Source organism: Coturnix japonica, chromosome 1, assembly GCF_001577835.2.
Source record: "Coturnix japonica isolate 7356 chromosome 1, Coturnix japonica 2.1, whole genome shotgun sequence".
Lineage (NCBI taxonomy): Eukaryota > Metazoa > Chordata > Aves > Galliformes > Phasianidae > Coturnix > Coturnix japonica.
In genome coordinates, this window is record NC_029516.1 from 53,914,032 (window position 1) to 53,986,120 (window position 72,089).

Below are 72,089 nucleotides of genomic sequence, written 5' to 3' on the forward strand. Positions count from 1 at the left end.
CATCTTTCATTGCTGCAGTGTTAGGTGGCTCACACCTTCAGCTGTTGTGGATGAATGTTGTGCCCAAGACTTCTGGTCCTATTGTGAGAACAGTGAAAAGTGCCAAATGAAAACTAGCTTCTATTCAATGAGGACCTGATGCTTATAGGTGTACTTTTTGAAAAAAATAAAAATAAAATTATTTTTCCCCCCAAGGATGACTCAGCTCTCAGAACAAACAAACAAACAAACAAAATAGTCATTTGAAAGGTAAGTACTTTTTTATACACAGTGGAGATCACATAAAATCCACAGTTGGTCTCCAAACTCAGCTGCATACATCACTGGATCTCATACATCCTAGAGGAGGATCACACATCTCATACACCCTAGAGGAGGGTAAGGCTGCAGCGACCATGTTCTTAGCTGTTACTAAACAGCCGCCGCAGCTGGCTATGCAATGTGTTGACAAGTGCAAACTATTGCTGATGAATCAATAAGATGCAGAGTAATCATTTGCAAGCCTCTCAACCATCAGAGTCCCCTCATTGTACAAATACGTCTAGTCCCAACTTGCCAGATGGTAATCACCAAATACTTTTTGAAAACTAAAGCAATTTGCATTACTGTGTTATGTCAAAGACATTATGCTGCTACAAACCATGGAAGCAGCAGGGTGTTTATTTTTTGTTTGTTTGTTTGTTTGTTGCATATCTAGAAAAGCAGGAAGATTTTTCATTCAAAGACTTCAATATTATCTCATTGAGAAAAATCAAAATCTTACAAAGAGGACAGATAGCATTCTTTATGCTTTGAAACAAAGGAGCATGAGGGAATAAGAGTTTGATTCAGTCATTTCCTAAAGTAGAAGACAGGTACAAAATGATTTGTTTGGTGAAAAACATGTTGGACTCATCTGACTATGTTGTCCATGGGCTGCCCCATTAGAGTAAGTGTTCTGTTTTAGCAGAGAAGTCACCTGGATGTGAAAAAGGTAAAGTTCCCACAGATTTAATTCACAGATTCCATTACCCATTGACTATTGATTCTCAACTGCTGATAACTGTATCAAGTAAAACTTAGGTGATCCAACAAAGCAGAATCTGGGACACCATTTCTCTGCAGTCATAGTTTTGAAACCCTTATGTTTCCATTTTTTAAAGAAAGCAATATGCTCTGGACTTCTAGATATCACTTATATTTAAAAATAGGCTTTTACTTCATAAGTGACAGAAGAGCTTGAGAAGCTTCCACATTCATAGTTTAGTGAGCCTCACATTACTTTTCTAAATTTCTCTCAGATGAAGAGCTCAGACTGTTGTTCAAAACCACTCCTTTAGCAACACAGATTAAATAGCTATGAAGACAATGCAAGACTTCCTCACAGCTCTTCAAGTGTGAGAAGCCGTTCGATGCGATGAAATCAGACCATCATAAAAGGATGTTGAGTGCTGCAATGTGACAGATCAGGTCAAACATTTTTATTCTGTCAGTTTGAATGATACTGTAAACCCGTAGACTTCCAACTGGTTGAGTTTTAGTCATGAAGGTAATTTTCCATGTGTGTTTTTCAATGCAGTGTTTCATTGGAAATTCCGCAGTGCTGAATGCAGACTGTTACTGATTACATTTATGAGAAAAATCTCTGTCTAATTTAAAAACATAGCTGCTTACCAGAAATAGACAGTACACGTCAGACTTCATGATTAGGTAATGTACTGAAATCACTGAGAGATGGAAATTACATTTGAATGGAACATATGAACAAAGGTATACACACTGTGCTGAATTTCTGCTATAGTAAGGAGAATTGTGATAGTTTCCTTGCTGTAAGGATGTGAGGTGGTCAGTGATTAACTACTATATTAACTGCTATACTATAGTATATATATGTACTATACTATATATATATAGTATATACTATATTAACTACTATACTAATCATCTCATATTTTAGAGAATGTGGTCAAGGAATAACAGAAGCACAGAAGCCCTGAACGAAGGATGAAATACACATGGTATGGAATTGTAATTCCATGAGGGTCCTGGGTTTGCTTTCATGCTTTTAATACACTGACAGATCTGAAGAATAAATGTGCTCTTACTATTTTTCATTATCAACATTCTTACCTATTTTATTTTGAAAACAGTCTTGTGAGAACAATCATGCACCTTCTGCTAGAAGATAGACACTGTTGCCAAACAAGGTGGGCAAAGCACCAAATAGCTGATGGTCAAAGCAAGCTGAGGGCAAGAGTTAAATAATATGAAATTCACTAAAGTCTCTGCGCTCTTCTTTCAGGAAAGATTTTGGAAGCCTGTGCCTCAGTGTCAGTGTACATATGTCAGTCAAGAGGCCACAGAAACACAGTTCTGTGTCTAAAGCTGTATCTCATGACTCATTACCAAATTCTGTTCAGCGTCATCCCAGAAACTCAAGTGGATTAGACAGTTATTGACTCGTTCTTTCAAACTTTCAGAAGTCAAATTAAAACTTAAGTAATTTCAATGGCTAGTAAGTAGTCCATGAAATGTCAGTGAATTGCAGGCCATCCTAAATGGTTTTTAACACTCACTTTCATTCTAGCTTGCATCAGCTGATGTGAGAAACGAGGCTGCTCCTATAAGGATAAAATTAGAATTGTGTTCTGAAACTCAGAAAGGTCGGCATTTACCTCAGAAACAATATCTACCTTATTTTGTTTGTCCTTTTCATCCCAAAAAAAATGAGTTTTAATTCTCAACATTGGGCACTAGAACTTCTCAGATATCTTGATTCTGATCTAATTATGTCTTATTATTAAAGAATAAGAAAATAGCAGAAAATTATCTTCGTGTTGACTTATAGTTCCTGAAGGTCTCTGTACATGTGCAGGTAACCAGTTTGCACTCCTTTTCAGTGTCTTTCCAAGATATGTAGCTTCCCTTAGGATACTGGATCATGTTTAACATCAGATGACTGCTTTCCTTTTTTCTAACTGCAGTTTTTAAATGTATGGACTGACTTCCTCTCTGATTTTCCAAAGCCAGTTTTCCTATTCTTTGCCATGCTTTATGTAATTTTTTCTCTCTCATTTAAGTAAACATTTAAAAAGTTCATTAAAAGAAAAAATAATACCTTTGTAGCTCTTAAGAGTCTCTCATCTTCTCAGAAGATACCCTTGGACTTCAGACAGCCTTATTTAAAAGCCAGGCACTGTTTTGATTCAGTTCAGTTTTATGCCTCACACACTCAAGTGCATAGCACAGTACTCTTACAACAGGGTTTTTCAAACTTCATAGAGGTTATAAGGAGAAAAACATGGAGGAAAAAAGTAAAAGCAAAACCAAAGTCTGTCTTTTCTCCAGATTGTAACTGACTAATTTTTTTCCATATGATTTTGTCAGCAAGAGGACAATGGACAAATTAAATATGACTGACATTCAAGATCAGTTTTTTGAACACACTCTAAAAAGTTCCACGTTTCTTTTATGATGCCTTTACCTCTGTATTTTTCATTCATTTCAAGTATCTGTAGACATTATATAAGCCCTAGGACACTTTCATTGCTTGTTCCAGCGTTATCACATTCTGTCACCAGTATTAATACCATGAAACTGGCAGCGAGCACAAAGATACGTTTGATGCTTTAGAAATAATGAAATGTCATTCGCATTACAGAACAATGTGGCATTTAATGATTTAATGGGACTATGCAAAGTTTATTTGGATTATTATTCCACTGTAATGATTTTTCCTGGCAAAGCTGCCAAAATTATTGCTGAATGTTAATTCAGATGAACTTTAAAGGCAGCCACATAGAGAGCAACCTGAAATCAAAGCTCATGGTCCTAGCCTTCAAAGGAGGCTACCCTAGAGGGTGTCATAGTATCTTCCTTTACCCTCACAGGCCTCAAAGCTTTGTACACAACATGGAGAAAAAGAGTCATGTCACTCTTAGAGGCAAAAATCAGAAAGCCATCATTAGTTGGCACAGGCAGAAATGCTCCTGGATTTAGATACTGTTATCATAGCTAATTAAATATCAGAAAGCTTTACACAAAAATATTCCGGGAAAACATAAACTTTCTATTTCCCAGTGATAGTAATTTTACTAAATTTTAGATCTCTTCCACTGTTAGCTCTACTGTACATTAGCAATTTCAGCTATGTTCCTTTTGTTGATTGAGTGAAAGTTGTCAGAGTGCATTACCACTGAGCATTACAGCTTTCTTTTGTACAAGAAATACAAATAATCTTGTTGGTGTGAATATGATGGTAGTGGCTGAGGGGCTGAATCTGTGACTTTCCAGCTCTCTGAATGCACATCATAAAGGAACTAGTGTATATGCCAGAGGAAAAAAAAATAAAAAAAAAAAATGATGGCTTGGTTAGATATGACTATTTTAAATATACATCTAACCAATTCATTTTTAAGATCCATTAAGTTTCTGTTTAGAAGCTACTTTGTTATCTAACAAGCACATAATTTTTCCTCAGAACAGTAAAATAGATGAAAACTACCATTTGTGTATCCTCTTCATTTTATTTTTTCTTATTGTAGACTTCATACCAAATGTGCAATGTACAACCATATTCTAGAAATGAATATTGAGGCTCAGATAATTGACAGCAAGGCAGTCTGAGTAAAGGCTCAAACACGCAAACAATGTGGAGTTCAGAAATACTCTTTGTCTCCTTCTGTTTCCAGCTCCCTGGGTTTTTCATAAAAGAGAATTTCTCTTGCATATTACACACTGTGTTCCTCTCTGTCTTCTCCTCATAGACTTGGGTCATCATTATCATTTCAGCCTCCTTGAAGTTTGCTATGACCTCTTCTATCACTAAATGAAATATTTGCTCACTCTGCATTCTTGTCACGCCTTGCAAAGAAGCAGTCAGGCTGGAATTTAGCAGCCCTGTAGAGGCAATGTAATTCTACAACAGTGTTCTACAAATTGACAAATTCTCTATGCCTTTATAATGTGTAACTCCCAATAGGGCTTTTTATCCCTTCACTTTACTTTGTTTCCCAACTTAGTGCAGATAGGGTTGACACTGTGCATTGCCTAGAGCAGGTGAGTTTACAAGGTGAGAAAAACATATACTTGAAATTTCCATCCATTTTGCTCAATGGATTTGAGAGATTTGATGAGTTTATATCTATTTTTTTCTGAGTAACAACCAAGGTCATGCCATGTTCATTGATCCCTTGTTTTCAACAGAAATGTCATGTTAAGAGCACAGTTCTGACTTTGCATGCCAGAGCCCCCTGGGTCTTTCACTGGATAGATTCAGGTATTGCCAGTAGTCTCTTAAGATTCCCTTATGATACACAGAGATGGTGCAAGAGGTTGTTTTCTCTGTAGGGGACGGTGTTAACAATCTCAATTTATGTTGATGTCACAGATCTCCTACAGTAAGTCCATCGTTCACATTCCACCACACAATGTGCCCCATTAAAGGTATATTGAGTTCTGAACAAATTATATCAGATAAATAAAATAGCCAAATGAAACTAAGTATAACTCATTGTGGATGCCCTGTCCCTGGAGAGTCCCAGGGCTCTTGGCAACCAGATCTAGTATGTCTTTCCTGAGAACGAGTGCAGCCTGTATTGAAGACAGCTTATTTGGTACAACTAGGAACAGTGCTTTCTATGCCTTTCTGCTAATTCCAGTTCCAATCCCTCCATCAGTAAAGTACATAAATAGGGAAAAACAAAAACAAACAAACAAAAAATGGATTAACAAACAGTTGCTTTTATTCCTTTAACTTAGAAAGCAATTACCAGCCCTACCTAAGAACAAAACAAAGCAAAGCCCACTCAAACAAGCCAACCGAATAAAACAGGACTTTAATCTCCCTAACACTGGAAACTGGATATGAAGAAAGTGAATCTGAAAATGACATTAGTATATAAATGGGACCAAAACTAGAAGACCTTATTACTGTTGCAAAGAGTGAAAAAGAAATACAGCCAGTGCAGGCAGATATCTACCTTTTTAGTTTATTTATTCTATTCTCTTAATAACTTGTTGGAAGGCTAATTATCCTAACATTCAGACCGAAGTCAACTGATAACCCACAGGAATTGTTAGGATCATGGTTTTCTCAGGGCCAATGTGAAGCAGCCCATGCAACATAATTCTGCTCCCCTGTGCATGTGCAATATGTCTCAGTCTTTTATTACGTATTTGTACAGTTCTTTTTCCAAATGGAGTGTTAGTGGATAAATAGTTTCTGAAGAAAGAACGGAAGACTTGCCAGCAGGACCTCTATCTTGTTGGCTTTGATAGAGAAGACAATTATCAAATGCATCAGAGGACATCAGGAAAATCTGATTTTGTAAATGGGGAGTGAGATTATCTCCTTGTCCCATGTGGTAGCATTAACTACCTTCTACCTTTGTGGTTGCAATTCTCTGCCTATGAACAAGCGTTTGCCCAATCTCTTGCTTGTACTGGAGGATTTTGGGGAGTGAAAAATCTAAAAATAACATTCAATTATTTGCTCTAGTTAATGAACTGAAAAATATGTTCAGAGTACCATCTAGCCAGGTAAGTATTTGCATTTCATACATCCCTGGGGTATCTATAGCATGTTCTTCAACCAGAATTAGTACATTTGCACAGAGAATTTAAACCAGAATTTGCAACTAAACTGGGATTGCAGATATTTAAAAAATAAAATTAACTTAAATAAATTTGACGTCACTGAATTTGAGAGCCAACCCCCAGGTCCGCATACTAATATATGCAGCATTTACTTAGTCATCACTTTGTCCTTGGGTCTTATAAAGTAACTAAGATGAAAGAAGAAAGAATAAAATATCCCTGCAAAATAAGATATGAGAAGAACTAGTTAAGCAATCTTATCTTGTAAATATATGGCAGGAGATGCTAGCTTAGCACCTGCAAGTAAATCTTGTTTGCTGGACAGAACAAAGAGTGATAGACTTTACAGGATACAAAGATAGTTCTAGTTGGGCAAAATAACAAACTGTGAATCCAGATTACAAAATATGTATAAACAAAGGAAATAAAGGGTGCTACCTAGTAGGGTGGGTGAGCACAGGACAGGCTAACCGAGAAGAATGTGAACCCTGAGTACCTTAGCCAAGGGGAAAGGGGGGGGAGGGAAGGGCTCACTACTGTTGGGGTATAATGATAAAATAGAGGCTGTGTCCCTCGGTACTTTGAGACATTCCACAGGGGAATGCCCCAGTGAACTCCCCATTCAAGTAAAGAAAGCCATTAAAAACTCTGTCTCTTTCTGGGATTAAAAGACAACTGAGCAAAATGTTTGGAGCTGAAATTTTCCCAACATAACTATAAAAAGCTTGGAATTTAGAGAAGAAATCTGATCTACTGTGGAAACTAAATGTTAGTGTATACTGATTTATTAAAAGATAAATCTCCTAAGAAGTTTGCTGAGAGTAAAACTCCTTTTTGTACAGCCAAGCACAAGGCCTGAATATCACTCCAGTCCCATTTTTGCTACATTTTGAAGACTAAAGTGAGTTGAACATGGCATAGGCGCTTATGAATACTCCTTGCACAGAAGCAGGCAGCCTGCGTGAGCTCTCTGACATGTCTCCCAGCATTTAGACTGCTCTGTCATTTGCAAAGAGTTTTGGTAAAGCTAAAGGGTATAAAAGAACAATGATTTTTAAAAATTTATTACTATTATTTTGCTTTCTGATCCAAATTGTGAGTCATGACACTGCTTCAGTTCTGTATAGAAACTATTCACACCTATATGATGCATAGAAAAGTGAGTCAAAAAGGTTGTTTCAGACAATTTAGTCATCTGAGTTACCTATTCAGACCTTCCAGTCACGAACACTAGTTTATCCTCATATTATATGACTGAGAACCTCTTAGATTACCACCGTTATTTCAAAGAGTGAGCCTCATCTCTGCAGACAAAGGCTCAGCTCAGCTGCTCAAGTATAGCCATTTAGTGCCACTTGAGATGTTGCTTGGTCTTGAGTTACTACTCATGGTGAGTGTGCATCTTGCACATACTTCAAACCAGCTCCACACCTTTGTGCGGCTCAAATGGAAGCAGGCATCAATATGCAGGCAGATGAATCAAACTGTGGGTGATTTCATAACTGATCTCTGTGATAGAAGTAGGAAAGGAACTGCACTTTATAATGCACATGACCAATTCTTAAAAACGTTCACCTGTTATTTTCAGTAACTATTCTAATATTCTCAGCTGATTTCAGAGCTGGTGTGCTGTCTCATAATTGCTGAAGTATGACATAGGACTCAGATCTAGACTCAAAAGCCTCAAATTGTATGAGCAGATCAGCAAATTAGATGTCTACACTTCTCAAACACAATGGAGAACCAGTGAATACTGTCCATGGAGACTAAAGCACAATTTTGAAGCATGCTTATTTTAATCAACTGAGCCCTATGTTAGGGCTAATGCAATCAAGACTTCAACCAACCTTCCCATCACAGATTAGTTCTTTCTTATTTGGGAGCAACAGATTCAACAAAGACTAACCCTGATCTCATCCACAACATTCATCACTGATTGTCTTGGAGGATAGCCCTGTGCCTCAGACCCTGTCCCTAACCCGCAGAGTCCCACAGTCATTAATGTTGTGATAAAAGTTTCCCTCATCATTATTACTGATAATAAATACTCGTGAGCTGGAGAAGCAGACATCCATTTCTTCATACCATCCTGGATCCAGATTCACCACCAGTGCTTGTCTGTCCTTGCCTGCTGCCAGCTGACACACTCATTCAATGACTGTGTATCCAGTAGTAGATCATGAGCTTCCAACCAACTTTCACCATCCTGGAAAACTCACCTGCTACCCCAGTTCTTTTCAGCAAAGAAGACCATGTCCTGTAAATCACGCATATCATTGCAAAGCCTGTAAGGATCTCATGCAGTTCCATGCTGTGCCCAAGGGGTCAAGGCATGCTCTGCTTCAGGCTAATGGCTGCGTTAACAACACGGTCCCCCTCTGCATTCCCCAGTGCTTCTGATCGGAAGCAGGAAGCTGAGAACAACCCCATTCCAGCTTCTCCCAGTAGATCATCTGCTTGGCAATTAAGTTTTTATATGTGATATTTTTACTTGGTAGCCATGGCACCTAGACTCTTGGTTAAGTGCTTCTTTTCTGTATTATTCAGAGGAACAACAACAACAAAAAAAAATATTGCTGCAGACTCTTGATGCATATACTGAGGGGCTGGCAGAGACAAGGGTCCATTGTCGACAAGATTTTCTGCTCTGTTTGGTCTTGGTGTTTCTGTCGTTTATTCCCTGAATAACAACGAGAGAAACTCACAAGTGAAAGACAGACATACTGGAGCCATTTCCGTCAGAGCAGAATAAATACCTACTTGTGACTGCCGCCTGCTTGTGCCACATTACCATGTAAATCATCCTACACCTGTGCTCAGCATTGCCCTGGGGCCCTCAATTAGGGAGTGGGAAAAAATAAAATGAAGACTCATTAGAAGAAGAAAAAAGTCACCCTGTCACAATCCATCACTCTTTCTTACACAGCTCAGTGTCGTACTGCTTCAGTGTACCTGCCTCCAAAGGGATAAGCAGCCTCTGGGAAACGTGGCACAATGACAGCATAGTACGTGTTGTACTTTCTTGCAGGGGTGTAAAAAAGCCCAGAGACTTCGTGTATGACTCCTCTCCAGGCTATGGTGAGAGATAGCCACTTCATTCCTTCAGCATAACAATAAAACCAATCGAGCATGATTGCTGTAATCAAGACATTAGAAGGATACAAGAAGGCAAAGTTTTCAGGGAAAGGAAATACCCACTCACTCCCTGAAATGCTCAGCCAGTTCTTCACAATGAATTACTCATCCGAGAGATTTTTATTTTATTTTATTTTTTAACATTTTCTTCTTTTTAAATCATCCCTAAATAGAAGGAAATTTTCTTTAGAGCATTAGTTAAATAAGAGTATTAGTGTTAGCTCTGTATCTTTAAAATTCCTCTTCTGCACCTCATTCACAATCAGTTGATCATGACTATCTGTTAGTCTGAATTGCAGTTACTCAGGTAATTTTGTGTTCCTAAAATATCAGTGGTATAATGATGCTCATTACAAATTTAATCTTTAATTTCTCAAATATTCTCCAGTGTTTGTGGACAACATGGTACGGTATTGAATATTTTATGTAAGGAAATACATTTGGTAAAATATTAATTAGAAATACGTATCTTAACAAAAAATTCTGTGCATAGTCTTCCAGCTGCATAGAGAAGATTTAAACTATAAAGCTTTAAAAGTTAGGAAGTGCCAGATTCCTTGATCATTTTGATGTCTTGATATTTTGCTATTATTTATTGTTGTTACTGTTCTGGTTGTTGCTATTGTTGTTTTCTTCTACATTTTCCTTAGTGTTTTAATCTAAGAAATACTTACAAAACTTGAAAATAATTAGTCAAATGACCAGGACACATTCTTTTCATTTTCTTTGTTTTGACTTATGATCATCAAAACTGTGAAGATTAAGGAAGGGATGAGAATGAATGGGAAGGGGAGAAGAGAAATGACTCAATAATTACAATTCCTAGAAATATTATGATACAGACAATAGAAGTAGACCTTTAAGATGAAATTATTATTAACGCAATCAGTGAAGGAAAAATGTAACAGTAGACCTTTAAGATGAAATTATTATTAATGTGATCAGTGAAGGAAAAATGTAACAATGAATCATACAGACTTATTTTAGACTGAGACAGAATTATGAAGTGGTAGTCTCTAGAAATATTATAAGAATATTACTATGTAACATGGTGAATAAAGGCCTGTACAGAAAAAGAAAATTAAATATAACAGTGAATGGAAATGTCTGCAGTTCAGCTGCGATGTCTTGTACAACTTCCAAAGAATATCCTATACAAGACATTTCAAGTATACTTGTAAAATACACACTGAAAAGTGCAAATGGATTTTTAGAGCAACTACTGGCTTATAATGCTATTCAGTCTCATGTGCCCATTTGTGCACTGAATAACCTACACTAAAACTGTGAATTTTCATCTTCTGTCTGGAATAGCTTCTGTTTTTTGGACCAGTATACATACAAAGTGTTGCTAGTCGTGTAAGTGCTAATATTTGCGTAAGTCTTTGTATGTGCAGCCTTATATGTAGCTAGGTGAGGATGACCATCCTTGGAACTGTTAAAGTGATTAAGTAGAGGAACTCTTAATCACAATGTGAGTTCTCAGAAGAAGATAGGGGGCATCTTGAAAAATGACAAAGGAGCTTCTTGAAAGGGCACATAATTAATTAGCATTAATAGGAAAGCCACCAGAAAAGGAGATTAGCCCTATGTTTAACCTACCAATTGCAGGACAGAGGTTGTATCAAAGTAGTGGTCAAGTGATAATAATAAGTATTTTAAAAAAGTGTCACAAAAATCCTAGCTTTGTGGGAGATCACCTAGAACCCAAATGAGCAGTTTTGCAAGAAAACAGTGTCTTGTGTCTGTGAGTGAGTTTGGCTTACTGCACACAGGGTAATTAATTCACTGTAAGGTGAATTAAATTAAACAGTGAATTAATTACAGTTTTCTTGATACCCAGGTAGGACAGCCATGAGGCCTTGCCTGTCTTGCAGCAGCTGCAGGGAGTGAAGGACAGACTGGCCTTCAGTGCGCACTTTGTTTTTCTCAGGTACTCTGTTGGATCCGCACTCTGTCTGTGGCAGTGACACTAAGGTGCAACATTTAAATTGAGATACTGACTTCATGGTGTCACAGAAGAATAAGAGGCTTTCATTTACTAATTTTTGTTGTTTTGTTCAAGAATTATCCAACGTTTGGTATTTTGTATGAATAAGAAATCGTACAAATTGGAGGTTGGAAAAAGTGTCCAGAAGTGGGAACTTTGAATTATAATGCTATTAATGATATTTTAATCTTCTTGTAGATAGGTGGGGTGAGATTCTCTAAGTTGACTTGTTCTTTGTCTTATGATTATTATACTAGATGGATATGTAAGTTGATGAAAATGAGTTTGGGGACTTTAAAGATATTATCTGAGAATTAGAGGAGCAAAAGTATAAAAAATAAATAATATTGTTCTGCTTGGAGTATTGAAAAAAATGCATTAAGCAAAAAGTTGAAGAAGAGGTTGTGCAGCTGCTAGGAGCTAGTTCCACAGATAGGAGAACAGGTAATGATATAGCAAGTGTTAGTGGGGAGAGACTAAGAGAAAGTGAAGTCAGGGGGTCAAAGGGATTTAGCCCTCTTTTGAGACAGACTAGGTCACAACATTCAATTATAATTCAGGTTCCATTGAGACAAGTTGTGGAGACTACTAGATTACACCTAGCACCCAAACTTGAACAACTTTGCAATAAATCAGTATCTCATCTCTGTGTGTGAGATTAGCTTACTGCACACTGGGTAACAAATCTGCCTTTCAAGACAACGTAAGTGTTCATTTTAGATTTCTGTGGGAAAATTCTCTGGATGTGTTTTGGAAGGGATCAGATTATGACATGCTTAACCAAGTAGATTCTGCAGTCAGCCACATGCAAAACAAAACAAACCAAAAAAGATAAAAAAGAAACAGGAAAAAAAGAAGTAATACAAGAGGATAATTTCATATACCCATACTTCTAAAATAGGCTGTCAGCTGTTCCCATCAAAAAGAAAGTAACAATCACAGGAATACAAGAGCAGTGTTATGTTGTCATGACAACTACCATTTCTAGTCCGGAAAGTTGAGAAAGAAAAAAAAAATATATGCAAAGTGAAATAGGAGAGAAAACTTCATAAGTATAGCCGTCCAGGCCAAAATTAGAATTGATTAAAACCTCAAGTATTTCCACAAAAAGCAAAACAGCATTTCTTCAGGTTATTGAGCAACACTTAACAATGTTAAAAAATATGTAAGGACAGAGGAAAAATCTCAGTTCTGAAATGTTCAGTAATTTTGGAGTGTTTGAAATAAAGGCAATGGTGTTGCTAGAAGAACGAAATCTTAACAGAAGTTCCATCCTGATCTTATTTCTTGAAAGCTAAAATATTTCTCCTTAAGAAAGTTTATTCAAGTAATGACTGCAGTGATGCCAATTTAATCACACTGTTTGTTATGGCAAATATTCCTTGTGGATTTCCATGGCTTCATATTATTGTGGGCAGCGCTGGTAAAACACATGGTAGTCAGTTTGTTACTCTGGAAGGGAGCGGGCTTCACTTTGACTGGTTTCATTTCAGTGAAGCAATAACCAGGAATCAGAATTTTTGACACCACAGTTCTCAGTCACCTGAACTCATAAATATTCTTATCCCATGCTTGTTCAAATGTATAGCACTGAGTCAACGGAAACAGACCAGAAATCACATCTCATGCTATGAAAGAAACTTGAAAAATGAAGATCGAATCTGAGATACAGGAATTTAGTTTTCCCCTCAGTAATAGAATGTATTATTTGTACTTGGTAATGTTGTGAAGCTAAGGAAAACAAAACAAAACAAAACAAAACAAACAAACAAAAAACAGAAATGAAGCTCAAAAACTGGGCATACTAAAGATATAAGATACATGAGAAAGAGGAAAGTATATAACAGTCAACATCACAGATGCCTGCTTACAAAACAAAATTATCCAGAACAGTTGTTTTCTAAAATACTTTAAAAGCTACTTATTTTGTGTGTTGCCTAATTTTTAAGCTAGATAATCTTACAAAGAATACCAAACTGGATGAATATTAATATAACCCTTAGTACTCTCCCACTCTCAGAAGTTACATTAGGAAGTTCTTTATTTTCCTTTTGCAATTCAATCATTTTACATGCAGTTCCATATACTTCTTAAAGTGTGTTTCAAACAAAATGTGTCCTTATGCTGAAGCTAACTTTAGTGAGGTAATATGAACACTAGAGGTATTAATAAGTACACAAAAGGCCTCTGGGAGCAGGAAGAAGCCAGGAAATCACTGAAACTACTTTTAGAATCCAGAAGACAATTAGAGCTTTGATAATAATAAAAGGTTCATAAGTAGTGAGGTTTATGAAAGGCTTTGCAAGTGAAAGGAAGGAAAAAGAAAAACAGATTCATTACTTGATAAAACAGGAAACTAAGTGGCAAATGATGCAAGCTTATGCTCTCAGTGAACTCCCTGATTCAATTTTTACACAAAGACATTCAGTTACAACCAGATTCTTAATGCAATTATATTAACAGTGCACAGGTGTGCAGATCAGAGTAGGAGAAAGGAATAGATAATTTCAGTCTATTACAGCATTTACTGTAGAATGTATTTGAGTTTGAGGACCCTGATGATAATCACTGATGGTGTTCTTTAGAATAAAAATGTCTTTCTTCCTTTTAATTCTTCTTCAGAATTCTGAGAATTAAGACAATTCAATCTAACTTCAAGAATAAATAGTCTTTTATGTCTCAAAAAATTATAAAAGCTCTTATGAGAGACTAGGATTAATAAATATAACAAGCAGATTTTTCAAGAATTATCTTCTCCAAGCTAATCAAATTTTTTATTCCAGCATGGTTATTTATACTATATATATACTATAACAAAAGCAAACATAAATGCAGTATTATCTGAACTTCAGTAAGGCTTCTGATACCAACTCACAGAATTATAAGATAATATCTTTATAAGGAAATATTAACATAAAATGGGCATAACTGGTTACAAAAATATCTGCTTAGATCTAATTATAATGAGCTTCTGTCAAAATGGAATTCAAATATGATCTATCATAGTCTCTTCTATGCCTAAAAGTGTGCCATTATTTCCATTAATGGTTCCAACAATTGAATGGATTTAATAGTTATAAAATACTTACATGACTCCAAAAAGGACAGGCCTACAAACCTTTTAGAAGATGTAGTCAGAATCCAAAATAATTTCAGTGAACTATTGGAAAAATATTCCAAAATCAAGGAGACAAAATTGAATGAAATCAGTAATAAAGCCAATAACAAGGAAAAAAAAAATAAATAAAAGCATAATTATGAATCAGAGAAAACAGGAATAAGTGGCACTATACTGTAAAAGTACAGTAGATTATAATGAATTGCAAACCAAGCAAGAAAAACCAGAAGTAAGCTTTAAAAAAATCCCAGGTCTCACTCCAGAATATGCAACAGAAAGCACAATTTTCAAAGCAAAGAGGATAACTTTTTTATTAAACTCAGATATTCACCAAAGTCATCGAATTTGAGGAGTCATTTGGAAAAGTCAGATGCTGACAAAGAAGACTCAGTGGCCTGAAAACTGATTTTCAAATGAAAAAGATTTTAAGGATCTGATTAACGTTAAGAAAAAAAGATGATGGAGGTCGTTGTGTGTTCCAATATGACTATTGAGCAGAAGGAAGAACAAACTGAATAAACATATATTCAGAAGGTAGAAATTATTCCTGCCTGTCAATACACTCATCAACATTAGGAAAAGGAAGCTTGAGAGGGACTATGGAATATCCTTTTAAAGAAAAAAAGTCCCAGGTAATAATCATCATCATCATCAAAGAAATTGAGAAAATCTTGCTGTTGTGATTTTGTCCTACATGTAACAGCTGAGAGCAGAGAATGGCCTGGGTGGTTTTCCCCAGCGAGTGAGCCTGTGACTTGAAGCAAACCAAGTCCTTTCTCTGTTTCAGAACAGCTAGAAGGAATGACTCACTACCCAGCTGCATGATCAGGGTCTTCCTATCAAACAACTGGGGATAATAGCTCTCCATGTTATTGTGGCAGAAGTATATTCTGCAGAGAGGATGCATGAGACACAAAGATCCAAAGCATGAAACTGAAGAATCAGGATGGTTTTCTTGCAAATTCTAACTTCAAGATATGTTTTTTGAAACCAACAGTAATTATATTTGCTTTTCAGTGATAAACATCTCATCTCATTTACCTTGCTTTCTCTCTCATTCTTACTGCATGTAGCAGATTGAGTACCCCTATGTATTACTTTCAGCACTTCAGTATTACTAGCAGGTACCTGCTAGTAAAGAAAAAGACTCAGTGCCCACTCCCACTCTGAAATACTGTGTAATACATACAGTTTGCTAATTACTATTTTTCATAAAATGTAATCTACTTCTTAAATATATAAAATCACTATCTTTTTAACAAAATGACAGTTTTTAAAAAGGAGCATGATTTATTGGTCATGAGAAGGAAGAACAGGAAAAGATAAAGGAGGAACAAGAAAGGATAATAGCTCTCTCACTGTGAAATCACGTATCTATTAAATAATCTTGAGAAACATAAAAAGTACCCATATAATTTTCACATGCAGTTACAAAAATAAAAGTGAAGTTTCTAAAGGATGGAAAAAAGGAATAAAGTGTGCAAATTTATCTCTCAAATAGGACATTAATATAATTCTTAAAATATTTTCTATTTGCTCTGACAAATATGAGGGCTGATTCAAAAGTAATGCCTTCTATTTTATTACTATTTTTATTATTTTCTATTTTATTATGTTGGCCAGTGACATCATAAGCAAAGGTTGGTGGTATGGCAGTAGTTTGAAACTGTCCACAAATATTGTGTTTTGTTGCTATTCAACAGCTGGCAGCAGAGAGGTAGGCTGACAAAATGGTGACTGACATGGAAGTCTGACATGAAAGGGTGCATGTCACCCGTTCATCTATATTTACTGAACATGTATGGAGACCAGACAGTGGATTTGAGCACAATGAGGTGATGGGTGGTACGTTTCAGCAATGGCCACAGTGATAGTGAATCAGTGCTGCTGGTGTAGATTCTTCTGTGTGGCTCTTGTTCATTGCTGGTAAAAATGCATAGGTAATGCTGATGACTGTGTTGAAAAACAGTGTTATGTACCAGAGAATCTGCACTCTCAAAGAGTGCTATGGTGCTCTTTGTATCTGTTAGACTTCCTATGGAAATAAATGGGAGGCATTACCTTTGGAGCTATGTACATAATCATTCAAAAAAAATATTGAATTCATATATGTGATATGACTGGAAGAAATGAAAATACTCTGGTTTGTTAAGATAATTTTTTAATTATTTGAGAGGTAAGGACTACTATATAGTCTCTTGACAGTTCTCTCATTAGGTTTTAGGACATAAATAGTATGACACACATATTTGAGTATTGTAATGACCAAAATTTGAAACACAGAGCAGCAAAATTAGTGCAAGGATCAGTATTTCCTGCTTAGAAGGCCTGGATTGGAACCGGACAAGAGCTTTGGTATGGTACAAAACCTGAGGAAGTGCAACCACACTGGTCTGACAAGTGAGCTTCTGTGCATGTCTATTGTAGGAAGAATATTCATGTTGTTGGAGAAATAATATTCTTAAATGTGGTAAAAAAAGCTTGTATAATTATGGTGAGTAGACAAGTGAAAGACTTTATACACAAAGATTATACGAGATTTATTTATTTATTTATTTATTATTTTATTTTATTCAGGCTGCAATTGGAAGTACTGTAAGAGAACTATCACTAGAAACATTAATTTTTCAGAAATTGCATCCACAATTATTTCTGATTTACTGGGCTCAGAAACTGAACACAGCTGTTAACAGCATACTTTTGACAATAAACATCATTTATTAAATATGTGTAGGAGGTCTTGAAGAAAAGTAACAGTCTCTGAATATCAGCAGTTATGTCAGATTTCTATAAATTCTCACTGTGAGTGTTCAGTAGGCAGAAAACATATTTACAACTAGGAGTAGAATGATATCTATTTGGTTCTGTGAAATGTATTTTTGTTTGATCTCTTGTCTTCTGTGGGAAGTAAGTGTCTGAAAAAAAAATGTATTTAACCATATAATAAGACATATAAATCGTGGTTATTTTGTTGTATAATTGAATTATGGATATTTTCATACTGTGTTCTAATGAAATAATGAAAGAAAAACCCTTGAAGAGATTTATTTATTTATTTATTTTTGTAATGAGTATGTTGCTGTATTGATTTTGTATTTAAAATTCCTAACATTAGGTACAGTTAATATTTAGCTGATAGTGTTACGAGATTGTTAAGAACAATATGTCCAAACTACATAAGTTGTTCTGAAAGTAATGCTTCCCTTTTTTTTTCCCTTGGAAACTTCAACAGGGAACATGAGTTGCAAGTAAGGCTTAGGGTGAATATCAGGAAAAGGTTCTTCGCTGAAACAGTAGTTGTGCACTGGAATACCCACCCCAGAGCACTGGTCTTGAGACCAAGCTTTCCAGCATTCAAGAATTGTCTGGACAATGCTTTGAGACATTATCTGATTTTTGGGTGGTGCTGTGTGGAGCCAGGAGTTGGACACAACGATCCTTATAGGTACTTTCAAATCTGGGATGTTCTGTGGTTCTGTGATTCCCCCAGGACGTATTGAATGACAGTGAATTATCATTTCATTCTTCCCTAGAGTCAGAAACTATTGAAGTTTAGGGCATTATATCAGTTTGCATTGGTTGTAATTTGTTATATTTATGTAGATACTTCTGAGTGTAAAAATGCGTAGTGATCCTGAACACATTAGAACATGCAGGATGCTTTAGTCTTTTTTTAGGTACTGTTGGTTAGACATCCAAAAGCTGAAGAAAAAGGTGAAATGTAGACTGTTCACTGAGAGTTTTGTGTTTTGGGACCAAATTAACAGAATTTAAATATTCTACCTTTCCATCATGTTTTTCAGAGCCAACTTGTCTTTTTAAAGAACAGAACAGTTTGAAATGTGAAGCTGTGATTTTTCATGTAAGAAAATACTCTGTGGTTTTTTTATTCTTTTCCATTTCTGTTCCAATTCAGCCTGGATTCATTAGAGAGCAGCCCCATTGATAACTGTGGGAAATTATATAATAAGTCCTTTTGTAAGTCTTCTCTTAAATGTTAAAAGTAATTATCATGTCCCTTCATGAAACATTCTACCATTATTCCGAGTAGAAGTCATGGCCTTATCATAGAATGAACTATGTTTTGTTACCAGCATATCTATTATCTGCGAGAAAAAAAAGTATTTTTTCCTTTTGCCTAGGGCTTGCTGGCATATACTGTACAACAGAAATCCCAAGGGAATAATTTCATTCATACCACCCTTTTTTGCATTAAAAACAGGAGTAACAGTTGTCTAACCTACGACTTTCTCACTCAGATATTGCATTCATTCAGAATCCTCCTATGTATAAAAACATCTTATTTCAAGGCTTTTTAAAAATTATTATTAATATTTATATCATTTTCCTTATTGAGTTGATCTCAGTGCAACATTCTGCTGAGCTCACAGTAGTTCTAGTTCTTTGCTTGTGTTTATTTTAGACTTCTGTTGTTCTGAAGCTTTCAGTATAAAATAAATCAGTGTTCAGGGGAGAAGGAAATTTGAAGATCTTTTTGATTATTATTTTTGAAGAAGTATTAGTGAATTCTTACAGTAATTCATTATTTTCTAAACTGTCTATGAGATTTTGTGTATGTGCATAGTTTTAAACAGTGATTTTCCACTTGAAGTCCTAGAACACTTAAAGAACTATGCTATAGAACTCAGTTACTTAAGGCAATGGAGACAATAGCATTAACAGTAGACTTGATTTTTCTATACAGTAGGAATGTCTGAATATTCAGTAGACTTTTTAATCTGCCTAACTAGAATAGTGTTTTCTAAATATTGGAATGACATCTGGATTATCCAGACTTTCCAACTCTTCCAGAAAATTTCCCCCATATTATTTTAGATAAAAATTGTCACCAAAAGAGAAATGATCAGGAAAGAGGGAGAGATTAGCTGGCAATGACCCAATCATAACTACCATGTGATTAGTGAGAACCTTGCATAGACATATGAAGTGCAGAAACGAGACTATGAAGGTATAGTATACAAGTTGATGTCTCAAAAGATGCTTGTTTGAAATTTTGTCTAGCTGAGATATTTTGCTCAAGGCTGAAGCTCTGCTTGGAATTCTAGATGTCCTGCTTATTTATGGTAAACAACCTTACAGAGAAAAGGTGTTTCTTTTCAAGATCCAAAACTGCCATAAGTAAGATACAAGGACAGATATTCCTGAGATAAGGCACAAGTCCAAAATGGTAACCAATCAGAAGAGACCTTAGAAGAGTCCTTGATCCCAAATATAGGTAAAGTGAGGAATGGGATACCGCTCCAAACATCCACTGAACACCATCAAAGACCCCTATGTAAGTGCAATAGATTGGAACATATTATGTAATCCTGTACTTACATAATCCTATGAATATGTAATAGATAGGTGTGACTTATGTATTAGGTAGGAGTATAGTGAAAACATTTGGAATATAAATAGAAGCTCATATAAAGGCTCAGCATACTTGATTTGCAGGAATAATCTATCTTGCACCCTGTGCAGAATAAATCAATGTCTCCTCTCTAAACACTTGTCATTTTAAATGCTCTTTTGTGTCTCCATCTTTAATAGATAATAAGTGTTGCTCAAAATTGCTGTAGGCAGCTGACAAGTCTGATTCTACTATTGCAAAGTTATGGAGACTGTTGATGATCAGGAAATCCCAGACAGCATCTGCCATGGTGTGTAGTGCCTATGCTCATGTCTCGCTGTCTAACAGAGCACCTGAGATTTCCCTGTAACAATATCCTTCCCTTCCTCTTCCCTTCTTCTTTTTTTTTTTTTTTTTTTCTTTTTTCCTCAGTGATATAAGTACAAGTTGTTTGTAATATAATTAAACATTCAAACCTCATCTTCTATTAGTTGGTTGTTTTTTGTTTGTTTGTTTTCGAAGTTTTTTTTCCCCCCGTTATGATCTTTCTTCCTCAATATGTGAACAGGAATTCCACAGTTTTAAGATTAGAGTCAAATCATCTGTTATACTGCATGAACTGACTATCTTCAGGCTATTTATCAAATGTCATTTTATTTTTCTGGTAGCCTGGCAGTAGGTATTTTGACAATGTTACTAATTCCCTCAACAGTGCTTTTTATCCATTGTATACACAACTGATATTTTAACTTCTTAAGGTTTCACTGATTGGAACAATTTCACAAACTTTCTGTGGCAGCTTAAAGATGTTTCCTAAATTCAGTGGCTATATTCCTGATACAGTGACTACAGGTGTGCCAGTTAGTATACGAATGTTGTGGAGGTGGAACTGCTGCTCATTTGCCTTAACACTTTATGCCTTCACAGAGTGTCCCTAAAGCACTGCTGGCTTTGAACAAACCATGATTTATTTTATTCATGAGAAGTCCGTTACATGACATTTCATAACAATTGGGAAATAAGTAATAAATTACAAATGAAAAAGATTCATTTTAAATAATTAGCATTTGAAAAGTGCTTCATTATTAAAATGCTTAACAAACATACAAACAACTTGATGTGCCTGGCAAAACAAAAATGCTCACATTGCTAGCTATGTTCATCTACAAGGGAACTGACTTTAGTATATCCCAAGTCATTCCACAAGGATAGTTTCAGTTCTACATAACTCACGACTGAAGGAAGAATGAATAAAGCAGACAGAGAGCAAAGGAAGAAAGATTTTAAGTAGGCAAAAACCTTATTAATACATTCATTTAAGGTTTGATGATCCAGAGAAACCTGTATGGGATAGAATGAGGCTTAAATGTGCAGGCATAATGATTCACAAAGAGTAATGTGAGATTTTAATCTGAATATAATATGTTTAAGGCCAAAACGTTTATGTGGAAACATCATAGGTTATTCTGTTTTCAACAAAACAGCAAAAAAAAAAAAAATAGCAAAAATCCTTCCACTGTAATATAATTAATGAGCTTTTCTTACTTAAAGAAGTGTGCTGATGGGACCCAGGAATGCATTAACGAAGGTAGAGCTGGTGTGCTGCAGGCTGTGGTAAGATCTATGAATATATGATTCTATGATCAGAATTTTTCTGCCATTTTTATTCAGATTTTTCTGCCTCTGTACAACTCAAACAGTACAGATGCTGAAAACAGGCAGAAGGGCTATATGCAGTCAATGACTGATAAGAGAAAAACAAGAAAGCCTGGCTTCCTTCTAATCATGGTGGAAGGAAGGGATGTCATTCAGAGGGACCTCAACAGACTTGAAAGGTGGGCCCAGGTGAACCTAATGAGGTTCAACATGGCAAAGTGCAAAGTTTGGCACTTGGGCCAGAGGAATCCCAGACATCTATACAGTCTGGGAGGAGTAGCCCTTCAGAGCAGCTTGGCAGAGAAGGACCTGAGGATCCCGATAGATGAGAAACTTAACATGAGCCAGCAGTGTGCTCTTGCAGCTTGGAAAGCAAATGGTATCCTGGGCTCCATCAGGAGAGAGGTTGCCAGCAGGGACAGGGAGGTGATTGTACCTCTCTACTCTGCTCTTGTGAGGCCCCATCTGGACTATTGTGTCCAGGCATGGACAGTATAAGAAAGACAGAGAGCTGTTGGAGAGGGTCCAGAGGAGGGCCACAAAGATGATCAGGGGGCTGGAGCACCTCCCCTGTGAAGATAGGCTGAGGGAGCTGGGCTTGTTCAGACTGGAGAAAAGGCTGCGGGGCAACCTAATTGCAGCCTTTCAGTAACTGAAGGTAGTCTATAAACAGGAGGGGAGTAAACTCTTTGAAAGGGTGGATAACAGCAGGACAAGGGGAAATGGTTTAAATTTGAAGGAGGGAAGATTTAAGTTGAATGTTAGGGGGAAGTTCTTTACTACGAGAGTGGTGAGGTATTGGAACAGCTGCCTAGAGTGGTTGTGGATGCCCCGTCCTTGGAGGTGTTCAAGGCCAGGCTGGATGGGGCCCTGGGCAACCTGGTCTAGTATTAAATGTGGAGGTTGGTGGCCCTGCCTGGCAGGGGGTTGGAAATTCAAGATCCTTGAGGTCCCTTCTAACCCAAGCCATTCTGAGATTCTATGTGTGTGTGTGTGTGTCTGTGAGCCTGGAAGCATTCTTTATAAAGGATGAATGAAGTATTATTTTGCTGCAATATGGTATAAATATCTGTCTTCTGTCTTCAAGAACTTTGCAGTATTTTCATCATTTGACCAGGCTCTGAAGAACAATTTTCTGTCAACTGCTGTTACATCTTTCTTATTTTGGGGAGATGAACTATTTCTTGTAACATTTCTTGTCAAGTATCTAGTAAATCTCTTGTGAAAATGATGGTTGCAGAAAACTTTCTCACATACATAGAATCATAGAATTACTCAGGTTGGAAAAGACCTCAAAGATCATCAAGTCCAACTGCTGTGATTCCCAAAGATTTACATGTGTTCTTGTTTCCTTGTGTCCTCCATTCTCACCCAGCTAAAGACATACAAGATTCTGTCTAGTTTTCTCAACTTAAATTCCTTACTCTGTTAATGTCAGTAAATAATATATGTAAATGTTGTAAATAAATTTATCAAGTTTTACAATCTAATGCATTGGATTCCTGTCGCAAAGAACAAGATGTCAAACTGTCATACTGGCTTACAAATTAAGCTGAGTGAAAACAAGAATAAAGAACCAACCTCCTATGATAGGATTTCTAGTAGTTTAAGAGTTCTGGCACTACCAAACTAGTGCAGAAAAATTCCGCATAACCCCTGAGAGATATTTCAATCTTACTGAAAATTTGAGCACAGAATAATGATGTTCTTGATGTTTGAACTGAGACCTTTTGAAACAAAAAGCATTGATACTCCCTCCAAATGTCACCAACACATTGTCTGGTTCACTGCAATCAATGATTCTGAAATCCAGTTTTCCACTCTCTCCTCTTTAGCTTATCAGTTGTTTGAAAGGAAATCTGCCACTGTTGCTTGAATTAGAGGTAACACTGGAAAGTGTTGAGCAATCAGAAGGCAGTGTTCGCAATGGATGATAAAGGTTTTTGTTTTCCAGAGTATTGTCTAAGGAAGCTTTGTAGTAACACATTTAGTTGCTTATACATTGGCTGAAGATTTTTGGTTGTTTGGTTGTTTGGTTGTTTTTTCTTAATCTTAAGTTAGTGGGGGACATTTTTCTTCTGTGTATGCAGAAATAAAGTGTAGTGGTCCTGATGTATTTTATTCAAGTGACCAAACTTGTCGGACTGCTAAGAAGTTGTAGTCTTATGTGCTTAAATCTGGAGTATTTGCAGCAGCTTCTAGCCAACAGATTAAATTTTCAGAAAAAAAAAAAAATATATATATATATATAAATTAATTATGATTGGGAACTTTCTGATGCCAGTTAAAGGTTGCCAAGCTAATCCTTCCAGTACTTCAAGGGAGAGAATCTCATTGCTTATAGACATCTAGGTTACCTACCTGAGTAATGAGCCTAGTCTTCCCAAGGTGAGTGAATTACCCCCTCCCTGGAGTAAAATTACCCCTGGTAATTTAAAGAATCTGAAACTGAGGCATTACACAGAGAAACTGAAATTAGGTGTATACATTAGGCAAAATTTCTCAGCAACTTGCTGGTAAGTAGATGGGAAATAGTATGTAGTACAGTGTCTTGCTTTTCTTAGAGCATAGCAAGATCTGTGGAACCCTCTGTCCCTGTCCTCCTTTTCACTCATGGGGTGTCTGCTGCTGCTGCTTACTATGCAAGGGTATGGAGCTTACTGTAGGTGACAGGTTATCTCCAAGAAGTTATCCCAGCCCATCTGGGATTGCAAGTACTTACTATGGATTATTCACGTCAACTCAATTAAAATCCCTAGCAGATAGTAAAAGAAAAAAAAAAAAAAAAAGGAGGGCGGGTGGGTAGGGAAAGCTTGTCAAGGGAACCTAGTCATAGAACAACATTACCCAGAATGTCTACAGTTTTTAATATTATATGAACTATAAATTATGGAAACTAACGGGTTTTCAGACATTTCTCTGTTGATGTATAATCCTCTATCACTCATTGCCACTTTGTGTTTGTGTCATCCCATGCACCACAGAATTGGCTTCAGCCCACAGCAGTTAATACGTCAATTGCTTTTTTACAACCAACATTGTTGTAACAGAAAAAAAAAATGTTGTAAGGAAGACATTTCATTAGCTCTAGTTGATTTCAACACAGCTTTATCATTTCATCCATTTTCTAACAAAATAATATATTGAGAAATATCAAAAATTTCTCATTTTTCATGGTAGTTTACAAATTTGCACTACTTACAAAAAAACTTAGGTAATAGAATAAAAGATTACTAGAATGAACACACTTCTTAATTTTCTAATGTAGATCCGCAACTGGTGCTAAATGGAATTAGCTGTGACAGTTTATATCACTGAGGGATCTCCTTATGTTTCTTTTGCTTCCTCTCCTTCTGTTCTTTTCACTCCAGCAGAATTTCCACTATCATCTGTCATCCTAATAACCGTCTAACAAATCTCTGCTTGCTCATCTAATATAAATGTCATTGCTCCTTTGATCTGTCCTACTAGCGGTTGTACAAATGACAAAAAAAAAGTACAGCAATGATTTTAAGACTGAAATATCCCATCTTCCTTGGACAATAAATATGCCAAAATGTTGAAGCAATTTAGATCAAACAAAATGTAGTTCTTCTCTCAAAACAACCTTTTAATAATCTATTCACTTATATACAAGGGCCTTCCATTTCCTCCTTGTCTTTCCCTTTCCATTTACTTCAAAGTAGAACATATAGGTAGTGCAGCCTATTATTTTTTGTGTTTGTCTTTGAAAAGCTCTGTCCTTATTGATCCTCTGCTACCATGCTTAACTAGTGAGTTTCATGGCCAGCTCCATGCTCTGATGTTTAATGAGAGTTCATCAGAGGGACACAGGCAATTTAGAAATCATAGCTTTATGACTTGCAGTTTCACTTCAAACCCTTTTTACTGTTCTAGGTAGTAATCAAAATGCAGAAGGAGAAAAGGAAAGATCTGAATTCTCCTTCTGGTTCTTCCTAGCACTTCCAATTCCTCAGTCAATTCATTGCTCTCCTAGCTGTAGAGCAACACCCACAAATGCTAAATTCGTATGTTTGATCTTTGTTTGGAGTCTTCTTTCTGTTATACAGCAGCTCCTATAATTAAAACTATCGTCACCTCAACTTTCTTGTTAATAATTGCCTCACAAAACAGATAATAGACTAAAGGAGTTTGAGAAGAAAGTCTGCTAAATATTACATTTATTTTAGGCACAAAACATTTTGGACTTAGCATTAATAGGAAAAGGTACAGAATGGTCCTTTGGCACTTCATGAGGGAAAAATTGTTTCTTCAAAAAAGAAACACTATACTACAATATAAGTAAACATTACATTTGTGCCTATGTTTCAAAAAGTGCTATCTATCGGGTCTGATTAAATTCTTTTGCAAATTCCTGAAAAGGTGTTTCGTCTCAAGGGAGTTAAAATTCTTTTAAATGATAGAAATATATAATCAGACAAAACTGATTCACTGAGTGACAGTGTAATATTCTGGAGATTTTATTTGATCAGTAATATTCTACTTTTTGGAGCAGTCACTTAGGAATGGGAGAAAGACATTCTTAGTTCTTGTAGTCTCTTTGGCCTAAATGAAAGCCTAAAAGGCTTTTAGTTTTCATATATATTTCATTATGTCTGTTGAGGTATACTTTCTTTAACTGCTTCTTAAGATGATGTTGACTCCTTACTTATTCAGTCGTATATCAGACCTCATAGTATTGTAACTCTAAGGCAAGGAACAGAACTGCCAAATCTGGTATACTGATACTATCTGATCATAAATTATCCAAAGTTTAAAAACACAGTAGAAACAACCTTGCAAATTAATATGCCCAGAAATTATAACACCAGAAGGACAAATTGTAAATTTTGAAGAAAAGCAGGAGCAGATTTCATCCCCATTTTCTACTTTGTGAAACCTGTTGTTTGCAGGGCTTCATGTGACCTATCACCAAGGGCATTGTTTGATAGCACACATATGGCTCTCTGTGCTGTATAGCATTCTTTGTTCTTCCTCCAGTTTATCAATCTGACAGACTTTGGTGATTTTCATAATTGTATTATCGTCCACAACTATCCCACAAGCATCAGTATCTTACTGTGCAAAGCTGCTTTGATTTAAGACACTGCGTTTTTTATAGAAACTGCCTGTAACTTCCTTCCAGCTTTGTTGTTGTTGTTGTTATTTTTTCCCCCTCAGAAACTGCAAAAGTCCTAGTGCCTGATTTCTTAAACTGGAATCAAGTCTCTAAAACAGAACGTGTAATGTCTGAATGTCTGTAGTATTGGGAACTAAAGAGTGTTCCCTCCCAGCCTCTTCACAGAACTCTGCTTTGCTAATCCAGACTCCTTCTGATTTGGATGAAAATTAAAAAGCAGTCATTCATTGCAATGATTAAGTAAGTCATTTTAAAAGTCTCTCAAACTGAATTTAGTTTTTGCATAGCTATCAGAAATGTCATTTACTTATCTTTTACAGACTACATAGAGATGTTCAGAAGAAAGTAAGTATAGAAGTATCTTATAGGATTAGTCACACAATTATTTCTACAAAAAAAGCTGAGAGTCACTCCTGCAGTGTGCAGATTTATTACATGTGAACCAAAGTAGCTTTGCTAAAGAACAGGTAAAATAAAAAGGGCATTTCCATATTGCCATGCTTGTATTATAATAATTATTATTTCTTAATTTTATTTTATAACACAAAATATTTTATTTTCTACATTGAAATTAGAAAAAGCAGCGTTTTAGAAAAGAGAGAGAAAATGTAATATTCTGAAAAAATAGAATTGTGCAAAAAATAAATAAAGTAGAGGATAAAAACAACATTATATGATAAACTGGACAATATAATCTCAGTGTCACTTCTAGAAAGAGCTTTATGTAGAAGAAATGATCCAAAAGATGTCAAAATATGAGATTTCTTTTCACACTCTCAGAGATCTTTAGATTAGGCAAGATGTCATGCAAACTAATTTCCCCGATATAAGGATTTTAAGTAATAAGAGCCCAAATATGTATTCCCTCAAATTACTATCAAAACTATCACTGAGTTCTAAGAAGAAATCTGAAACCTGAAATGAGGACAGTTTGTGCAGAAATGGAAGGTTATATGTATTATTTTGGTGTGTCTATCACTAGCTGTTCCTTGTGGAGTAAGTCAGGAATTATTTTTAACCAACTTTTTGTCTCAAAGAATACATTTCTATCATTTCCGCCTAGCTAATTTCAGCTGTGACCCACATCAGGAGAGTACAATTGGTAAGCAGCAGAGAATAACAATAGGCTTTCTGGACAGTCCTCATGAAATCTGATTTGACTGCTTTCAAACATCTGTGTGAGTAATTAAATGGAACACTAGCTAAAACTGATTTATGTTATGTCCTTGTTGAGTCTCTTATTTATTCTGTCAATAAATACATACATGCATATTTCAAGGAATGGGAATTGCTAGAGAGTAGCATATGTGATGCCCCAGGAGAGTGTGAGTCATGAGTGACCTCCACCACTTAGGCATTCACTGAAGTAGTCATCAACATCTCCTAGCACAGTGAGAGATGAACTAGGTCCCACCCAGGAAGTGATGTTGGAGACCACCACTCCACAGCAGAGATCAGGGAGGAGCTGATGGTCTTGTGCACATCTGAGATGACCCCAGGAATGAAGGCTGAGTGCGAGGAGGGAGAGGTGAACTTGCAGTAATGATCTCTTGGTGCCTTTGGTGCCCTTGGGTTTGATGGTCACTTGCCAGGGTAGACAGGATACAGGCCCTATATGAAATTGCAGTGTAGAGAATAGTGTGGATGTTAATGTGAAATATAAGACATTGGCTGACATTCTCACAAAATAAATGAATGAATAAATAAATAATCCATACTTGCATGTGGAATAAAATTGTGGCAAGTTTTGGTGTCAAAAACAGCTACTGATATAATCGACTTGTTTTACTATAGAACAGCACTTGGTTATGTTTACCTACCTTCCCTGAAGGTCATGTCACTACTGTTTAAAAAAAAAATCAGTTGTATAGAGAAATCATGCAGAAACCTACTATGCTGAAGGGCAGTTGAAGTGTCAGTGAAAGACTTGCATCATAGAGGGACTCAGAGAAGCAGGACATGATGAAATGCAGCATGAATGGGAGCCGGTACCGACAGGACCAAGAGGGATGAAAAGGAACTGATGAGCATAGGATAGCATTTCCTGAAGCACTAGTAATCTGTCACCTCCATATGTGAGTTCAGTGTTTGTATTGCAACTGTCTCTACAAGCAGGATATTTCTTGATATGGGCTCTGACAGCAAGTATCATGGTCCTGTATATCCTGCCTAAGGGTAAAATAAAAACACGTCCTTTTCAGACTATATGATCTTTACCAGCACATGTGGTAACTGGACATATACAGCCATTGGGTGCTCCAGTTAACAGATGGAAATAATGACAAAATCATGAAGCTATGATTTCCTCTCCCAAGCCAATGTATAGCAACAAGAGAACAATATTTGACCTCTGGATGTGCTGAATTTTGCATGCTTACTGGCCTTCACCAAAATGCCATGACAGATGCTTGTTAGCCATATGCAATCTATATCCTAGCAAATGAGGAAACCTGATGCGGGTTTAGAACTTTAAGGGTAAGTGGAATTAAGTTTCTTTCCAGATATATTAAAAATAATAAATAGAAAACAAAACAAAACAAACAAACAAACAAAACGGAGTCCACTAGGAATGCTGAAGATTAGTGTATCCTTCTGGTCTCCCTGCATCATATTTGTGACTTCACCTATTCCTCAGGGTGGTGGATTCAGGTCTCAGTCTACACACCTGATAACTGGATATTAACATCTCAGCAGGACGGGAATTTTCTTTTGAGATAGTTTCAAGTGTGAAAGGTAGCTTGTGTGTCATTCTGACAGACTGGAAAAGAAGGCTATACTTAAAATCTGTCTTCCTAAACTAGGTATAGAAAGACAAGTGACAATCAAATCACTATGAATAATGAAGATTTTATGAATCTTTACAGTTTGGATTATTAAAAGGTATGACATTACTATTTCTTTAGATACTTTGAAGAGAAGTTTCATTCTTAATAATATCTGCAGACATTCTCATTTTGAAAGTTTTAAGAGAATTAAAAAGCATATCAGTATGTTTTTTGAAAATATCATTCTATAATGGTGAATGTTGCCTAGAGAAATTTAAAAGACACTCTACTAAATTGGAGTGAAGATAGTACTGTGAACCAAGGGATCATTTCAACTTCCAATTCTTGTTTATTTTTTGGTGTGAAAGCCAAAACAGAACAAACAAACAAACAAAATAAACAGATATCAACTCAAGTTAATTCTGTTGCTTTAAAAATATTTATTTATATAGAAATTACTGACTTCCAGTTTTATTTCCTACAAATTTGTTCTGAAATATTGAATGTTTTTAAGAATTTTAAGATCCAGAAAAAAACCATACTCTATCCCCAAAGTATTTTTTATTTACACGGTTGTGGATGCCCCATTCCTGGAGGTGTTCAAAACCAGTTTGGATGGGACTCTGGGCAACCTGGTCTAGAACCACATCTGGAGATTAGTGGCCCTGCCTGTGGTAGGAGGATTGGAAAACCATGATCTTTGGGTCCCTTCCAACCCAAGCCATTCTATGATTCTATGATTCTATGAGTCTATGAGTCTATGATTCTATGATAATAGTAAACAGTGGGCTAAAAATATTAAAAGTAGTTCTGTTAAAACAAAATATTAAAATCCATCAATTATTTAAATTGTTCTTTAGTGTAAAGGGATCACATTCAGTTAAAGTAACTAATCTTTCCTCTACTTAATATTATTAATTCCTTTTCTGCTTAAGGGATAATTTTCCACAAAATATAATAACTAATTCATAAACACATGCCTTTTCATTTATTATACTAGAAGCTTATTAACTTGTATGCTTGTGTAAAGTCCTTAGAGGAATGAGATATATGAAAGAATTAGGCTTTTTACAGTTAATTGGGTAATCGACATTTATAATAATGAATTACCATCCTGATTCAGGTTTTGATATCAGTTACATCACAGAGAATAAAACTGTTAACTGATTGAGTGTATTATAGAAATCACAATCTGATCTTCAACAGCAGCATAGTACTCTAAGTAATACTTTCCAAGATTATGTATTTACAAATGTTTAGTAGTGCTACATAAACAACTCATGCAGCATCAGCATGTCAACAGATTCCTAAACAATACTTCATTGAGAACTAGAAAGAATCTGTCCTTTGTTAAAGTTTCAGGAGCTTTTACTTTTAAGTATTACCCTGAAATGATGCTGTCAGAAGCCATATTAATCTGCTTTTGCAAATGAATCAGAGTAAGAATCACTGAAAGAATGTCTGATATTATAGTTTACATGGAGAAATTTGATTTTATCTGTTCTTCCAAATTAACTGTGGGCAAAATTGACAAAATTGCTCAGTGGTGGGAAACTCAGCATATCTTCAATAGAAATGAAATTTATAAGTTGAATGTTTTAGATAAATGAGAGTTACCCGAGACTGATTCAGTTTAATCCACATAGAATGCCTTGACTTTTAGGTGTTTTTTTTCTAAGTGGAAGTTGATTTTTGAAGAAGAAAAATTAGTTTTTTGGTAATTTAGCCAAGCATTTCCAAAACAAAAGCTTTAAAATACTGATATTAAATATTCAAATCAGTATTAGAAAGAAATATTTTAGATATTTCTTAAAAGAGAAAGAGAATAACTTCACTTCACTTACCATCTTAAATGCTTTTCAAATTCAGAGGAACTTTAGAATTATTTGTAATTCCTTTGAATGTTTTTGTAAATTTAACTTATAAGAAGCCCTTTATTTTCATCTAAGCTGTCAGAGTAAGTTTTGAACTTTTTCCTAATATTTAGCTGTATTTTCTTTTAAAACAAACCCGAGATTTTACACATAGCAACTAGCTCTTGAAAAATGTATTCTGGCTGCTGAGAAAATCTTGAATATGGAAATTATAAAGTGTTCACAAGTAGAATAAAAAGAGAAAAGTTACTGGTGGCATTATATTTTCAGTCTTATTTCTGGAAATCAGTACTGGTGACCTTGGATATTTGACTCAAGGTTCAGATATTTGTAGACTGAATACTAGATTTCCTCAAAGACAGTTGTTATATTCCTCCAGAAACTAAGAGCAAAGTTTTCTGCTTCATCTCTTCTGTATTTTTATTTGAAAATTTACTTTTCCTATCACACATATTATTTAACCACCTCTGTGGCACCTGTTTCATTCTTTATATGAATTTCTACGTCAGACTCGTAGGCAAAAAAAAAAAGATTTTGGACAATTTAGATTTGTTTCAGATGCACATCATCATGTCTGAGTGTCTGGCATTTGAGTATATGAATGATTTCAAGTGCATGCTACACTACTTAGAGCTTGTGTCAGTCTTCCAGGCTGACTGAGTAGATCCTCAGATATATCATGGCCCTATCTGCATGCATAAAAAGGCAAAAGGAGCACATAGAAGCTCACGGAAATCTTTATTTATTCAGGACTGTCAGCTCTTCAGTACAAGCAATGTGAGAGAGAAACACATAAGAGTCCCTTCCAAGCTCTTCTCCAGGTAGAAGCAGGAGGAGTGCCATGGAGCAGTGCCTTAGCTCAAGATACTGTTGTCGTTTCAATGGCATTGTGGTGAACTTGTAGATACTTCAGTAAATTCAGGCAGGTCTGAGCATTTGTATATAGAGGGGGAAAAATAAAAGGTGATTGGAACTCCAGATACTAGAACAAGTGAGAGATGGTGAAGCATAGAAATTACTGAAAATCATTATCAACTATTCACCTCAGTGCTGGGGATTTTAAAATATACAACTCAGAATCACACTTCTGCTTAGAACTGGTAAATAAGTACTTTTTTCCCCCAAAGATCATGGACACTGCCATATATGCAGCTGCTGACAGGAATGAAAATCTAGCCTGGTTTCTTATCTTTTCTTTACTGGGAATATTTTTGACTTTTACGTCTTCACAAAAAATCATACTATTTAACAAAGAAACAAACAAACAACAAATTAACTACAGAATATTAGCCATGTGTTTGTAATAAAAATTTCTTTTATCTCATCTTTCTATCTCATCTTTGTGTAATAACCTCATATTGATGTTGTTCAAGATTTTACAGGTCCCTCAAGGAATCAATACACTTAACATCATAATCAGTATACCATATCTGTATGAACTACATGTTGGTGGATACACACTTAACATTTAACCTCCATCCTAATTCACACAGATTTCTTACAATTCAAACTGCATTTATTAACTGACTAGTACGTCTTGTGCAAAAATCATCTATACAACTTATCTGTATCTTCTACGAATTAATTACACAGATGAAAGTCGTTCTTAGAAAATACAGATTTAAAAGGTAGCTTCTGTTCTTTTCAGGAAACAAAGGACTGAGGAGTACTCCCTTCATTTTCAATTATTCGGCCAGCTGAAAATGCAGTATAAAATATTAAAGGGCAAGCTTTCTATTAATTAATTGTGCTTGGCTACTTTTTGCTTAGCTTCTTATTCCAGTAGACTTAGATAGACAGTACTGCTGGCATAATTTCAGCCCAGACGGCATTAATTGTGCTTCAATTTTTGGTTGTTTTGAGCGATGGATATGTGTCCGGGGCTTGGACAGGCAGCTCAGAAAGGTAGAACTGCCACCATGATGGCATGGGGCAGGGGAAGGGCCACTGGACAGGTGTGGCCAGGCTATGTGTGGCCCACAGGTTGGATGTGCTTGCCTAAAGACATTAAACACTCAGATAAGACATCCAGAAATCACAAACAGCTCCTTGTGGTTAGCAGACAAGACAACCCAAGTAAATAGAGCAGGCATTGTACAGAGAGGGAGCTGCCTTCCCCTCCCAGTTCTGGGGAACTCATCAGTTACCACAGCAGCTACCATATTGCTACATGGGAATAAAAAACACACAAAAAACCTGAAAGAGGATGGGTGAATGACTGAGGAGACTGAAGATTCTGAAAAAGATCATTTAAACTGCAGTCTTGGTGCTGAAACATAAGGGTTTGGCACTCTATGGGCAGCATTAATATTCTTCTGAATAAAGGATAGTAAAAAATACTTGTTCAGAAATCACTTTTATATGAAATGATATGTGAAAATGAAGATTTGTTTTAAAGACAATATTGTGATGCTAACTTTGAAATATCAGAGTAAAAATAATGATTCCTAGGTGACTTTGTTGTGGGGTTGATCTGCTACAGGCCATCTGACCAGGAAGAACATGCAAATGAAGCTCTCTACAGACACCTAGGAGCAGCCTCACATTCAAAAGTATTGGTCCTCCTAGGGAAATTCATCCACCCAATATCTGTTTGACAGACAACAGCAGGACCAGGACAAAAGCAGTCCAGGAGATTCCTGGAACATGTTGGTAGCTTCCCTGTCCAAGTGATAGGGGAGCCAAAAGAGAGTCCACTAAGATGGACCTCATTCTCACCAATAGGTAGAAAGAGGCTTGTAGGAAATATAAAGGTCAAAGGCATCCTTGGCTGTGGTGACGATGATATGTTCAAGATCCCTAGGGTAGCAAGAAGGGTACACAGCAAGCTTGACATTTGCCCTTGGACTTTGAGAGAACAGAGTTTGGTCTTTTCAATTATCTGTGCTGTGAAACTAGGAGATTAAGACCTGGAGATAAGACGTATCAAAGAAAGCTGTTGAATATTCAAGGATTACCTTCTACAAGATAGAGAGTTGTGCATTTCAACAAAAAGGAACTCGGGGAAAAAGTATCAAGAGGCCTGTATGGATGAACAAGGAGCTCCTGGCCAAACTCAAACACAAAAAGGAAACCTACAAAAGGTGGAAGCAAGGATAAGTAGCTGGAGAAGAATACAGAAACATCATACAAGCATCCAGGAACCAAGATAAAAAAAGCTAATGCTCTTATAGAATAGAATCTGGACAAGGACATAAAGGGCAACAAGAAGGGCTTCTGCAAGTAACTTGGTGACAAAGGAAGATCAAGGAAAACATTATTCCTCTCCTGAAGGAAATAGGAGAACTAATTACAAGGGACTGTGAAAAACCTGAATGTCTTCTTTACTTCAGTCCTTACCAGCAAGGCTGTTCTTCAGAAATCCAAGGTCCAGGAGGCCAGACTGAGTGGCCAGAGCAAGGAAGATATTTGATGGAAGAGGATCAGGTCAGGGAATACTTGAGCAAACTGAACATTTGCAAGTCCATGGGCCCTGATGAGATACACCTGTGACTGCTGAGAATCACAGATGTGACTGCAGAGCCACTCCCTATAATCTTTACTCAATCACTGCAACAGAGCATAATGCCTGAAGACTGGAGGAAAGAAAGTGTCATTCCTATTTTCAAAAAGGGTAAGAAGGAGGATCCAGGGAACAGCTGGCTGTTCACTCTGACCACAATATAAAAGGGAAGAGGATGGAACAGCTAATTCTTGAAAACATTTCTAAGCACACAAAGGAGAAGAAAAACATAAAGAACAGTCAGTATGAATCTACCAAGGAAAAGTCAAGCCTGACTGACCTGATAATCTTCCACAACAAAATCATCAGGTTGAACATGAACAAATGACATACTCCTGCTGCTAAGAAGGCTAACGGTTTTCTTGTCTCGGTTGGGCAAAGTATCATCAACAGGTCAAGAAAAGTGAACCTTCTCTACTCAGTAGTGGTGAAGCCACATCTAGAGCACTGGAACAAGTTGTCAGTTTTATGTCCCTATGAGGGACATAGACATACTGGAAAGAGTCCAGCAGAGGATTGTCAGCGTGATATATGGACAGGAATGCCTCTCCTATGAGGAGGGGCTGAGAGAGCTGTGACTCCTCAGACTCAGAGAGAGGCTCAGGATCTCATCAACGCCTAGAAATACCACAAGGGAGAGTGCAAAGAGGATGGAGCCAGGTTACTTTAAGTCATTCTCAGTGCCAGGACAAGAGGCAGAGGACAAAAACTGGAACACAGAAGGTTCCATCTAAATACCAGGAAGCACTTTAACATGCAGGTGACATGCACCTCTAGAACAGGATCCTGGGCAACCTGCTCTTTATGTCTCTGTTTGAGTAGGAGCACTTGATGAAATATCTCCAGAAGCCCTTATCAGCCGCAATCATTCTGTGATTTTGAGTTTTCCATCATGACCTCTTATAAAGTGGTGCATACTTTCTGGAAGCATGTTGCTATTCTTAGGAAGGCATGAAATTATATGAAGTTTATTGATGTTATTCCAAATGCTTTTCAGACCAATTTAGTACTCTCTGACACATTTGCTGGGAGAAGAGGGGTTGAACGCCTAGCACTTAGTAGGATTTGGAAGGCTTTTTTAAGTTTTTACCACATCTTGATGAAGTAGAAATCTGTTTCAGTTTGCAGACCCTTGTTCTTGCATAGCCCTTAGAGTTGGGATACAGTGGCTTTATGGAAAGCATGAAATGCTGCAGATTTTTTTTAAGTCTGAATGATTACATTGGCGTTATTATGAGATTAAAAGGCTTAGTTTATAAATCATGTTAGAAGTCTTTACAACATGACCAGTGGCACAGATCTTCATGCACTTCTACTGACTGCTGATGGAAAATAGATGAACAGAAACAAATAAAATACCAGGGCAAAGCTAGCAACAATCAGACTCAAAATGCATTTGTGACCTACTGGGTCTGTTATAGCCTGGTGGTTTAATCACCTCTTGCCAGTGATGAAATTACTTACTGACCTCATAGTGATACTGTTAAAAATACTCCATGCTTTCCTGATTCAGAGATACTACTGAATCTCTATAAGACTGCTGCCAAACTGTCTAATTTACTGATGATTAAGTTAAGTTATATGATAATGAAAAGAAATCAGAAGACATTTTCTTCTGTAGCCCAGTATGACAGATAATGCTGAGATAGAGAGATGGATCACTTCTACATCGCCTTATGGGAAGAGAATTTTCTCAGGAACTCTTTTCTGCTCCACAGATATGTGAATCCACATTTATCTGTCACAAAGCAAATGTGACAAGATCATGAATTACATTGATGTCAAGCAGCTTAATGTTTAAAATAATAATACATGTATATATTTTGTTCAAAGTCTCAGTGAAGGAAAAAGACAAACTAGAGCTTTTATAGATGGAATAAAACAACACCAAGAATCCCAGGGTTTGAACTAGCTTGAATATTATGTAATGATAGTGGTTCATTAAATGAAGAAGAAAATTTATTTTCTTCTTTGGCTTTAAAATCCCCATTTCTGTGAAGCTTTAGTCTGGCTATATTTCAGTTTGCATAGAAGAGGCTACTATGGTAACACTCTTTGTGTTGCTAGGGTAACCATTTAATAATAATTAGTTCTTTTAAAACAAATTATTATCTACTCGAAATTCACCTTTAATGGAGTTAAAGACTGCACATAACACTTCCAAAAGGTGTGATCTTTCTGTGGGTAGGATTCATGCTACCATTTATAACACATCAGAAATACATCCTTATTCCATTTTTGTTTTAAAATAACAATGGAATCAAAACAGACAAATGAACACAAGAAAGCACAATGTTCCTTTTGCCAAATTCCCAGCTGTCCATCCATACAAATTTATGTGACTTGCATTCTATCTGTCTCTGATCTCTAACATATTTTTGTGTTTGAAGAAGACATACTCAACAAAATTTCAACAGAACTATGCCAATGCAGATCTTTTGCATCTCCATATCTGTAAAGTGTTCCCTAGAGAAAAAATTATTCGGGATAATTGTGTTAGTCCTCAGAAAGAAGGGGTAAAGGTAATAAACAACAATGCAGCTACTTGTGAATGGATGTGTTACATTATGTCCAGGGTTAGAATAATCCCTAGGATGTGTAGGCAGGGCCGTGGGGATGGGGCAACTCTGTGAGACCCAAGGATATGCAGATCTGGAGGTTGGTACTGCTTCAACAGGGGCTGACTGTCACAAGGTCTGAAATGGGATCCTGAGCAGGAGAGAGAGATGGGTAGGGTCAGTTCAGCATGGCAGTACCTTCAGGGCCCTGGCAATTTGGACTCTGAGGCAGCTTTGAACTTCAAGTAAATTCAAATTCACATCTAGGCCATACAGCTCAGATGTGAAATACACAGATGACAATTCAGCAGCTGTAAAATTGTAATGCACCCTTGCTACCTAGTTTATATACCAGGAGTACAGTTTCTAGGGACATTTTCCACTCACTTCAATGCTCAGCAAGGTTTGGAAGCTAAAAGTGAGAAAACCTTACCTTTGGTGTTATTTTTATTCCTAACCATCTCAGTTCAGTGGCTATTACCACCACTACACCACTCATAACTCTGAATTTGACCATTTTCTTTATGAATGTCTCACTACAAGCAGAGCACCCACCACAAAATCAGAAATCAGGTGTGAGGCTGGTGACTACGGAAACGCCTGAGTATGGTCAAGAGGGCATTAGAGCTACTGCCACTCAAAAGGAGGCCCAGCTCAGGTACTTTAACACTAATGCACACAGCATCATTAATAAACAACAGGAGCTGGAAGCCACTGTGTGGTTAGAAAGTTATGAAATAATTGCCATCATGGTGGGTTGACTCGCACAGCATGAAAGACAGTATGCTAGGAAAGAATGCGAATGTATGGAAATTAATGATGGTGATGATAGGGTTGAGAGCTTATGGGTCAGAATAAAAGTGAAGGCCAATAAAACTGACATTATCGTGGGAGTCTGATACAGGCCAACCAGCCAGGATAAAGAGGTGGACAAGGCACTTTATAGACAGTTGGGTGAGGTCTCTCCCCTTTGTTCTCATGAGGGACTTCAACTTCCCAGACATCTGCTGGATTTATAATAAGGAATGGTCCCAGAAGTTCCTAGGGTGAGTAGGAGATAAGTTCCTGACACAGCTGGTGAAGGAGCAAACAAGGGGAAGCAAAATCCTGGACCTGCTTTTATTAAAAGAAAGGTCTTGTGGGGGATGTAAAGGTTGGAGGCTGACTGGGGCACAGTGATCATGAGATGCTGGATTTCTCAATCCTTTTTGAACCACAGTGGGGAGTCTGCAGAACTGCCTCCTTGGAATTCTGGAGGGCGGACTTTAACCTCTTTAGGACCATGGTTGAGAGTGCCCCTTGGGAGGTAGTTTTGGAGGGCATGGGAGCCCAGGAAGGCTAGGAATACTTTAAGGAAGTAATTTCAGAGGTGCAGGAGCTGATCATCCCCAAGTCATGGAACAGGAGCTGATGGGCAAGTAGGCTGGACTGGCTGAACAGAGACCTTTGGATGGAACTCAATAGAAAAAGGAGCATTTATGCACTTTGGAAGAATGGGCAAGCTACTTACAACTATTCCAAGTCCATAGTGAAGCTGTGCAGGGAGAAAATTAGAAAAGCAAAAGCCCAGCTAGAACTGAACTTGGCCACTAAGGTAAAGGACAACAATAAATATTTCTATAAATACATCAACAGTAAGAGGAGGGCTAGGGAGAATCTCCATCCCTTGTTGGACACCAAGGGCAACATGGTGACCAAGGATCAGGACTAGGCTGAGGAACTTAATGCCTTCTTTTCCTGAGTCTTTAACATTAAGACTAGTTACTCCCTGGGCACAAAGCCCCTTGTGCTGATAGATAGGGCAACAGAATAGGCCTTGCATAATCCACAACGAGATGGTTTGGGGCCTGTTCTGAAAACTGGATGTTCAGAAGTCCATGGGCCCAGATGGATTGCACCCAGAGTTCTGAGAGAGTTGGTGGATGTTGTTGCCAAGACACTCTCCATAATCCTTTGGCAGTCCTGGCTAATCAGAAGTGTACTGGCAGTCTGGAGACTGGCAAATGTGATGCCCATCTTCAAAAAGGACTGGAAAGATGATCCTGGTAGCTACAGACCTATCAGTCTCATCTTGGTGCATGGAAAGGTTATATAACAGATAATCTTAGGAACCATCGTGGATCAATTAAATGTCAACCAAGGGATCAGGCCCAGTCATCGTAGATTTATGAATGCCAGATCCTGTTTGACAAACCTGATTTAATTTTTTGACAAGGTGACCTGCTTAATGGATGAAAATAAGGGTGTCAATATGGCCTACTTGGACTTCAGTAAAGCTTTTGACACTGTCTCCCACAACATCCTTGTGGAGAAGTTGGCTGCCCATGGTTTGGTTGGATATGCACTCCACTGATTGAAACACTGGCTGGATGGCCCTGACCCAGAGTTGTGGTCAATGCAATTAAAACCAGCTGGTGGTGTGTCATGAGTAGTATCCCCCAGGGCTCAGTACTAGGGCTGCTTCTATTCAACATCCCTATTAATGATCTTGATGAGGGCACTGAGTGAACCGTCAGTAAGCTTGCAGATGACACCAAGTTGGGAGGGAGTGTTGATCTACCAGATTGGGGAAAGGCACTACAGAGGGACCTGGATAGACCAGATTGATGGGCCAAGGTAAACAGTGTGAGTTTTAACAGAGCCAAGTGTTGGGTTCTGCATTTTGGTCACAACAACCCCAGGCAAACTTACAGGCTTGGGGAGCAGTGGCTGGAAAGCTGCCTTATGGAAAGAGACCTTGGTGTTCTGCTGGACAGTCAGCTGAGTATGAGCCAGCAGTGTGTGCAGGTGGCCAAGAAGGCCAATGTCATCCTGGCTCTTATCAGGTGACAGGTGACAGGACAAGAGGAAATGGCCTTAAGTTGTGCCAGGGGAGGTTTAGGTTGATATCAGGAAAAACTTCTTTACAGAATATTGATATCAGGAAAAACTTCTTTACAGAATAGGTAGTTAAGCACTGTAATAGGACCTTCAGGGAGGTGGTTGAGTCACCATTCCTGGTTGTGTTTAAAAACCATTTGGATGTGGTGCTCAGGGACATGATTTAGCGGAGGGTTGTTAGTTAGGGTAGTACGGTTAGGTTATGGTTGGACTTGATAATCTTTAAGGTCTTTTCAACCTGAGCAATTCTACCATTGTGATTCAGATATATTTCAGCTGCAGTGTGTCTTAAGGTCCTGTTCATCTGGTGCTGTTTTGAACACTCTGCACTGCTTTGTACTGCTTAGAAGCAATAGTTTCTCTCCTTGTCCACAGCTAGACCACAATCAAGGAGAGCAGAATCTTTTTCTCTGTCACTGTTCTGTTACCACTTGAGAAGAGAAGTTATAAGATCTGGAATTCTCTCTGAAATTATTGTCCCTACTACCTGATGTACCAGGGAGTGCGTAGATAAAAGAAAATACAAGTCCTACTGTAAAAGTGACGAAAGGAGAAACAGCTGAGCCACTGTTAATTCTCCAGTGCACTAGAACATTAGTGTTGAGTCCTTTCTAGGTCAGTGACAGCTAACAGGTAAGCAGACTCCTCACCCTTGAAAGCCGTAATAGCCAGAAAATGCACCAATCTATCCTTGCTGCAACATGAAGTTGACAATTAACCTGACAGTCTGCTTTTTGATGCACATAGCTATTATTGAGGACATTCCTTTTGAATGTGATCAGAAGAATAGTAAGAACACAAAATTTTTCTAATCGTTGCCAATTTGTCTGGCTTTTCAACTCAAAATATTGAGTAATATCTGGTAAAGAATCCTTTTCCTCCACTATCCAACACTCCTTTTAAAGCAGCACTGATGAATCTGTCTGTCTAGAGGCTATAAAAGCAAAGCAGATGGCACACCTATCACTCAGAAAACCAATCACACAACCTTGTCCTTTAGAAGTGTCTCTGGTGAGGAGACAACTTGCTAATGATAGCAATTAGCATCATGGAAATACCAGGAAGGCCAAAACCTCGCAGACAGCAATTTCTGATAAGCTCAGGGACTGATGCTTTTGAATTCAACCAGACAGGTAGAAACTATTAATGTCTAATGTTAATTCATCATGACTAATCAGCTCCTATGGTATTTTACTTTGTTGTGACAATGGCTTGTTATTGAGAAAAAAATTGAGATATTTGTCATTCATGAGAATAAAAGAGTGTAATGTTATCATTTATTGCTTTCATGCTACAAGGACATTCAACATCAAGATGTATTGCATATGCTGTGTTTTGGTGAAGGTCACTCTTCCTCCTCTGAAGTCAGTCATCCATAAGAGGGGATTAATTGTTATAATTTAGATGAACAAGCCTTGTGAATGCAACAAATATCAATATTTCTTTAGCATGTGATTTTATTCTATAGCTGAAAGACTCCTTGAGAAGGCTGCAGAGACAGAAGCAGAAATGCTTGGTGAGAGCAGGATAGGGAGCTCAAGGAATTGCAGAGCACAAAGGACTAATTTGTAAGCGTCTTTTCAGTAACCTACACAAATAGAGCACTCTTTCTTCTAATCATGATTTATTGAAATTAGTGATTAAGAAAATCAATTTAGAAGCCATAACACTTCCAGATAAGATTTTTTATAAATTCCTTTTTTTCTCACAAAAATGTTTTGGTCACAGAATGGATGAACTAGACTTTTTCCTGTCTTGAGGGAACCTACCAATTACTTAATGAAATATATTCCTTTTTTAGTACCTCTTTCAGACTAAGTGACTTTACTCTTGCAGATGGTGCAAAAGAGAAGTGAGATTAAATCTTGTTTCAACAATTGACCTTGTCCTGATAACTGTAAAACAAATACATAAAAAAAAGTAATTCTGAAAATTCTCTAAAATTCTTAGCAGTCTGAGTGGTAGAGGCCCCCACAAACTTACAGAGAATGTCAGCTCTCTGCTAGGAAGCCCATATTCCATTTCAAACTGAATACAATCTAATTTTCATGTATCTTTATTATACAGGTAGAAGATTTGATTACACACACTAGAAAAAAATATTTGTCCAATAAAGATGAAATAAATCAGGTAAGTTCACTGTAAATTCAATCATGCTTACTTTCTGAATGTTCAGGTTAGAATTTTTATCTGTAAGGTACTTTTATATTAATTTAGTCTTTTCAGACACATATTCACCTGAAAAAAAATAAATGTGGTATTTATTTTGTTAAGCTAGATATTTTATAGCTGAATCATTCCTCACTCTTAAAATTGGGACTAAAGGAAAATGAATGCCTTGACAGGAAACAAGGAACATATAAGCATATACACACTTTTTCTAGTTCTGTTGAATGGTTCAGGTCTTAGTCCAGGTCAGCAACCTGTTGTTATGTTAAACCTTTGGCTTAAAGATTTGTTCCTGACAGAAATTTGTTAGCACCCACAGTGGCTCTGGGATTACTGAACACCCGGACAGATAGACTGGGGACTGTGACTGAACTTACTTGATCCTTCACAGCTTTCCCTCCAGCCAGAAAAGGTGTACATTAGCAAGGCTGAGTCTGGCATCTCACACAGTCACATTTGTTCTGAAGATCAGTGTTCATAGGACAGTCTATCTGTTACCTTCTATAAGCACCAAATTCACTTAGCAAAGCACTAAGAACAAGAATACAATAGAAATTCACCTACTTTGATCGCAGCCAGATCTTGACATTTAGTTTCTACTTAAAGGACAATAACTCTGAATGGTTTGATGTTTTCTTTACTCCTGAGCTATAACACTAAAAAGCCAGCGCTAGTAAGTACATGAATAAAATTAATTTTAACTTGACATATAGGAAAATCTAGAAATGTTCAAGGACTTAAGACTTGCTTAATGAAGCTTTGGTCTTCACAAGCTTTTTGGAAAATCTCTTAAAAAGTGTTGTTTTCCACCTATCTGGTTAAGAAGTAATTGTTTATAATTATAAATAGAAATTATAGAAATTGTAATAGCTAGTAACTTGTCAATAAAACATCGTAAAGTACTCATGTTGCATTTATTCAGTAAACATAAAGACTTTGTTACAAATAGTAGGATCTACTTAATTGAAGTAACACAGAAAGAAACTCAAAGTGACATGAGAATAGAATATGCAAAAAAAGAAAAGAGGGAAAGGAAAGGAAAGAGAAAAGAAAAAAGTTCTTTACGTTTGTCTTCACCTTCCCTCTTGAAATGTCAACTCATAATTCAAACACTGTTCCACTAATTCCTGAGGTGATAAGAACTGTAAAACCTTCTGGAACCATTATCCCTGTGGCTGAAAGTAGCTGGGGGTGAGCAAGTAAAAAAATCAGAACTCCTAGAGTAAAACAGTTCAGGTAAGGAGAAACATTGTCATTTATTTCACTGATGTGGCTGAAACAAACCAGCTGTAGTGATCTATCTTGCTTCAGAAATTTCTGTGTTTACTAAGCAGGTGATCCTACATTAGTAGAAAAATCTTCCTATATTGATAGAAATATGTATTTTTATAAGACCTTTTTCCCCATTTATCTTCTTGAGCATAAATTTGATATCTTGAAAACAAAACATTCAGAATAAGAATATTCTTTCAACATCCTTTGTTATTATTGTTATTAGTAGTAGTAAGGCATACTTCTTTAGAATATGATGTAGTACTTTGCAATACATTTACTTCTGCTCAGTGGAATTGTTTTTGGTTTTTTTTTATTCACACTTCTACTGTTAGTTCTAATGATGCCAGTAGGAACTCAATAATAAAACATCTCAGAAATCTTGTGTTCACCAACTGAGATAGAGATCTTTGAGCAGTAGCAGGAAAACAGCTCTCCCACAGACACACCTCAGAATTTTAAAGTGTAGCTAGCAGTTTAGAGTATCTCAGGCTTTGCTCAGCTATTATCTACTTTTCTAGATTTAAGGGTAGAACAGATAGATAGTATAGATAGTTTCTCCAAGTTGAACTTGCTGCAGAGCCAAGATCTTGCAATCTCTCCACATCTGTCCTCCTCCAGTTATGTAAGTCTGCAAGTTGTCCCATGATCAACCTCCATGTTATCTCTCTTGTCTCATGGCAAGAACCATATGTGCTGCCTTTTATCTTATTCAGCTGTCTATGTATTCCTTAATCATACTACATTTTCATTTCCTCTCTGCCACGTGCCTGAGTTCAGGGTATATATTTCATTGTCACTATTTACTCAGTCTTCCTGCTCTGTACAGGATACATATCCTTTCTCGTTCAGGATTTCCAGCTCTGGACCTAAACTATCATCTTAAGACACTTCTTAGCACAAACTTTTTCACTCCCCAAAAATTTCCTCTTTCTAAATAAGATTACTTATGCTGAAGTTTTCAGTTCAGCTATTTAATTAAATTTAATGCAGCTAGAATAAGATAACTTTTTTTTATATTGACCCCTTTGAGGCTGGTAAACAGTAATGAATATTACTGACCCAATTAAATAAATTTAAACAGTTCATAGATTATTTTCATCTGCAGTTAAAATGTCTCTCTACAGCTTAGATTTCATATGTTTTCAATTTCTTTCCATTGATTATCTTTTATTTACCTCCTCAGATTGATAGCCTATTACTCAGTAAATCTCTAAAATCTCCGGAAATTTATAAATGGGTAACTAGTATAGAATATAAAAGTTACTGTGTTAAGGCCGTTCAGCAGATCAGTGAAGCAGCAAATGCCAAAGAATTGTGACTGTGTTCTCACTTTCCTTGGTGTAGAGGATAGCACTACAGGATCTCGCTAGCCCTGGACATGAGACTATCCTATGGCTCAGATGAACTATAAATCTCTCAGAACCCTACAGAAGATTTATTGAAGGCATGCTTTGGTGATGTATTTCAATATTGTAAATACAGTTGTCCTTTGTGGACTGTGCAGTTCTTGCCCATCAAATTTTCTACCATGTACATGGCTCTGTGCAACCTGGTCTAGTGGCTGGCATCCTTGCCCATGGAAGGGGGGTTGAAACTAGATGGTCTTTAGGTCCTTTTCACCCCAGGCCATTGTATGATTCTACTATTCTCTGATTTTATGTAGTGTCAGATTTTGCTTTTGAAGAAAACCAGGCAGTAAACCCTATACTGTGTTTTCTCCAACTGCCTGTTGAATGTCTGGCAGAAACTGATAGTCAACAGACTGGAAAATAAATAACACTGAAAAACAAACCAGCTAAAAATTTGAGCAATGTTTACCCCATACCAGAAGTAAATGTAGGACTGCTGTGCATTACCAGGTCTTCAATGACATCTTCCTCAGTGATATATTGCTGAATCAACTATATTTCAGTTTGGGTCAAGAAAAGGAAGCAAATTACACTGTGCACATAATTTTTCTGCATCCAAGCACTTAATTTTGAGTGAGGGATAGTAAAAGTATGACTGGAAGAACTTTTGTTTCAAAATTAATTTTATGAGCATGTCTTACCAGTATTTGGAGCTCCTCCCTCTAAACTTTCTAAAGAGTTTTATTGTGTTTGATTATATGAGCATTTAAGCCATCAAGTTATATGAATCATTTATCTCAAACATAATTTTTGAAGTCATTCATGATGCAGCAAATGGAGTTTTTTATGAAACTTATAAGCATCTCCATGGAAGTGTCTGAGTCTACCACTTCTAGCTGCATCCAAAAAAAAAAAAGTCAGCTTTTGACTTTAATCCAGAACAAGCCAAAGGGCAGACCTGGCAGGAATATTTGTTCTTAACAAGAGGTTGGCTTCTTCAGAAGTCTTGTTTTCTATAAGCAGTGTTTAAGAGGTGCCACATACAGACTGATGCTGGTAGCCAGAGCCCTCATTTAAGTACAAATGCCACATAAGCTATGGGTTTATAGTATGTGGACAAATCGTTCTCTGAAGTAGAAGCAGCTCAAAGAAGCAACCTTAAGTACAGTGATTTCTGGCAGAATGTAGTGAATATGCCCTTAATTCCTAAAAGCCTAATGGGTGGTAAGACTTCAACAAACAAACCTGTGTTGGACAGCTGTCAATTATTGTACATTAAATAGGAGAATGCCTGACACCTATAATAATTTATTACAACAAGCTTCTGTAGAGGAAAGAGGAGCTTCCAATGGATACAGCAGCATACCTTAAATATATTGTGGCAAATAGGCCAAAGGAATAAACAAAGGCAGTGTTCCCCACTCTCTTAACAAAACTGGCAGGAGGGAAGTGAAAGGGCTCGGTGGGCTACTGAAAAAAATTCTGCAGTGGTGGAACAACTTTTAAGATTAGTCCTTGTGTACATTGCAATCTCTACAGTTTCTCAGGAGTATGTGCAGAAAGATTTCCTTTTCTTTCTCACATCACCACCCTGCTAGAAAAAGAACTAATGTGCTGTACTGCTGGGGTACTGGCAAGACTTGGTTTTCCTTGGGACAGTCTTTTATGAAGAAACTGGACTGTGGAAAGGTAACATGGAATTTAAATTTTGATGCGTGATTGAGGCAATGGGAGGTGATGCTATTTGCTTTTCCCTTCCTACCTGCCCTATGCACTTATTACTCTGTCAAGACTTTTGGAGTATGCTTATGGACTCCAGGAGTCAGGAATTTCCCATGAATAACCATGAGAATTAGAAAAACTGTGCAACATCAGAGTGATTGAGATTTTATTTATTTATTTTTTAATGTATGTGTTTTTCTACAGAGTGAAAAGGAAATGACTAACTGGCAAATACTCCAGCAGCCTGAGTTTAATTAACGTATGATTGTTCTAGAAAAAGTGCAGTCGTTTCCTTTCTTACTCACTGGCTTTTCCATTTGTGTGATTTTAATCCTATCTGCCTATTTTACCAGCTAAAATAAGCTTTTGGCATTATTTACTGCTTAGTCCTGCTGAGCCAGCACACCTCTGGTGCAGTGAGCTGCTCTCTGTTAGGGCTCCCAACCAAGCAGCAACATGAATAAGTGAGTTCAAATCACATAATCTTTTCTGCTGAGGATGACCATGGTTGTCTTGGTAAAAGCCCACTTATCTTGCCAGTTCCAGATCAATGAAATTTGTTTGTGTCAAAAAAAATATTTGTGGAAGTGGCTGAACAAAGAACTACCATGAAAATGAAAGGAAAAAGGAAATGGAAAGCCACTGATCTATTAAAAAAAATGTAGGAAAACACATAGAAGTTTTGCGGGAAGAAGAATGTATTAATGTGCGAGAAGAATAAGTAGTATTAACATTTTCTCTATCTCTGTGCACTCTCTGTACACTAGAGAGGGCAGATATTAAAACAACCTAATTTCCAGATTTGCTAAGCTACCTCAATTCAAGATCAAGTCCTGAAGTCAGAACTGAATGAAAGCAACTAAGGAATGAATCAGATGTTGACAGAAAGTATTTCATCGTGTCCCCTGTAACTCCAGTTAGGCACATACGGAATTATAACCCCAAGACTACTTCAGCTCTGTTTTCTGTTAAACCTTATTGCATTACTTCACTGGAAGAAAGGAAGCAGAAAGAGATCACAGAGGGAAATTAAATTTCAGAAGTAAGAAAATATTAAGCAGGTAAGAGAAGGAATATAAGAATGCAATAAAAATAAAATTTCAAAAACATAAAAGTAATTTTTAAAAATTATTTTAAATGAGCACTCAATAATACATGATATTATGACATTTTATATAACCAGTTCCAAGAAGGATATAGAACATTATAGAAAGTGTGATGGCTAATGTTCTGAATGAGTTGTCCCTAATGTTTTTTATCTAGGTTATTTTTGCAACCTACGATCCATTGCTGCACTGAAGTTTATAGAACAGTTAAAGCCAAATGGCAGTGTTTTATATTAGAAAATGTTCTCTTATTTTTGCTTTCTCCTTTTTCTTCTGTTATGAAAAAGAGCTGTGCTAACTCACATATATTTCAGTTCTGTTTCTGTGCTGATAAAATGCTGTTTCCGGCTTGTTTGGTTCTTTTTCAGTACCCAGCCTTCATCACATTAACTGTCTCATTAAAAAATAATGATTAAAAAAAACAAAACAAAACAAAAAAACACCCAAGTTCTATTGTTCTGATTTTTGTGATTCTTCAATTTCCTGTTTGTACTATCATTTCCTTGATACAAATTCTTAGTATTGAACAAAAACCAGATGTACTTATTATACTGAACTGTCTAACAGCAAGAACAGCATTATTTTATTAGCTTGCTTTCAAATCTTTTGGGCTGCAATAACACTGTGGATTTCTCTTTCACCTGATACCTTCTCCTGCTACTATCCAGTGCCTCGCAATTCTGTCACTGTGGTTCACCTTGCTGTGTTTGTCTTCATTCTGGGGAGACAGTTCTCTCCTGAAACCAAATGGAGTAAAAAGATAGGAACAGTTTTTGCCCTGGTATGTCAGGATTCAAAATGTCTTTAACAGAGTTGAAAGAACCTGTCTGCTTGTGAAAAGAAGAGAGAAATGAAGAAGACAGCCGGGCACTCTCAGTCTAGGACTTCTACAGAATCATAGAAACCTCCTATCATGAGTAATACAACTTCCACTAGAATAAGCGGCCCGTCCAGCCTAGCCTTGAATATTTCCAGGGATGGTGCATCCACAGTTTCTCTGGGCAACCTCTTCTAGGGCCTCACTACCCTCACAGTAAAGAACTTCTTCCTAATATCTTGTTTATGTTACCTAAATTACCTTAGTTTATGACAATAGTCCTTGCTCTATTACTATAGTCCCTAATAAAGTGTCCATCTCCATCTTTCCTGTAGGCCTCACTTACGTACTTTGGTTAAAAGTACCAGAAGGCTCTTCCGGAGACTTCTCCAGAGTGAACAACCAAAGTAGCTGATATGCTTCAAAAACTGCATTTTTGTCCCCTCCTGTCATTGAAGTTTACCAGGTTGCTTTATTTTATTTTATTTTATTGTAGTCTCCACAAGAAAAGACCACCTATTCAATTTTTGAAAAACAGTTTGTATCAGAAATAGCCAATGAGGTATAATACATAAAGTGTCAGATGGGGCTTAAGTTTGACTTGTTCTCCAAAAATATATTTTAAGGTATATAATTATCTCCCTAACACCTAAAAATATATTCAATTTATAGCATACATAATGGATATCATTGAGATTTTGCCACAAAAATACCTTCCATATATGGGGTTTATTCATAAGTCATCTTAGCACTCACCAGTTGTAACTACCACGTGCCAAGAAATTATGTCATCTGTTTAGCATATTTTATTCTGGTATATTTATACACTTTTACAGAAACCAATTTAACACTGGGAACTGTTTAAACTACTGGAATTTAATTTGTAATTTATATGAAATAGTGGTTAGACATGGAAATAGAACACTAATCAATCACAGAATCACAGAATGGCCCGGGTTGGAAGGGACGTGAAGGATCATGAATCTCCAACCCTCCCACCACAGGCAAAGCTACCAGCCTTCACATTTAATACTAGACTAGTCTGCCCAGCACCCCATCCAACCTAGCCTTGAATACCTCCAGAGACAGGACATCCACAACCTCTCTGGGCAGCCTGTTCCAGAATCTCACCACACTCTCTGTGAAGAACTTCTTTCTGACATCCAATCTAAAACATCCCTCCTTGAGTTTAAAACCATTCCCCCTTGTTCTATTGCTATCTTCTCTCGTAAAAAGTTAATTCCCCTTCTATTTATAACCCCCTTTTAAATGTGGGATTTGATAAATACTTGAGCATTACAGAATTGCTTACAATGTGTGTGGAACAGTCAGACTAGAATCAGTGGATTTAAAGTTGTTCATACCACCTGAGAGCTAGGTGTAATTCATTTAATTGATTTTCATCAAAATGAAAGGCTGATGGAGCAAAGTAGGCTGAGAACAGCTCTCAAGCAGTATTTCAGATGTGCCTCCTCCTGCTTTAACTACTGTCTTCCTTCACAGAGCACATTATCTTTCTATACTGAGAGATTATTCTTTTTTTGGGTTTTCCAGGAAAGAGCACTGAAAAATTAATTAGATAATGTTACTGATGCCTTTTTAAGTCTGAAACCATTGCATTAATGTATTCTTTTGACTCAGAAGCCAAGAAATTTCAATTTCAACTTTGAGCTCAAAAAAGTTCATTTTAGAACAATAACAACCACAAAAAAAATCTTTTCATTTCATAGCCCTCTGCTGAGGATGAGGTCTTGATAGAATTAGCCAGAAAAGGTGCTTAATGAGATAAACGTAACTCCCACACTTAGATCCCTGTCTTACAAATTTATTCACAACGAGCTAGTAGAAGTTTGTATGTCCCTTTTCAAAAGATCTCACAGCATGTCTGAGAGAATGACTAGGCTAGTTTTCTTTTTTATCCACTAACAACATTTATAGCAATTATTTCCATATATTTGGAGAGACGGCTTTTTTTTGGTATAACTGCAATACAATATCTTTCATAACAGCCTCTGAAAACTTTGGGTCATCAAACATTTCTCATTTTGTAAATGCATTATAGCATATTGGTAATTTCAGGTGCCAAGATTGAAAAAATAATATCAAAGATAACTGAAATCCATTTTGTCCCTTTTTTGCTTTACATTTTGTTGCTGATAGGTTTCTGTACAAAAAAAGGTCTTGCTCTGAACTCTGAGTGTACCTGGGATTTTCATTCATTCTAACACCTCTGACAATGACAGTCCCAAAGTCAGTGACTTTCAGGCAATTTTAGATGGAATAAAGTATTCCTGGTTGTTGTAGCATCTCAGGTATAAAAGGTCTGCAATTAGTTTAATAAGCTTTTTATTCTTCTGGCGACAAAGATGAAGAACGGTCACTAAAGGATGAGATCAAAATGCATCCAAGCATTCCTCCAGTGCGCTTTCTTCTACTCCTAATAGTACTAATGGGACTCTGGAATTTTGAGGCTTTGAAGCCGCTCCCCAATAATAATTTGGAACTGCTTTGTAAATAAATATTTGCAATTAATTTTACTGTCACTGCACACTGCTGTTAGTGTATCATCAGCTGCACAACTTTTTATAGTTGACTACCAATGTATTCTACATATTTTAGGGATATTTGTTGTTGCATGGTGCAGTGCAGTGTATCAGGATGGTGGAATAAGTTCAGGGTTCTTGTAGATGGATACCAAAAGGTGCATACCAATATTGAAGCTTATTCTAGCAAAAATCATCACTAAACAAACAACTAGTTCCCCATACTGAAAAGGTCACTGTCAAATGAAATGATCTTTAAAGGATTATGTAATTCCTTACATGGGTTTTAATATAAATATAGTGAGTTCTGCCTCCAGTTCACAGAGTTTTAGATCAGATTTTTTAAGCTAGTATTAGACAGAGATCTATGTCACTTCTGCAGTCAGAAACTGCCTGAAGTAGCAAGCAGAAAAGCAACATGAAATGAATACAGTGAGCATATATCTTCATAGAAACATTTCTTTCAAGATAGTATATCAGAAAGTATTACATTCATGTTGTCATAGTCTTGCAATATAATCAATATGGAATTGACCTTTTCCATTCCTTGGATAGTAGCTGTGTTCTAAGACATTAAAATAAATAAATAGATGCTCTCAAAACATGGTAGATGGCTGTTCTATCTACCTTCTGTAAGTAAAAAGAATTTTCAGGTTAGTACTTCGTCTCCTATCACTTTGTAATGGGTAGAAAACAAAGTAAGTATACCTTATGTAAGAATCTGGTCTACCAGATGAATATTTTTCTTCATCTAGAATTGTAGAATTCAAATTGCATTTTAAGTTTCAAGACAATGCCATGTCTAAACTTATAAGAACTGTTTGCATTTTAAAGTAACTTCTATAAAAAAGAAAAAAAGTTTTGTATTTGTATTTTATATAAAAGTACATACAAGATCATTTACAGACCTTCTTGCAGAGATTCCACGATTAAGAATTTACAAATGAAATTTCAAAATTTAAATAACAAGCTTGTTGACACTGTTGTAAATAAGATTAGCCCTATTGTCTGAAACATTTGTTGTTTTACCAGTATGATTTGAACCTCAAACACTTCAATCAAGAAGGTAAATTATATCTCAACTACTCAGGAAGATGTTTACTTAATTCTAAATTAAGTTTGTGTTACACAGCAAGATTACCTGATGTTCAAAATAACTCATTTGTTACAACCTTTCTCTTAAGACAATTTACTTTCACTCAAACTTATTATCTTGTATACTAAGAAACAGTTTTGAACTTATAATGCAGTTTTTATACACAGCCGTGTTTTCTCCATTCTGTGATATGCTCTGCAGACCAATTTCAGAAGAGAAGCATTGTCCAAACGCTCCTTGAACTCTGGCAGCTTGGGGCCATGCCCACTGCCCTGGGCAGCCTGTTCCATGCCCACCACCTCCAGTGAAGATCTTTTCCCTAGCACCCACCCCACCATCCCCTTATGCAACAGAGTCAACATAGGCTATGAATCTTATTTCAGCACTGAACATCTTCACTGTCTGTGTTGCTCCACAACACACATAGCATCTCACAGATCAAATTTTGACTTTGAAGGCCTGTTTAAATGTTGATCTGATTACGAATAATTCTGAATGCTCACCACTACAGTGGGATTGCTTCAAAGTCACTCCCAGTGTGTTGTTTGTGAATGGTGTCCTGGAACATTCAGATAAAAAATACACAAATGATGTCTTTGTAGGCATAAATCTCATTAGCAACTGCTGGGTTCTGAGTGTTTCAGAAAATCAAGGAGATATGTGAACATAGACTTCAAAAATTCTCACTTTGTATTTCCAGTTTCTAAACTCTAGGCCAGCAGGTAAAACTTCCAGAATGTTGTGTGGTTTATGATCCTAGTTGTTGTTGATATTCAGCTCTTTCTATTTTGCACTTTTCTGTATCAATACACATTTCTTTCTCCTTCTATTGATTGTAGTGCTTCATTTTTATTTTTATTTTTTTGCTTGATTAAGAGAGGAAAAGTTACTGAATAGTACCAAATGGTTGTATAATGATTCTAATGCTGCTTAAAGGTCCCTTCAGACATAAATAAGCCCTGATCCACTTGCCATCAGTCACTACTAGACAGTACGTTGAAAGGAGTTTTCATACTGTATACACATAAAGCAAAATTTCAAACAGGAACTTGTCTTTTATTAACTATGGAGCCTATTTTTGTAGGGTTTTGGATTTTCTCTGAAATAAATTCATATTTCTCTTTTGTTTAATCCTTCCTTCCTTCCTTCCTTCCTTCCTTCCTTCCTTCCTTCCTTCCTTCCTTCCTTCCTTCCTTCCTTCCTTCCTTTCTATCTTCCCTTCCTTCCTTCCTTCCTTCCTTCCTTCCTTCCTTCCTTCCTTTCCTTCCTTCCTTCCTTCCTTCCTTCCTTCCTTCCTTCCTTCCTTCCTTCCTTCCTTCCTTCCTTCCTTCCTTCCTTCCTTCTTTCCTTCTTTCCTTCCTTCCTTCCTCTAGAGTAACACTTTTGGTAGACTTTTTAATAATCAGAATTTTCACTAATATTTAAAGTAGTTAGAAATCCCCTGGATAAAATTTCTGTGTCTCAGCAGAGGATTTAAGGTATTATCTTTTTTATTTCCATAGACTGGAAAATCAGTTTGAAGTCTGGACATGTAGGTGTATTTGATTAAAAGTAGGGATGACAAAACTTCTGAAGGTGACTGGTTGTGAAATGTGGCTGCAGAAATGCTCACATAAACACAGTATCATCAGGGTTTAGAGAAGACCCTTAGGACTGACAAGTCCAACCAACAACCTGGCCTACCAAATACCAACATTAAGCAAGCCCTATCTCTTAATAAATAATGCTGATTTGGCCATTATTCTCATTACCTTCTCATCCCATATACAGAAGATGAAATTCTTTCCTTACACACAGAGAGACCCATTCTCAATCCAAAAATATGAATTCCACTGCTTTCCTCCACTGCATTTTCCTTTTCGAGTTACTTTTCTACCCATCTCTATTTCTATAAATTTCTTTTGAGTCATATTTTATTTCAAATATAAACTCTCAAGCAATGAATGTGAGATCCAAAAATACTGAGGTGACAAACATTTGATAGTACAGTCTTAGATTCAGACAGATTAGTCTTGGATAGCTCATCGTAAGATATTCCTTCCCTGTATGTTGTATCTGGTCTTCAGTAGTTCTGAATAGAGTTACATTATTCTAAATTATATTATATTCTAATCCCCAAAGGATGTTTCACTTAATACTGGCTGATGATTTTTTCTTTGTTTTTCTGAATGTAACTTCTGACCTTTGCAGCAGTTCTGTATTCCTGGTTTTCATGACATATGGAGTTCCTCTCTTGTCCTGTAGGCAAAAATGTACAATCCAATATTTTCCCACTGTTGTGTCAAGTAGAATCTTGTACATACGGATGTTGCTGAGCTGTATATCTTAGTTTCATGACCTCTTACATTTTATTACTGGCAATCAATAGGTTTATGTATTTTTTACCTAATTTTTCTAAATGCAGTCTTCAGTACATAGCTCAATTAAGGTCATGTACATAGCTGCCGACCTCTTGCCATCATCTACCTTTCCTCCTGCTCTTCTTTAGCCTTGTATAGATTTGGTCTTCCTCCTGCTTTCCCTTATTTTCTCCTTCCTTTTTGAACTTTGTTATCTTTTATTTTTATTTATTTTTTTTCTTCTGTGCCTCCAAGTAAGTCTATGTTGTCAGTTAAGCAAAGGATAGAATGAATACCTTGTTCCTGCCCAACATTTTCTCCCCCGAGTCTCTCTTTTGCACTCAGAGCATTTATGGAAGAAAGGTTACAAAATATTTAGTAATTTTTTTTTTCGTCCTTGTTCTCTAGTAAACAAGTCTTTTCCCATTTATTGAATTTTCTTATTCTGATCATCAGTTACCTTGTCACTGTCTTCAAGAATCCATCTACTGCAGCTACCTTTTCATTTCTTCCACAAAAAAATCCCTCAACACCCCAAGAGGAACTTGGACCAAACCAAGTATTTTTTGCCTGGTTGTTGTATTACTTTTCTTAAACTATTAATCTTACATGTTAAAAATTGGTATATCTTCACTGCCTTTTCCCCAAGTCCTTTACAAGTTCCAGTGACTTCACTGTGTAGATTTCCTTCTTCATGTCTACTTTTTTTTTTTTTTCTTTCAATTTTACTGCTTTTCCTACAGAACAGTGCTAACGCTTTTTTTCTTCACAAATGCATCATTACATTTTGCCTCTGATACAACCCTTTTCTGTATCATTGCAGATGCATGTGATCTATCATTTAGGTTTGTAATCTAGGTATGGTCTTTAATTCAGAATTCTTTTTAATGCTGATACGCAAAGCCTATGTTTAAATGTGACAGTCTATTTTTGGAGGTGGTGGGAGCATGAAGAGCACTGCAAATATACAGGTTTACTGTCTGTTTAGATTCCTAAAGCATTGCCATATTACATTTCAGCTGCTGTGACATCATGTTGTCTATTCTTGTCAAATGCAGTTTTGTTCTCCTGTCTGTATGTAGAAAGCCGTTGCTAAGGTCATCTTCCTAGTCTATCACTTTGACTTTCACAGTCTGCAATTGCACTTTTCTTCTGTACTGAACAAAACAAACTTTTTTTTTTTTTTTTAACTTTCCAAGATTTTTATGTCTTATTGCAACATCTAGTTGTCAGTTCCCATTTCCATTTTGTCTTTGAGGCCAACTTTAATTTCCGCTTTCTAAATTCTCAGCTGTAAATGGCTTTGAGTGGTACCTTCACCCATCTGTTAGTTCCTACAGTCTCCCACAAAACTCTGTGTTATTAATTACTTCTCAAACCACCATTAGCATTTTCCTTTGGAATGCTGCTCACAAAAGATGGGTATTGTTGGGCTTTTGGTGTGCTGAGACCAGAAGCCAAACACACCCACAAATATTGCCCCATTGTTTTCTTTTACTCCTCCCATCTGTCTCTGTCCATCTGTTTTGTCATGTAGTTTAATTCTAGGAAATCTGAGAAAAAGAAAACAAGTTTATGTGTTCAAAGTATCACTACCTACAGCACTTGACACACTGGGATCCCGATCTGTGCTAAAATTTATTGTTATATGTTTCAGGATAGCACAAACAAATGCAAGTAGATGTAATTAATACAAGATGTTTACCAATATTTTACTGTTTTTATATTGTTTTCCCAATGATGACATTGATCTTGATTTTCTATAAATTTTCTTTTCCTTTTTCTGTCAGTTTGGAAGCGTGTTGCTTTTATTCTCTGTTGTTGTTGTTGTTTCTTTTTACTTATTCATTTATTTTGTCATTAAAAAACTTTAATTTGTGTGCATGAATTCTGGCAGAAATTTTCCATCAACTGTTCATGAACATTTTCTACAAAGCAGTCTGTAATGTGGTGAAACAACATGTGTTAAAAGGACACATTAACATTCCTGCCAGTGATGACAAGAGGGAGTTAATCCATATGTTGATATGCTGTCAATCAAAAGCAAACTAAGAAATGAGATTTTATTTAGGTAAAAAATAAAAGGGACATTCCTTGATATTTTGGTTGGATATTGTCATCCCCCATGACTTAGAGTGAATATATAAGAACACAGAATTATTTATAAGAATAAGCAGCATGGTTCATGTTGACTGTATTGTGGTCTCCATCTCTGAAAGCTGAATTAACTTTGTGCCTCTTTTTATGAAAGCTGTCCTTATTGCACAGTCTTGGAAGCAGAGATGACAGGTGTCTTGGTATCTTTTCTTCTGTTTTTTTTTTGTTTTTTTTTTTTCCCCCAGGCTTTCATTGGAGATCCATATATTTACTGTGCCACTTCTAGACAACCTGCTTGTGCTGCCTAACATGAAGGTCACAGATATACCAGGGATCCTGACTAAAATGTAAAAACAGCAGAGTAGAACGTTTACATGCCTCTTACTGACTCTAATGGATACACTGATTTTTTTTAGCAACTGAATTTTATTTTTTTTATTCAATCTCATTACTTTGTTTTATTTTATTGAAGAATATCAGTTTTTATTCTTTTAAGTTCTTCTGACATTTGTATTTCTCTACATGGCTACTTTATTCTCCTAATATTCCTTACTGAACATCAAGGTACTTAATAATGTCTTTAAACGATCTGTTGAATTTGGATCACAGCTTTACTCATGAACAGTTACAGCAGTCTTCCATGTGTGTGCCCTGGTTAACAAGGTATTCTGATAGAATTTTCTCGTGGTACGTAGTGTCAAAGCACCTGATGTCACTGAGTTCTGAAACAGTTTGTATTCTAGGCAATTATAGTCAGTGTCCACATGTCATTTATGTCTTTGAAAATGCTCCTGGAAGCTCAGCAATATAAAGGAGTGCTGTTTTGATACTGACCGCTCAAAAGAACAGCCAGTGGAGAGACATTTTCTAATCTGGATGCAAGCGATAAGCCAGTTAAAACAGCCCCATACTGTCAAATGGCAAGTGTCAAAGAACTATATCTTTTGATACAACCAGGTGTTAACAAAGTTGAATTTGGTACTGTATTACTCAGGTAGCTGTGGAAATTTCTATCTACTTCACCTTATTTTGTGTGCGTATATTTGAAGTTTCTAACTTTAATGAATATCTCTGCTAACTCTACTGTGCAGAGTCTATCGGGAACTGATAACTCAGTCACAGTTCTTAAGCATTTCTGGTTCAGAAAATACAGCACAACCACTCCATAACATAAACCTAGACAGATCACTTCTGATTTGCATTAAAAAAGAAAAATCTAATTTATAAAAATCCCTATTTTTTCTGCATATATTCATTGAATCCTCTTTGGACCTAGGAAATCCTAAGCAGAAAGTATAATTTGTTATTGACAGAAAGTAAGAAATGCTACAAATCTTCTTCATTTCTCTCCTCCATTCAAGCTGCGTCTGTACCCAGTATGGAGTACCAGTATACCACATGGATCAGAGAAATTGTGCAGTTTCAGATAGATATATTTGTGCGTTAATGTGTATTGTGTTTCATCTTAACTTCCTGTCCTAGCAGGGATTTTTCCTGTTGACTTATAATGCATTAGGCTAGAGCAAGAGATATGTTGAACCAAAACTTCTTATTCTTATTTCATCTCTGAGTTCAGTGAGGACAGACTTCCTCTGAGACCTCCCTCCAATTTCACTGTAGAAATCTGCTCCATGTGTTTCCTCTTAAGAAATTAGACCAAGCATTTCTGGAGTTATCCTTAATAGCAGAAATAATCTCTAAGATCAGCCAAGGAATTTTGTGGAAAGCTTACTACTTTATCTCTCTCTATTGCAGCCTTAATATTGCTAGTAAGCAAGTTACATAATACTCACTAGGTGAAAAGCAGGGTATTTTAATGTGTTACAGTTCTGTTATAACAGGTAGCTCTTGACAGATATTAATAAGTATATAATAGGGAACAGATGAAAAAGCAACAAACAATACAGCCCTCTAATGGTAAAAGTGAATGCTAACATTTCAAGCCATAAATAATATTTACACTAGAAAAATGTTTTTATAAATAATATTGGATGAAGCGTCCATAATCCTTTATTTCAAACTACTAGAATTAAAGCAAGGAAGATCTTAAATCCACATAGTGGGAGATGATGAACTGCAAAGCCTTGGAGAATAGTAGCCCAGGTGAAATTTTAAAAGGCCAGTAGAATTTAAAAGGGCAGGAGAAACATGAAGAATGCAATAGAACTAGAGAAGGCAGGAGAAACAGGAAAGATACAATACATTCTCTCTATAAATGCATAGGTCAGAAGCTTACACTGGGCCCTGGGAGCTCCTTTTCTCTGGTTTCCAAAAGAAATATTAGGTCCAATGGAGACACTGTTTTCAACCAGAGCTAATCTGGGATTTTGCTGTGAACTGTGATCTAATGTTTAGCTCTGGTGGCTGAACCTGAAGCTTCTTTGGTGGTTGGCTGTATTTCTGGCAATGTCTTACAAATTCCCTACTTTCCATGAAGGAAGGGCTTTTTATTCCCTTGGAGAATGTTAGCAAATACAGCTTTGTGCAGTTAGTTAAAAGAGAAAGTATAGATGGTTTTAGAAACTACTCAGAGAGTTTCCTGGTTCTGTTCTCCATACAGATACCTGACCTGTCCTTCAAGCTCAGACCAAGAGAATTCATAGGTTAGGTAAACAACTAACCTATGGGTGAAGACGTATTACTAATTTCATTTGTGTGGAATTATTTATGTTATTATATGCAGATATAGTTTTGGTTTTAAAGATCTAATTTTCTCTGCTGAGTTTTCTGGTTTTATTCTTATTATTTGTTTTTATTTTTTCTATTTTGTGCCCTTTGGGGTCCATCCTTAAATGACTACAATCAATAGTGAAGCCCTGGCTGCCTAACAGTCAAAGCTAACAGCCTTAACACTATCCCACTACCTATATTTTGATCTCCTGCAGCCTCAGCAAGTCTGACATGCTGGTATGGACACAAACTACTTGCACTCATGCCTCTGAAGTATGAATGGGTAGTTTAACATAATTTCTACATTTAAATTCAGATGTTCTACTGGAAAGCTTGCAGTTGTGTCATGGTAGGTCAGCAGGCAGGTAGTGTATCAGACACAAATATTGTGAACTACCTGGATAACTGTTACTATGACCTTATTATCTTCGTAGTTACTGTAACATCTATGTATTGTATGACAAAGAAGTTCCTCATAGCAAAGGCCTTGTTCTCCCTTGTGTTTGTGGAATGGAACACCAACCTGCTGATGCTTCTGAACTCTACTACATTACATCTAAACACACAAAAGAAGGGCTAAATTAAGTTCTTACAGCAATGAATAATTTGCTCTTTCAAATGTGGATTTATTATCATTATTATTTTATTTTTTTAGTATATTGATAATTTGAGCACAATGTGCAACTTTCTGCCTGTATGCTATAAGACACTTCAGGGCTGATGTAACTTCCTGGATACTTATGTAGCCAACTCTTTAAATTTAGTAATTCCTATGAACCCTGATTGTTTTGGGAGCTATTATCACTAGAGCCACACATAGAACCTCCTAAGTATTACTGAAACTCTTTTAGCTAAACTATGACTTTACAGGTCATACAAGTGTCCGTAGAGCAGTATAGTTTTGAGTTAGTTTTCACATTCTCTAGAGTGGGAAGAAAAACAACTAAGAGAATTAGTAACTTCAGTAGAATTGCATCAAAATGGCATGTAATACAAGACAGCAAAACTTCTGCAAATAAACTACAATAAACTTTCATTAGCTTTATTATTCCAAATAAATTAAGAAGAAACTTATCATACTTAAGTGATACAAGCAGTGACAGTGCAGTATTGGACTTTATAGTACATTCTCAAATATGCCCCATACCATACAACAGATTACTGCTTTCTCATCTACTTTCATTTTCTTATATTTTTAATAGAAGTGATTGTGTTTTTATTCAAAATCAATTTACATGTCTATGTCAGTTTCATTTATGAGGAACTGTTATCAGGGAAACAAATCAGTTTCTATTCTCCAGTGTTTTTCAAAGCAATTTAGCAATTGCAAATGAGAAGGTTAGAAAGCCAAGTCTTTAGACTACACATATGGTATTATGGATCATGCCTGGAGAACCTGTGGTGCGCATATCTATTCTTTGCTTTTAAAGCAGTTGATTTATAGGATAGAAGGGCCTTGATGTGATAAATTTTGTTTTCATTCTCTTAAGAAATTATTCTCTGCTCATTTCAACTGTGAAGGGCTGTTTTCCTTGGATATTCAACAGCAAAGTTCTCTCTACTGATTAAAATCTCAAATATCTCACAGACCTTTCCATAAAGAGGTCTGCAGAGCACTACAGTTTTTCTTCTCAGATGCTGATATATATAGGACATTATATTTTATTCTGGAGATGATAAATGTATTGTCATAAACAAACTCTCATAGATTCCTTCTATTCTATAAATTCATTTCTATGAGAAGCAAGACTATCACTTCCTTACAGTTCTTATCTTATGAACACAGCTATAATTAGACCAAATTTCTCTGTCCCAATTGCATTTATCTGAGAAAGTTGTCTGGGGAGCACAGTAATGCTAAGTGCTCTCAACAGTAACAAATCCAACTTTATATATCAGTCTAGACCTAATGCATTCTCTGGAAATGCCTCTATCACTTCACAGATTTTACTGGAAACATTGGGAAAATAAATAAACTCTAAATGCAGATGGCTCGATGAAATGTCTTAAGTGAGAAGGATCCAGGCTTAAATTCCTAAACTTCTGTTAAAGATGTTCTCCATTGCCATCTTTGCTTTTTTAAAGGTCACCCTTAGTGAAAGGACAGTCTTGAGGTAATTAAATGTATCATTTATAATATAACCTGAAGATAGTTGTATTACAAGTTATATTTGATTTTAGGATACAGGAGATTCAGGACACTAAACAGACTGTTTATCACTGCAGTATGTTTTGGGACACAGCAAATTTTTATGTATGATCTAAAACAGCTGAAAGAAACAAGTGAAAAACAAATAAATTTATAATATTAAACCCCCCAGGCAGTATTTCTGGCTGTTGAAGGCCTTCAAAAATGTGCTAGTCTTATTTCTTTTTTTTTTCTTCTTCTTCTTCTTCTGAAGGCCTTCAAAAATGTGCTAGTCTTACTTCTTTTTTTTTTTTCTTCCCCAAACATTTCATATTCCTGTTGATGGGGTAGCAAACCTTCTGGAAGAAATGGCTTTTAGGAGTAGAATCTCCAGTCTGCTTACATGATCACACTTTAAAAAATATTAATTTTCTTTCACCTCATATTCTGGGTTCTATACTACCATTACAGTATCCAGTCTGTAACTTAACTGCAATAACTCAGTGGATTCAGGAGGAATGGGTGGGTGGAAGCCTATTTATTTCTCATCATGAAGACATATGATCACATCTAATTTTTTTCACCAATGCTTTTTTTCAAAAGAAATGCAGGTTATTATTTTGACGAGGACTTTTCACACACAGACCTAATTTGTAAGAGGTGTTCTTTTCTTCTGCCTGGTTTCACTAAGTCACAGGAATCAATTTGGTCAAATCTAATTTCTAGCCTGGAATTTTCTCTGAAGAATAGCATAATTCCAGCTATAAAAATTCCAGATATATATCATTTACTCTTCTCCTTTTTTCCTTTCTGCAAAAATGAATCAAATAGACAAAGAGTATCCTGACACTTTATTGTCTCAAAAGGTAAATAAAGCATCGATGTTTTTTCAACAACCAGTAGTGACATTAGATTAAAACAACTTCATAGGAACAGAGGCTTTCTTCATGTGCTTTGCCATTTATCTTAGAAAGTAATTATTAAAAAGTGTGCAGCCATTTCTATAAATTCTAAACTGTATTTTTGGTTTCTTTGCTTTCTTATGTTTTGGTTTCACCTTTGATCACAAATTCCCTTTTCGTTTGCTTTTAAAATAATTCTATCAACCAGCTTGAAATTTAAGCATTGCCTACAATGAAAGCAACATCTCTTTTTCTTGTGGCATCTGAGAGACAATTTTCTGGAACTCATCTGTGGTCACAAGAAACACAGGTGAGCTGGAGTCCAAACACAGAAGTACTTCTTCCCCATCACACCATAATGACCTTTGGAGGATGAAATCTTTGAGAGAGTGAGGAAAAGAGAGATGAAACATTGTGCTGGGACACCTTTCTGATGAAGCTCCATGTACTCTAGTTTAACCCTTGCAAACAGAAATGAAACATATTTCTTCTCTCACTAGATATGGTGGTGTTCATTTGGGAGACTGCTTATGGAACTGTGCTGGGGATGAAGAAAAGTTCTGATCAAGTAAGTCTTTGGCAGGATCGAGACCAGCTAGAAATGCCAAAATTGGAGACCAGCCTACCCACAGCAAAGAGTGAAGATTAAGTTGTTACATCCTGAAAAAAAATATCCCCTGCACACAGATGGTATGATGGCAGGCTCAGCAAACATTGGGGCAGCATAAACAGTTGTGGCTAGATCAGCAGCAGTTTCCACAGCAACAGCTGAAAAACAAAATCTTCTAATGCAGTTAGCAAGCAACAAATATTCTTACAAGCAGTGATAAGCGAGTGTAAAATATTCTTCAAACTATGTGTAGAAGAGAGTCCGCTTCTCAAAGAACAGTCTGAACTAGTTGGGCTATGTCAGGTATGACATGGAAGAGGAGCTAACAAAAGCCTTATTTTGAAAGCTGTGAATGTTTATCTGAGTCACTTATAGAGACTTCTGAAGATGTCTTGAATATTTTGTGGGTTGGGTTTTTGTTTGTTTGTTTGTTTGCTTGTTTTGGGGGTTGTTTTTTTTTTCAGTGCAAAGGAAATTACTAGAAAGCAGGAGGGCACAAACAAAATGAATATGATCTTTGAAACCCTAACTGACTGACAATCCCTCAAAGTGACTGAAGGGATAACAAAATATTTAAGGTACATCTAAGTAAATAGTAAAATTAAAGATCTTATTAAAACTTCATGAAAAGAAGTTTAAATAACATTCCAAGGTCCAACCAGTAATATTAGTTTCTGACATTAGTAGGATAAAACTGTTTATTCCTAACAGAGCTCCATTAGTAATAGCCTCCTTAATTGATCTCTCTTGAAACGTTACACAGAATGAAATAATCACCTGAGTGTGCAAACATACTTAATGGGACCAACCACCTTCGCTGAGGTACTTAATGCTTTGAAATCCAGAGAGTGTTGTTGAATTAATAACATTTAAGGTTTTACACGCATGTGAAGAAGGAGAGTTCTTTCTGTATCTGAACCAAAGATTTCTCATATCCAGCAAAAACCATGAATATGATAATAGAAAATAATCCCACAGCAATGGAAGATAGCTGAAACCCTAGAATTGTACTTGAAATGGGGTTCACAGAAAACTACTGCCACAAGCAGAGATCGAATTCCAAGTGAATCCTCTGTTCTTTGTCACTTTAGTTTTTGCTGTCAGCAATTTACCACAGATCAGCTGCTACACACTTGAATGAATGTTTCTCTCTCACTGTAAGTTACAGATCTGTTGTAAAGCGTATGTAAGGTTTTATTTTGTAGAGGTGGAAAGGTTAAATGAAGATGTGCAATTGGGTCTAGACCATCCATCCAGGAAGGAGGAGCTAGGGAACTACAAAATGGTAAATCTAACTTCAGTCTTTAGGAAGACATCGGAAGAAATAATTGTGGAAAACAATTTTTGGGAACAGCCAGTTCTGTTTAGCAACAGAAATCAGAACTAACCAATTTGATCTGATATGAGCAAATGACTTGCTGTGTATGCCACAAAACAGGAGTTTGCCACAAAGCAGAAGCTATTTACCTCAGCTTCAGCCAGGAGTGGCTCATGGTTGGAGATGTTTAAGGGTGTTTGTGAAACACCTTCTGTTTTAGACACAGTATTAAGATTCAGCTCCTTCAGACTGCGTGTAAGTCTGGAAGGAGAAAATAAGGAACACTTTCACTTTCAGCATAATTTAATTTCTTTCTAGTTGTTGAAGTAGAAGACAAAAGACTCTGGATTCCCAAATCACATTTGTAGGAGAAAAAAAGAAAAAAAGAAAAAAAAAAAGAAAAAAAAAAGACAGGCAGATGTATCTGATGTATTTAGGGGAATAAATACTACAAGAGTATGAATTTTCTGCAGCTAGGTGTCTAGAGACCTCATAATTCCAGTGTAGTTCTTAGGCTCCTGGAAGAAAAACATATTGAAAAGCACCAATTACACAAGGAAATAGCAAAGTAATAGGATGTTTTAATTACAATACCCTTTGAGAGTATTTAGTCATTAGCATTCCTATATGTAGTTTTCAATACTTAAGTTCTTCTCTAGCTCTTCCCTAGTTCCCTGGGTGACAGTAGCTCTTAACATTTCACAGAAGAACATGCTTGTTTTCTTAATGCTACTTTATCCTGACTTTTTAAATGAAAGATTTTTACTCCCCTCACATTTTGCATCTCTGCCCACTGTTTGATTTCTCACTCCTTGCCTGGAGTGTGTTATCAACATTGTTTTCCACCTAGAACACAAATATAGCATCATACCAGATACTCTGAAGAAAACAATACCATCTCAGATGAAACAAAGACAGCTTCTAATTCTGCAGCAGGTATTCTCTGAGTGAGACCTTGATTATTGTACCACAATGTGAACCTCCAAGTCTTAAGAAAAAACATTACAATGCCAACTTTCTGCTATGCTTGTGGAACATGAAAGGTTTAGTGAAGTCAAACTCTCTGCCTCCACAACCTTGAGAGATCTTGAGAGTAGGAAACTCACTTGCATGGTACTGCACAGGACAGTCTATATGAAAAAAAAAGGTTGATTTGGCTTTTTGTAGTTTTAGATGTTTAAGCAAAGATTCTGTTTACTAAAAGTTCCCTTTAAAGCTGTACAGAGCTTTAAAGACCTTAGTTGACTGAGTGAATCAAAGTTTTCCAAACACTTCTGTATTTGCTTTGACATGGCTGATAAATTCAATGAATAAATCTAACCAGGGGGGATTTGGGGTAAAATATGGAGTCTGAATAATTTTATTACATTTTGAAATGTTGCCCCAAATAAATCTGTTCTTGAAGAGCCACAAACACTTGCACAAATGCTGGCAGTGACTTAGTATTGTGAAGGAAATAGGGTCATGCACTGAAGAGTTACCTCTGTTAAAGTTATGGACATTACAAAGGCTTGACTGCTGTCATCTTCCAATTCTTCAGGTTAAAACCCAAATCAAATCAAATAGTGTCACTGTAGAATTTTAACATTAAAAATACTAAATAGCAAGAATTCTTAAGTTCTGTAGAGGAAGATAAGAGTTCCTCTTTACCACAAAATGATACCCTCCTTTACCTACTTACTAACTTTTTAAAGAAAAGAAAATATAGAGAGGTAAGGAAAGAAAGTGGATTAGTAGTTATCAAAAAAGATCTATCTGAATAGATGAGCTGAACAGAAATTATATGTAGTAAGCCTCCAAACAGCTCCATATGGTATTCCTGCTCTCAGTGTGTTATTAAGATGATTTTTTCAAAAAATTAAAATCATTGAAATTGACATTAAAAGAACCAGCAGCACAGGAAAACAACCAACAGCTCAGCTACTGGTTTCTGAGTAAGGGTTTCTAATTCTCCAAAAGCTCTCCTCAAATTCCTCTTAATACATTCAAAGACATTCACAAATTGTGAAAGCTTCAGCCAATAGAATAAAGCTTATGGATTTAGCACAAGAAAGAATTGGCACAGCTTCACAGAACTCCCTCAAGGCTCCTTCAGGAGAGTATGAAGTGACCAAAGGCAATGTCTTCTCATACATTCCTGTCTTTGAAAACTAAATCCAATATTAGTTCATCATCCCTCTAAGAATCTTTTTTAATTCTCTGGCAGCTGAATGGCTCAAAAAGCCTAGGAATTTTGCAACAAAGTGGATTTCGAGTGGAAACAAATTTGAGAGAGAAAAATGATTTTCTTTCACACACAAATAATAGACAATGAATTCTACAGATCAGTGGTTTTGTGAGCACAGTATACACGGCACTTTGAAGGACTCAAAAATTCATTGTAGAGACTAGTTTTAATTTAATAGCTCTACAGTTGCATTGTCAAGAGAACTACTGTTTTACAGTTGTTAAAAAATTTAATTTTACAGTCTAAATGAGGTATTATGTAGCAATGAACCCTATTACAAAGACAGTCATTTTCATTGTGAATGGTGACAATTTTTATCTGTGAGGTACTTCTGTATCATGCAAGGATTAAGCACACTTTCCATTCCAACTCACTGTCCAATGTGATTTATAACACACTGCTTCTTTTTATTATGTTCAGTATCTTCAAATGCATTTAATTGTTCAGAAGGCCCCAACATATTTTCTTTCAAACAATGTGCCTCCTTCCTAGCTTTTCTAATTTTGCTTGCATTTTAATTCTTATCAGTAATTTCAGTATAATTAAAAAGAGTTGGGAAAACAAAACAAAACAAAACAAAACGCAACTATTTCTGTGGAGAAAAAGTCAAGTGATTTCCACAAAAGAGTAATTGTGGTTCAGCTTCTTTTTCTGCTCAAATGTTCTGTCATCAGATGCCATACTGCACAACCACCTACTGCTTTGTGAGTTTGTGCTCTGTTTAAGGCACTCATTGTGGCAAACATAGTTTCTCAATCAAGGCCTTGATCTTATTGAGAGGCAAGGTGACAATGACTTACCCAAAATTCCTTCTAGGACAGGAAGATGAACTTTTGAGCCAAAAAAAGGAAAATAAGGATGTTTACACAGCCATCACTTGTATCAATACTGTTTCAACTGAAACATACTCCAAAGGTAGAGACAAAACTGAGTTTGATGGGGAAGTGGGGCTCAAGTTGTTTGGTAATCTGAACCATGTATACAGTGATGTAATATCTTCTTGTGTCTGTAGGTGCCTTGAAACAACAGCTCAGTGGGATGAACCACCATGATCATCTCTGTTAAAAACTACACAGACACAGACAGTACAAAGACACTATTATCTGTTTTCCCTCTTCCTATTTTTTTTTTTCAATGGGATTCTTCTTTCTGCAGCTCAAGGCTTAGCCCCAATGCAGTGGCTACACAACCAGAGCTAAATGTCAGAACAAACTGTTTTACTTTGAGAAAAGGTTTTGAGGAAATGTGTATATTGCTATGAGATACAGCTTAGTAGCTTAGTGGGTAGTATTGGTGACAGGAGGACGGTTGGAACAGATGACCTTGTAGGCCCTTTCCAACCTTGTGATTCTATGATTCTATGATATTTAGAAGCTTGAGAATTTCAGAGGTATAACACCAATACAAAAAGTTAATACATACAATTCTAAAAGATCTGAAAATAGAACCAGAAGACAGCAAAATAGCAAAAATGAGGATCTTCAGCCCTCCTGTGGTCAATAAGGTGACAAAAGTCACCCTCTTCCACAAAGCAATAAAGGCTCCTTTGCCCCCTCACTGACCACTGCTTGGTTAGCACAGTCTCATCAGGCTTCTTGCTGGGGGATGAGAATATACTAAGGCTTAGCCTAATTTCTTGGTAAGTTTAGTTATTTATTATGTGTAATATCTTTGGTCTTTCAAGCTGTATGTGAAGGCCCTGAACACAGGGCAAAAGCTGCCTGTAAAAAAAATGACCCAAGAAGTTTTGCAAAAAACCTGTTTACTCCATCCGGGAAGCGGGGCTTGATCATTCATGTAAACACAATTCAGAAAGTTACTATTGGCTTTTATTTTCTATACTCACCCCTTGCAGCTTAGATTGGAAAAGAAACCAATAGAGAAGAAAAAATCAACCCCGTCAATTGAAAGTGTTCTTTTTTTTGCTGTTTTTCTTACAGTACAAAAAAGAAATTTGACCACTCTTCCCACTCTTCCTCCACCATTTTTTATTTATTTTTATTTTTTTTGCAACTGTCTGTATTTCTTTATTTTTTCATTTTCCTTAACAGTATCTGAAGCTCTGTGATTTGTTTGTTCACAGTTCACTGATGGGAAATATGTCTAATATGGAAGTGTATACTCAATAGGAAAAGAGAGAAAACAGAAATGAAATGTTATCCACAAAGACGGTCTTGCCAAGCAGTGGGGAGAATATGGAAATTGCTGTCATTCTGATTATTTTTGCAAATCTAAGAAGTTCAAAAGAAAATGATTTGGAGCATATTTTCTGCTTTCATATCCTTAAAAGATTTGTGGAAGAAATAAAATCCAATTGTATTCAACTAGCAGCTGCCCTACAGAAAGGTGGTAGCTAAACTGACAGGAACTAGCTTAACAGTGAGTTGGTTTTTTTCACTCTAGCATCATTTATTTTATTTATTCTCTTGATAAGAAAGGAGAAAAAAGGCAGAGAGAGGCGGAGGTGGGAAATTAAAAAAAAAAAAAGAGTGAATCTTTAAAAAATATTAAGACAAGTTGTGGAAGAAAATAAAAAATGATGCTTCAGGTATATGTTGTAAAGCATATTGTGTGTCCTTCCCTTTATAGTAATAGAGAGTATGATGGAGAGGATGTGCTTTGGGGTAAAATTGCATACTATCAGCTTTGAGTGGAGGCAATGCAAATGGAAGCATTAAAATGTAATAACACCTTTATTGAAGAGTCAGATGAGAGAAAACCTGTCTGCTTCTATTTTCTCTTTGGGTGTTTATGTGATCTGACATTTCTATCCAGACTAGCAGGAAGCAGCAGTACAGTACTGGGAGACACACTGACAAAGATTGCTTTCCTGTAGAGCTCAGCCATCAAGACAAGCTTCTTAATATTTCTGGCATGAAACAGAGACCTTTCCTATGATTCCTTTAGAGCCTGGGCACAGTAGCAGTTGATACTCTGCAGGCTTCCTTTAAACATTTTTGAAATACAGTGTTCTCCTGCCTTTCGGCTCTCACACTGTAAAGAATACACTTACGTATTTGGTTTTAACACATCTCCATACTCCAGACCTGTTTCTAACATCCTCACCTCTGTTAATGGGTCTCACACCTCACCTCAGTGTCTCGTGTTTCCTCTTTCCTGTCCCTGAAATGCTCAGGAGCCTTTCAAATTATGTTTTCAAGCTCTTATGAAACCTCTGTAAGTTTCTGAGCTGGCCAGAACACCAAATACATCTATGTAAACTTTCTGATAAAAAGGAACTGGGCAGCTTAACTCTACTTTCACTGTATTTAATTCACAGCAAAAATCTTTAGGATGGATGTGTGAGGCAGAAATATATACAGATCACATCAATATGTCATCTGGTAAATAAGATATCCATATCACTATAAAGTGATCTTAGTAGCCCAGTTTCTAACTAATCTCTTTTGTCTGTGTGTCAAGTATGCTGAGAGTTGAGAGGACCTCATACTCAGAAACCCAGATATATTTTCAGTGTGCTAGGTTTGTTAGGAGTGTAAAGCTTCCTAGCCTACCAAACAGCAACCCAGTAACAGAGCTTGTCTTTGTGAAGACCTCCTGATGAGTGCAGTGTGCTTTGTAACGATAAAGAAAAATTGTGTCCTACAGAGACCATCAGTTTTTATATGACCCTAGCACTGTAGTCATAATCATATCTAACAAAACTAGACAGAACCATTTCTTCTTAGAAATTGATGGGGATCTTCATTTTAGCTCCATTTCTGGGTTTAGATCTTCCCTTTCCTGCATGAAAACAACTCTTCTGAATTACATGAGAAAGCTTTACCTTGTACGTCAGGAAATACAGCTTTTATTTCATCAACAAAACAGCATTCTTACATCATTTACAAAGGAGATACAATTATGTAGTTATGAGATTTTTTATAAAGCTTTTTCACCAGTGCAATATTCCGCATCATAGAAGTTTCTTTCTCCAGACAGTGTGATACCCTGTGACTACGTTAAGTTGCATGGCTGTCAGATTTTTAAATAGAGATGTACAGAGAAAACACATTTTGAAAACAATACACAATAAATTTAAAATCAATGTTTTCCTTGATTGCATGTCTACCCGGGAGAAATGTTCTAGTTCATTTACAGGCTATTAGGTTCAAAGCAGAAATGACTGGATGAAATTCAGTGAATCAGATGAAGTGGTAAGTCAGAATAGATAATGTTTATGGTTCAAAATCTATTCAACCATTGAGAAGAAAGAAAGAAAAAAATAATTCAGACTGATAAATTTGTAACATGCACTTTTTCTTTTTTTCTTTCTTTTTTTTTTTTCTTCTTTTTTCTCTCTCTCGCGCTCTCTCTCTCTCTCTCTTTTTTTTTAATAAGAGAAATAGATAAAGCTCCACTCTAGCTGCTTCCTTGGGAGCTCTGCTTGCATTATCAAACTAGCAGCACATTTCTACATACATCTGAAGACCAAGAATAGGAGTTGAAAACTTGGGCACTGATTCAGAAATGTACTTAAAAATGAGCTCAGACTTAAAATTGCTCTAATCAAAGACAACAGGCTACTGCCTGATTTTAGAATGCAAATTTAGCAGGAATAAAATGATGCCAGAATGAATGAAGTGGAGGCTGTCATCTTTTCCTGCACAGAACAAAATGACATTAGGAGTAGCAAGACAAGCTTTTTTAAGACATTTCCCCCTCCACCCTATCCTCATCAAACCTGACTCTATATTCGAGCTTCTTAAATTTTTCCCACTACAGTCCTTGAGATGTTCAGCAATAAGTTTATGTGGCATCAACATTGCTAAGGCTATTATTGACACCAATTCAAAACTTGTAATGTAAAAGGCTTTTGTAGCTCCTGACAGCTAACCTTTACATTTCAGAATCTTTTTCCCTCTTCATGTCACAGTTTCACTGCTTGAAGTTGTTGCCCACAGTTCCATACTACCAACACCTCAGCATGATGTGTGCTACCACTCAGAACATGTTAGGATACTTGTCTGATTGACTGGTTTAATTATGAGTAGTTGGAGAATGATAGGATCAAGGGCATGAAGGTGACAAACAGAGATGAGATTTGGGGTAGATCACCAGAGACCTTAAGTATCAATAAAGGTTTCCAAAGGTGTGAACTTGTGAAGCAAAGGTTTTATTGTTGAAAACATTTTGTGAGAGTTGTTCCAGTTTCTTAACAAATACATTGTTTT